Source organism: Dufourea novaeangliae, unplaced genomic scaffold (genome assembly GCF_001272555.1).
Source record: "Dufourea novaeangliae isolate 0120121106 unplaced genomic scaffold, ASM127255v1 scaffold124, whole genome shotgun sequence".
Classification (NCBI taxonomy): domain Eukaryota; kingdom Metazoa; phylum Arthropoda; class Insecta; order Hymenoptera; family Halictidae; genus Dufourea; species Dufourea novaeangliae.
Window position 1 is genome coordinate 3,141,592 of NW_015374010.1, and position 72,089 is coordinate 3,213,680.

Below are 72,089 nucleotides of genomic sequence, written 5' to 3' on the forward strand. Positions count from 1 at the left end.
ATAATCTACGCTACCTGTGGATGCAAGAATGTGCGCAAAAGGTACACTCGTATCGAGAATTAGCCATTGAACGACCTTGAAAGGGACGAACACGGCACACTGAAGAAGACCGAACGTGAATTATTAAATTGCTGATCCGAACACAATGAACTTTTGATAAGAAGACGAGCATGCACGTAAACTGTTTACAATTATAATTGCGTTCGAGAATCAAAGTCAGAGTTTTTAAGCGAGTGAGTCTTCGATAAGACGATAATAACATTTCGAAATTAATAAAACTATGGAGAAATAAATAACAATCGAAGTTAGGAAAACAATATGAGTTCAGGCTTCTCAAAGGTATCTGTCACCGCAATTTATTGTAAGAAGGTTCAATCGTAATGTTTTATTTGATAATCTTAATATTTTGCTGAGGGGATCGTACGCTCAAAGGGGGCTTTCTTTATAGCATGCCCACAACTAAAAGTATTTAGAAACTGCTACTTCACTTTTATTTGTCAAACTTTGCATATAGGAAAAGTAATTTTTCCCTATTTTTTAGTATTCTATCCGACATCAAAGTGTTAATAAGATCAATCTTAGAGTTGAATAAACTGGGGGATTGGTCCGTTTAGAAGTAGACACTTGATACAAGTGATTGTTAATTCATGAAATCGACGTAAGTATGTTAGGTACGAATAAATTCGATACTGATGATTTCTAATCCATTGAAACGTGACAGAGATTCCTCTGGAGTTGTACCACGCAAAAGTAACAGATAAAAGACTTGTGTACAAGACCATAAAGATGATCTCTTATTCGTGGAACCTTTCATAATCTGTACACAAGACAGAAGTCGCCAATGAAAAAGTCGCTGGTTTCGCGGAACACCGTACAGACTTCTGCTACACTGATAACCTCGGGTTGGTAGGACGCGAAATGATGACATGGGACATGCAAGGCTCGATAAAAATGACAGGGGATTTACGAGACCCGATAAAGACGGCACCAGAATGTTGGTAGCACTTCGGAGACCACCCTTCATTAATGGGACCTAACAGAGAACAGTAGACACATGAGAAACAATTTTGACGATCTTGGACTCGTGAGGTACGACACAAAAAACAGCACTTTTACGTGATGTCATCCCAATTTACAAGGGTTCTAGGAATCTAAAGCATCTCAAAGAGAGGGTCCCAACTTTGGGACGCCAATTTCAATGAAACTTTTAGAAGACATAATCGACCTCTACCTCTTTTCGAATTTTACGTACTTTTGAATTATTTGGTACTAAAATTCTCTGCGTGACCTACAAGGTGTTTTCCCGAAATAAATTAAATAAAATAATTAAATCAAAAAACCAAGAATATTCTTAAAATATATGTGAATGGTCATCGCTTTACCTATCCTTACTGCAAAAAAAAAATCCGGCGATCTTTGGCACGTATTTAAACAGAATGTTACAAACAAAACGGATTTTTTCATGCATAGAGTCTATAAAAATCTATACTTCTGCGAATTTTCGACTAAAACTTTGATATAGTATCCTTGAGATGTTATACAATCAAAATACGCAATAAGAAAATAGATTTTTCTAAATATTTTGACCAGAGAGTATCCTTAGTACATATTCGAGCCTGCATTTTTCTTTAAAATCCAAACGAACTTTTGGTGCAACCCAATACGAAGGCAATAGAATTATTGGAGTTAAAATATACAATGAAAAACATTTCTATAATTACCGCTTTCAATTTTTTGTTCAATCATTTGCCTGTTTATGTAAACAGTTTATTGGCTACAACATTACTCGTGTTTTGACTACAAGACTGTACCATTTTAAAGGCACGGGTTTCAGCCCCGTGAGAATAAAAAAGATGTCATTATTGGCTGGCTTCCGTCCCACGAATCGCATTTCACAGAATTCTTTTACGGTTAGTCCCACAGTCCATTGGGATCGACGCGACCGATCAACCCCGAAATTGAGTCATCAGCAACGCTTAATTAATCCCGTTTCACCCGATGCGTCCGAGTCCCGACTTACTTTGATCGTGCGAGACAGACTAACGTACCGTGTCTCGCGTGTTAACTGCAATGGTAATTTAGAAAGTGACACGACCACGCGGCAAAAACCTTAGTTCTAATTGCTAAATACACAGATAAAATACATAAATAAATACAAAATATGAACTAAAGTAGGATCTCATATAACGCGTGTACTCCTACAACGCGAACTAAAAATTCCGCTACTGCTACCGTATAACGCTTTTAAAAAATTGCTGAAGAAATCTCATCTGTGACATGGAAACGTATGCGTTTTTAAATTGGCTAAAGGATCACGGTTTTGTATTAACTCTTTCTCTCAAAACGTCCTGAAAATATTTCTTACGCTTCTCACATATGGTCGCGTATTATGCACGCCTGGTGGCGCAGAACAAAAAAGGACGTCGAGACTGGTCGGTCGTCCAGCAGAAAAAATTTAACAGTGACCCGTCATTGCCGCGTGACCAACGACAGACGCGCGTCATTATCTGCCCGCCATGCAACCAGCCGGCCCCGCATACTGAATAAAGAACACGAAAAATATATACACGTGCCCCGAGTTTTACCCACGTGTGTGCAAAGCCCCGACAGAGAATTCAGGGTCCGTTCCGTTTGGGCGGTACGCGCGTGCACGTTTCGCGGGTCGTCAATCCCTTTCAGCGTGTACGGGAACGTTAAACTCGAGGACTTCCACGAAACGACGGTGCCTTTCGTACGGAACCACGTACCGTCCATTGCTTCGACGAAACGAACGAACGAATGAACGCGCCATTTGTACGCGTTCCGCGCGACGCCATAGTGTTTTAACCCTCGTGCACCGGATGTAACATCGTTTTGATCCAGGAACAGAATGTTGGATTATTACTGCGTAAAAGCAAAAATGATCCAGCATTCTAGAATATCTAACTCTGGACAAGGATAGTAGAAGAATCGCTAGATGTATCTGTAGTGGGTCCATGATTGTAGCCAGGTTATCAGTCAGGGGGGGGGCACAAATATTAAAACATCGATTGCCACAGTGAAAAAGACTGTACGTAGCCAGACACACTTTAATTTGTTTTGAAAGTCATAAATTGTTGAAAATGTATGCGTTTTGTTAATAGAGGCTGTTAGTCGTGTTTCAAATTATACTGCAATATTAAATATTACGCAAAAATTTTGTAATTCTGGGAAAATAAGGAGGGGGGGGGGGCAAAATCTAGTGTTCCTTGTTCAGAACTCAGAATTCTTTGTGCCTTTACTAGGGGTACGCGAGTACCTACCCTATATTTATCATTTTATATTGTTTAAATAAAGTATTATTGAAATGTCAAAGTACTCACCAGCCATACATCCTTCCTCGAAAAGTAAGTTCCCGGCAGTTATAATCCACGCACAAGTGTAAATTACACCAAACACACTGTGTCAATGATACTTGAAGACACACAACAATCACTTGTCAATAGACGAAACACTTTGGCCACACAAAAGACAACAATCAATTTCCACTTCTTAACGATTGTGTCCCTCGCGGAAACTCCAGAAATTTAAGGTCAGGCCAGGTGGATTATTTTCACCTTCTTTTCACTTCTGATTGTCTTGCGAACACTGTTTCCAAACGATACAGATCCCCAAACGTCTGATTATTAAAACTCTGTTGCAACCCACAACACTTTATTCAATAAAAAAAATTAGATTTTTACATCTATGTTGTATAATATTTATTACCAACAAAAATGTAAGAATATTTTACAATAGAAGCTATGGAAGAAAGAATAGACGACACTAACGATGACTGTGTTTCGAAAATAGTAAATATTCAATTGTTTTATTCAATAATTTCCGTAAATTTTTACTTACTCGAATGTGAATATTGAATTATTAATCCTTCGAGTTACTCACAAGAATAAAAAGCGAAACTTCGAAAATGTTATTGAAGAAATAGCGTTCACGATTTATTCAGTTTCTACAAGGGACTACCTATTGTCTACGTAATTATGTAAATTGGCGAACTGTTGTAATGCGTTGCCTGTTATCAAATCGCATGCAAAAACGTGTAACGGTGTACCGAGCTAATAATTTCCGACCGAAAGCGTTGCAGCTTTCTCATGCGGGCATTGATATCACTGTGGAGCACGTTCCATCGCGGCGTTGATGTCACCGTATTCTATCGAACCCAAACAAAACATTCCAATTGACTTCGATGTGGCCATGATTCTCAGAATATTTACTACATTAGAAAAAACCTTCACTTCTGTGGATTCTCGAAGTTTACGAAATACACTTCTTGTTCAGTCTGATTTTTAGAAACAGTAATAATTTTTAAATTAATCTTTTGAGAAGGGAAAGCCTATTTTTAGATTCCAGAAGAGTCGCTTATTTTTCATAGTATAACACTATAACAAATACGTAGAAGTTCTAACTGGAAAATATAAAAAGTCAAGAAAAAAACCTAGCCATCCTTTAGGGTTAACCTTTAAGGTTAATAAAGTACTAGATAACCAAACAAACTACAAAACTGAAATAACATCAATTTAACGCACTTCTAAATTTATCCTAAATAAAATTCGTCTGAATCAATTGAATGGTGTAATACTTTTTTATTTGGGAGAATTTTATCAAATGAATGACGTAAGTAGTGTAATACTCTTATCTAAGCATCTTACTCTCTTCTTTTCTCCTATTTTCTATTTTTTCGATAATTATTATTAAAAGAAAAAGCTCGTGAGGATTCTAGTATATTTTCAATGGATATTATACCTCCACGACGAAAGATTTGAATCAAACATAATCAGTCCTCAACGTACATTAAAGTGGTTTTAGAATATCAAACTTGCCCACGGAAAAATAAATACAAGATATTAATTCATCTTCTACGAAAGTATAGTTAAATACAAAGCTGCCTGACACACCGAATCCGTCGATCCTCCCAAATGATTACAATCTTAATATCGACTCTCATAAATCGAAATAACATCAACCTGCAAATTGTTTTAGATACGATTCACCAACACAGTTAAATCAAATTTCCACGCAAAAGACCATTTCTCTGTAGAAGTATTTCACACAATTTCACACGATTACAGTACACGCACCGAACGCGTTCGCCGCACAGAAGCACACACAACGAGCAGCGATGCCGCCTGCGCGAGCATCGAGATCACCAAGCATCCAAGCCGAAACCGTGCAAAACGAAGATAGTTACTCGAGAAATCCAAGGAACGAAACAATCGAAATTCGCGTCGTATCGTGCGTTAATCGAACATTTTATCGTCGTTTCACTGTAAATTCACCGTAACACGTTGTTTTCGTCGACCATTACGTTTCACCGATAATCCGAACGGTTTACACCAAGAAACATGCGAAGTGTTCACAGAACAATTGCCACGATAATAATCGACGAGTGGAGAACACGTTATACCGAACGAATTCGAAACGATTAGCCGTAACACACGCGTCTGGTCGAAGCAACAGCAACCAGTTCGAAGGGACGGTTGCACCAAGACTGATCCATGGATTGTGGCTCGGGGCAACGAAAGCCGCGAATCGAGCCGAGGATCCAGAAGATCCCCACCACACCTGCTTCCCACCCCCTTCGGCCTTTCGATTCCCCGCTCATTTCCAACCGCCGCGAACGGTTTCCTTTTTCTTTCCGGGCCCTTAACCCTCTTTTTCTCGTCGATGAACGAACCGATTTCTCTCGGGGAGAGAAAGAGAGAACCGCTGGCTCGCCAGACGGCGCAATAAATGCAAAACCGGGAACCGATCTCCGCTCGTTACGATTCCCATTCCTATATCCTCGGGTGGGAGGGAACAGAGGGCTAGGGATAAACCGATACCGTCAAGGTATCGATACTTTTACTCAGAGTTGGGCAAATTTTATTTCGAATAACGAATGACGAATACAGTCCCAGGATTTATTCGTGAATAACCAATAACGATTTTATTCGATGAAAAATTATTCGTTAGTCACGAATAACGCGTTATTCGTTACGATGCGGTAAGAGGAACCCTTCCGATGGTGCGTGTCGCCGTTGACGTAACCTTTATTCGCTGGTTCCTTCGAAGAAATTCTTATTTGAATAAATTCGTTTTATTCGTAACTTGTATTCGACGATTATTCGAATAAAATTTTATTCAACAACTTTGAGAAATGATTCTCCTCCCAAAAGATTTTTTCATACAAAAAACTTACGTTTAAAAAAATTGAATATGAATATTTATCTAGTACGAATGCTACTAAATACGATTTGGCTGGCGCGTCTGTGGATCAATTACTCTTTCTACTTATCGCAACATTGACAATAGTGCAATATCATTTATTTTTATCGATCTGACTGTCTTCTATCTGTTTATATGACATTATTATGAAAAACAGATAGCACGATACACAGTCAGTATTTGTAAGCACAAAGGAAATAGATACAACATAAAATGTATAGAGATTGAAAAATTTTATTGTACTTTTTTTCCTTTGTTCTTGCATGAAGAGTCATATGCTCTTTGACTGTATTACGATTTTGAATACGAAAATTTCAATTATATATTTCAGTTATATATTTCAATTTGGAATACGTAACAACTATTCAAAATGGAAAGTTTGTAGTTCTGTATGATGCTATGTGAAGATAGTTAACGAAAATATATTATAAATTATAACAATAATTTCAACTGATATACAACTGGCAAAAGACCCACTTGATTATAAAGCATAATTAAATATGTTCAACAAATTAAATAACTTTTTCTTTAATTTCTGTTTGTAAAAAAATCTGAATATGTATAAATATTTGCACTCTATTTGTGATAGAATTTAATACTACGGGATATACAGTTTGTATCGTTATTATAATAGTCATTATTTTCTTATGCGGATATCTTATTTATAATGAAACAGGAAATAGTTAACGCGAATATTATACAAAGTAATTATAAATAATGACAAATAATTCTTATACATCGACGTATCGTATCCGAAAAAATGAGCATGGAAAAAACAATTGCACGAAATATTATGAGTATAGGTTAACACAAAATTTACAGTGCAATCATGTTCGGATTATAATTCAAAATTCCAGTAACAACCGATACAAGATGTCACATTTTATATAAAGGTATTTTCATGGATTATATTCACTTATTCTTATTCAATCTGATAGCAAATTTACAAAAGCAGTGTCTGTAATTTCTCTGTATCAACATTTCCAAATAAATGTTTTTGAACCAAACCTTTTTATTAATTTCGTAATTTCAAATAATGAGAAAGCAGACACGCTAAAGATCACAATTAATATTCTGCAATTTCAACAGAATCCAGAAAATATCCCAAGCACAAAATAAATGTAATGACGTCGAGGGAAAGAAATCATGCTACAGCAATAAATCAGTAAGAACATCCTTCAGTAATCCACAACGGAACTAAATTTCATGTTAGATTCACTCCAAACGTACGAAAAAAAGACAATGCATGAATCACAAAACCAGAAAAATCGAGATAGAGCATTGCGCGGAAACCGCAAAAAATTCGACAACAGATACCCGATAATTAAACAACAAAAATTATGGAAATTAGAATTGGCTAAACGGCTCATTTATGAGCTAGAAAATTATGGACCAGCTAGTTTAATTCACATGGAAGCGGTATCTAACGTGACAAATAGACCAATTCAAATTTGGAGCTCGACCGGCCATTTCTACCGAACTGTAAATGGCGCGGAAAGTAATGAGAACGCGACACCTATCGATGCCGAGTACCACCAAAATGAAGAACCGAAATTTGGACCGATTGGCCATTGGACATTACTGGGCAACAAAGACCCGGACAATGTCGAAACGGATTTAAACGGCTGCCTGTTTTGCGTGGTCGCCTCGCAGACAGGGCACACCGTTGCTAATTTAAGGGCGAAAACGGTTAATGATTTGGAAAAAAACATAAACGCCTTCACCGTTCGTCTCGATAAATTTTTATCGTCCGATAGTAAAGACGGAGCACCGCTTATGATTGGCGGCGTTAGGTACAATGGTACGTCGTCCCGTTCAGCGGCAATTATTTTGGATAGGTCCCAAAACGTATATTGTCACACGTGTCATCAAACAGGGCATCCGCGGGGACACGCCTCTGACAAATTAGCCAGCGGTCCATTAGATAGCGTCGAGAATTATTCTCGAACGACAGGTAGCCAGAAATCTGGTTTCTTAAGCAGATCAGATCAGGATAGCGTAGCGCATTTTGCTCTATTGCATAGAACCGCGCAATCCGCGATGGCACGTTTAAACGAGGGCGCGACAAACGAAGCAGTAACGTTACATGCCCGAGATTTACAACTAGCAGGTTGTAGCTTACCCAAAATGAAGGAATATTATAACGGTGTCGAAAACTCGGGCGAATTAGATATCATACGTACCACGTTGGTGTTACGGCACCATCAGGATAAAGAAAGGGACCCAGACGCCGACGTGTTCGTGCACACATTTTATCCCCGCAGTCGGTGATATTTAAGTATTTATGTTTCTTGAATCAAACGTATTAAACGAAATTTAAAACGTATTGTAGTAAAGTGCAATCGATATCACATTCATGGAAAAACACAAAATTCACGCCGCGATTCAAAATCATGCACAAACGAATTACTCCCACGTAAACCGACTGTTCGACTGTTACTATCGATTTTTCTCGACTAAAGTTCGATGGTATTCGATACTGTTCCAATCAGTTATAGAATTGGCGCTAAATTTTAAAGTAAAGAATTACTAAAGTATCCTATAGTCAATTATTATTAGCATTGTGTAAAACATAATGCAATAGATATATTTAACAAAAATGAACGATTATTTCTTCAATACATTTTATTGTAAAATTATCTTTAAAAATTGAAATCTGCATAAACATCTCTAGTCCCTACTATTAATAAATTTTAATAATTTTATACAAATTTATGGAGATATTAAACAGAAATTTATGAAAACATTGAAAAATAGTTGGACAAAATTGGCATATCCCTAAAAAATGTAAATTATACTACATAATAATATTTAAAAAATAAAATATTATTTTATATAAATATTCAAATAAAGTCTTTATGTGTTTTTACCTGTTTGGTATTATACGTACTACGTTGGTTTTATGGAATCATCAAGGAAAAGAAAACGACCCAAACGCGGACGTGTTCGTATACACATGTTATCTCCCCAATAAGTGATATTTAAGTTTCTATATTGAATCAGACGTACTAAACGAAATTCAAAACATATTGTAGTAAAGTGTAATGGATATCACATTCACGGAGAAACACAAAATTCTTGTGACGATTTAAACGGATGCACAAACGAATTACTCCCTCGCAAACCGTTTTCCCAACTGTCACTATCGATTCTTTTCGACTAAAATTCGATACCATTTAAATCAGTCAAAGAATGCCCGCTAAATTATGAAATAAAGAATTACTAAAGTATCCGATATTCAATTATTATTAGTTTTGTGTAAACTGTAAAACATAATGCAATAGATATATTTTTAAAAAATAAACAATTATTTCTTCGATACCTTTTATTATAAAATCATCTTTAAAAATTTGAATTTTGCATAAACATCTCTAGTTATCACTATTAATAAATTTTAATAATTTTATGCAAATTTATAGACATTAAACAGAAATTTATGAAAATATTGAAAAATAGATGGATAAAATTGGCATATCCCTAAAAAATGGAAATTATATTAATAATATATTCAAAAATAAAATATTATTTTATATAAACATTTAAATAAGATCTTTAAGTGTTTTTACCTGTAAACACTTTTTTTAAAAATAACATTCTGACATGATTGCATAGGATTATACTTTTATTCAATTATATAAAAATATTTTACTATATGGGACTTGTATTTACACACACTTAATCACAATATTTACACTATCATATACTATCTTATTTCGTGGCTACACCATGTCCATATCATAGTTCTTAAACAATTTCTTGCCACTTCAACTTCATTATCATTTTCTGAACAATCTACTTTAGTTACATATTCACTACCAAAACGTAACATATCTTCGCACTCGTCCATATTACCAAACAGTCTCTTAGAAAATTCAAGAATGTCCATGATCTGCTCCTTAGTAACAATTATTTTCATGTGTTTAGACAAAAATAACTTCTGCAAAATATTTATGTATAATGCAAATGCTGTAACCTTGATATCTTTAGATAAATGCGTCTTTAAACTCAATGCGACATTTAGTAGCATCAACTTATAGTGGACCGTGTCTCCATTCATTTTCAATATAGTATTCAAAAGAGTGTCCAGTATTTTTACTAGGAGCTCGATATACTGAACTTCATTACTGTGCAAATTCGTTGTAACATGCAATAACCATGGAAATAATCCATGTCCTTCTATAAGAAGCACAGAGCCCTTGGTAATTTTCAGTGTTGCGTCAACAACCTCCAAAATAAGTTTCTGAAAAAAGGGACATCTATAAGGCTCTTATCCTAATTTTGCAATAGATTGTCGTTTATCCGGTTTCAACACTTAAGTCTTACCTTTGTGTCTAAGTCTGATAAAGTACAAGTATAAAAATCTAGCAACATTTTAAACAGAACGCATTTAAACGCTACATCCAATTCTGTTTCCGTCTTTATACCGTCACGAATAATTTCTAAAATCCAACGTCTATGAGCTTTGTGTTCTATATCAGAGCTATGAAATAATTGTAACAGTTCAGGTATGGAATTTGTGTCGAGTGCAGGTTTAGCCATTAGAAATACTTGTAGACGCGAATAAAGGGGATGTAACGGTTGCGTAGCGATCATAGATGCTCTTGCCAAAAATGTAGCGACTAAACAATTTAAACGGACATTGTCGATCTGTGATTCCGATGTCATGATACCATAACGCAACGCATTTATCAATCTCATCCATAAAAGTTTTCCTTTCGAGCTATAAATAAAAAAAAATGAGATATCTTCAAAATAAAATAAAAGGATTGGATATAATTAGGTGTAAATTACTGTCTAAAATACCTTGACGATTCCAAATGAGTATAATATCTAGCGATGATAGTATACGCTACCATACGAACATCAGAATGATTACTGCTGCAGGCAGCAAATGCTAATCCTAGAACACCACTTTGAGCTACTTTATGATAAGACACAACATTATTTTCGGATAATAAAAAGCACACCAAGGGTAAATAAAATGCTGGATCGTATACATCCTTTGCTAAGTGCAATTCAGTACTCTAAGAAAAAGTTAAATAAACGAAATTAGTCTTATTGAATAATAATTTGTTACTGGTTAATAGTAATAATAATATAAAAATCAAAAACGAACATTTAAATTTAGATCACCGAGTATTTTAAAGAACTCACCCTCAATGCTCTATATACAGGATAATTTTTTATAGTATTTTTCAGTAGATGTGCCTCAAACAAATTTAGAACTTGATTAGTGGATGGTTGCCTCCATAAATTCATATGCGTTTCACCCTTTACGCTGTAGTGTACTGCCGCTGCATTTCCCCACATGTACGGTCGATATTCAGAAATATTAATATTATTACTTTCGTAATACTGCAAAATCTAAAATCAACACATATATTGGAATCTTATAACATGTTCTTTAAAGAAATTATAGGAAATTTATTGGTAATGTTCTTACAAGCAACAGATATTGATCAGCATCACTTAAAGTGGCATTGTATGCTGCCAAATAAACGGGAACATGTGCCAGGAGTATTACTGTTTTATTCTTCTGCATAAGAATCCACAATAATTCCACTAAATCTCCTACAGATGCAATATATTAATATTTAAAAAAAAAAACATGTTTTGTTAGTAAAAGAAAGTGTGTACATACTTTTCACATCCAATGATTCCAACATAATGTTAAGAAATTCAGAATGAGAAGTTGCCATTTCAAACAACGTTTTGGCATATTCGTTGTTACTGTCGTTCTTGTACGTAATATCACATAGAACATTTAAAGTTTTCAATATTGGCACAGACTGTTTATTGTTTCTTAATTCCTTAAGGCCTAACTTTAAAGAAAAACGCGTGAACTGTGGCCACGAGTGATTACTATTTAATGCTTCAAATACAAAGTTTTCATTCTTGTCTCTTAAAGTCTTAACGGCCTTATTCAACATTTCACAAAGAACGCAAAGTTTTTTTATATTTTTCGATTCTTTCTTCAGTGTTAAAGTAGTTATGTGAAGAAGAACTTGTAATAAATTCGTAATAAATTCTTCATTGTCTGTTCCCATAGTTGCACATTTGTTGAACACACTTTCAAGAATTAATACATACTGCGTTGATACCATATCCAACATATCACCAGCTTGTAAAATAATACTGCACGTTTCACTACAAGTCTTAAAATCAAATGTATTTTTAATTAGATAAGAAACAGCAACAATATTTTTCTCTATCCAATTTTTCACATCTTTGGGATTACACAAGTAGGACAGAATTTCAGTTTCATAATGTGTCTTCAACTTTTGCATAAATTCTTGATTCCATTTAAAATTTAAATTACTTTCAATTATTGGGAAAACAATGCTACTTTCTTTTATCTTCTCAGACTTCAACATATATTCTATAAAGACTGGTACGAATTTTATATTTTTACTAATTAGAAATGAAAGTAGTTTGGTAGTTGTATCTTCAATTTTTGTTGACATCAATGACAAAAAGATATCTGTAAACACACAGTATAAAGTAAGCGAACATAAAATAAAATTAAAATATATATTTTTATCATAATTACGTTACCTGTGTCTATGCCAGCAATATTAAATGGAAATTTTGATACGTATTTATGTAAAGCCGACTCCCACTTTTCGAAATTAATAATTCCTTTGGATTTTAAAGCAAGTAGATGAGAACATAAACATTTAACAAACTCTGCGTCGAGCTCAAATAGTGAATTACGCTGAGATTTAATTTCATCAGTGCTAATAAGTTCTAAAAGTTTCGGAGTTATGTGACCATACATTGACAAATCTACGTCATCTTTTGAAATGAACATAGAATTCTCCAGTTTCACAAGCTTTTTTAATAAATGCACAACATCCTCTGATGTTGGTTGCAGTAAATCAAACAGCGTTATAATCGCTTTAACATTATTTATCTTGTCACCTCTTTGATGCTTATCTGTCATTTTGTGTAACTGCACGAGTAATTTATTTCTAAACTGAGAAACTAGATTTCTTATGTCACACTTTTTGCACAAGTGAGTCATTGTGTTGCAAACATCAAAAATCGTAAGAGTTATCATACTTTTCGCGAAATCTTTACTCTTTTGATGAAATGGTGAAAAATAATACAAAATGACAGGATGAGTAAAAACAGATTTTACACATTCATCAACCAGTGCAGAATCGTCTGGATCCTCTTTTGCAATATATAACAAAGATATGAAAAGAATTTTACAGTTATTATTTCGAGTCGTCGTTAAAGACTCCCGTTTAGCAAATTGTGTTAAATAAAATACAGTCATCTTAAATAAGTACATGATTTCGTATGCTGATAAAGAATGATTAACTGTAATAGTCTCATTATTATATGTGAAAGTAACTGTATTGGCACCACTAAATACTTGATTTATCTGTACTGAAGTATCATCTAATAATATGCGATTTAGTTTACATACTAAATCCATAGAGGGATATACTTCTTTAACATGAATAGGATAGTTGTCCAGTAACCAACTTTGCAGATATTTCTGTACTGATAATTCTTGTACATCTTTTGCTAAATGTATTAAACACTGTGGTGCAACTTGATAATGCAATGCATGTACTAGTACATAAGAAGCATAAGATGATACCATGGGGAGTACATTTTTCTTCATTTTATGTAACATGCAACAAAGAAGTGGTGATATCGATGTAAAGCGTTGCATATGTAAAACAGTATTTTCTAAACTTTCATGAATAGTATCCCTATCTATCAATTCTGAAAGTACAAAAAAAATAGACTTTAAATATAATATAATTATATACAATAGATATGAAATATAATATAAACGAAGTAATTATAATCTATAAATTAATTCATATGTATAGATAATTCTTACCATTAAATATGTTTTCTACTCGCCCGACATGTACAAGCTCTTCCTCATTGATAACTTCTTCCGTTTTGATTATTTCATTGACGTATCTTTCAACATCTTTCGCAACCTTCTTTATAAGATGAACAAACCAATTAACTGTTCCATTCATCTCGTCTAAATGTACAAAACCATTGACCCAGATATCTAACTGATCATTACATCCTTCAAACATACCAGTGGCATTTAATAACATTTTAATTGTTAATTTTATACTTGATGCATCCGAATAATCTTCCTTATTCAAAAATGGTAATAAAAATGATAATACCTGGCCGAATATTTTCTAAAAAAAAAAGAAATGTTCGTTAAAAATTTTTAAGAATTTACGATTTCAGACGACATTTAAATGAATCAAAGTAAAAGTTTAATCAAAATTGCAGTGTTTTACACACCTTCTGCGGTGAAAATTCAGCGGGATTCAGAACAACTAAAAATTGTATAGCTCTAACTCGTATAGCATTAAGCTCCATTATATCGACATCGTTCAATGTGTTCAGTGGATTTAAAAATGTAGTAGGTTGCAAATCTGATAATGAATACAATAACTTTGGACATATTTCATTGTAAATATGCAATACGTTTAAGATGGCTGTTAGATGTTCAAGTTTTCTCGGTTCTGAAACACATTCTTTATTAACACTCTCATCCTCAATTTGACTTGATATAAACACACAATTCCACACTTCTAATATCACATTTAAATTTGGTGCATTCTGGAATATAAAAATTCTTTATTAATATAATAAAAATAATTGTATTATGTGTCATTTATGTATTTACGTGACAAATACATACCTTCACCACATATTCTAATACACAATTTTGAAAAGCACAAAAATCAATGTGTTCATTGTAATTCACTTTTGCTGCTAATAAATACTTTTGTATCTGAATAAACATAGCCGTAAGTGTAATTACCGCCTGATGTCTGACTATTATATTAGAATGAGTTAAGGATGGTAATATTGCACATTTCAATATTATTACTGGTAATGTTAATGACATTACTGCGTTAGCTGATTGAGATACATTTAATTCCAATGCACAAACTTTTAAACAAGTTTCTGGATCTGTTGAAGCTATTATCTGTAATATAACTCATGTAATGTGAACATTCACAAAATTAAATAAAAAACAATAAGACTATATGATTTAAATTCAGATTATTTATCTTAGTAAAATTACCTTTCTCACAAAATTCATTGCTGCAATCCATTTTGTTGCTACTCTGGGTTCAATATGTGATTCCAAAAGTGTAAACTGAGACTTAATTAAATCTGGACATGCTGCCATTATTTTAATTAGCAGATCCGATGGTTTTTCATGTTCCCACGGACGATCTAAGCTTTGAAGTATTGTATTTACTAATTGATTGTGTTTAGCATGCGTTGTACCAAGTGTACGATCGTGAAATATAATTCCATACCGATGAGACGTTAATAACACAATTAGAAAATCATGAACAATTTCAGTTACAACCTAAACATAAAAAATCATCCTAAGTCGATAAAATAAATATTAATAGTAATTCAGAACATCGTCGAAAATATCACCTCTTTTTCTTGAAGATATCGTGGAGCTGAAGTAGAGTTGTGTATTTTATTTCCTGGCCAATTGTTTGGACCCTTCCAATTGTACAGACATACAAGATTCTGAACAACTGGTGTTGAGAATATATGTAGCTTCATTGTTTTACTAATTTTCGGATTTTGGAGGATGTATGTTTTCAATGTGGTTAGTACTAGAGCAATAATATCTTTGGAATCATATATCAAAGCAGAGAATATACTAGATAATAGGTCATGTTTGTCCAATAAAGTTCTAATAGTTGATACATTTCCTTCTATTAAGAAAGCAAGAATGAAATGAATGAAACAGTTCCTTATGTTCTGAGTATCTGTAGGCTTTGTGTGCCGTACAAGACATTTAATAACTTCTGATTGTATAGAAAGATGAGCAAGCAATTCACGTGGAAGGTTACCACCTAGTGAAACCATTGCAGCTAGCAATTGTAGAACTATTTTCCTCTGCTTAGCAGTACTTTGCATAGAAAGCATAGAATGTACTAATGATAAATGTGAATTAATTATATGTCTACATGCTCCTTCTGCACTGGAATGATATTGAGGATACTGTGCCATAATTCTACAAACAATATACACAAGTTAATATACATTCATACAATAAATCTTGCTTTAAGTAAAATTTCATATAAATGTGCATACTTTATTAACATTATCCTTACTGCAGAAAAAACAGTAGTAGCAGAACCAATACTTTTTTTATCCACGCTATCTAATAATTTTAATAACTCAAGAATATTGCCACCTGCATTTAAATATTCTGCAGCTATATCTCTTTCTTTACTGTCATTGCAAGCTTTCACAAACTGCCTTAGAGAATCTAAACCATTAACAGAATTAAAAGTAGCCCTTAAGGATTTTCCATCTAATTCTTCTACTTGATTGTTAACATTTTTCTCATCTTCCAAATCATTTTCATCATTGTCAATATTTTTCACATCTAGAATAATATATTTACCCATCATTTTTATAAAAATCATTTTGTACATTATATAATAAAATATACACAATACTTTTCATGGTTTTTAAATCCTGAATTTCAGCAATTCCTTCAGATATTTTTTTAGTTTCAGAAACTTCAATGGCATCTAATTCAGATTTCTTCTTTCGCCTCTTACTAACTCCATTTTCTTCACATGACAAATTCCTTTTTACCACATTTGTGTCACTGTATTTATCCATTACTTTTGTACTACCATTCATATTACTGGATTCTACAATTGCATTTTTTTAGTTAATACGTTGTTTAAATTAAAGATATTATGTATACGGCTTATTATATGGCATTAAAAAAAGCAATGTTTTAATTTGTATTGTCCATTCAAAGATTCATTTTGTTCATTAAACAAACAAAAAGAATTCTACTGACAAGATAATTATTATATTTATCATATTAAATAAAGTTACCTTTGTCACTTAATGAAGCTTTTCTTTTTCTTCTTTTCTTCATATCGATTTGAATGTTATGAGATACGTCGTCCGCTGACTTGAGTTTCATGGTTAATACAAAATTTATTACATACAAAATTTACAAACTATAGTATATACACTCTCGATATATTTATTATATTCTGAGATACAAATAAATTTAATTTTTTATTTCCGTTGCATCTACAGAATGCAATTCTCTACCAATAAAATTTAAATAACCTATATCGTACTACCCGTACAACGCACCCACCACGTGCACTTCGTTGATTGTATATATGAAATTTGTATATTTTATATATGCCTCACACAACCTCTGTGAAGTTAGTCGGGCAATTATAACTTTTTAACGTTTCATTATACCCAATCGATTGGTGGTCGATTGGTGGTCATTGGTGGCCTAATTAGAACATTTGATTGTGAACAAAATTTGACCGTGAAATTAGCCGACAATTTTTTTTTTCGCCGGATTCAGTTTTTTAAATGCACAATCGATGCGTAATCGTTTGGTGGTCATTGGTGGCCTAATTACAACATATGGTGGTACTTAGTTTCTATAAAAAACGAAATAAACGATGTAGTCATCTGGCATTTCAGGCTACAGGTGTACCAACGCACGTTTCAAGTTGATAAAACAGATATTTCTGGATTGATTGTCTTTTCGGATGAATCAATCGATGTAGAAAGGTGTGCTAATGATTGGTGACCTAATTGAAACATTTGGTGGTCATTAATTAAAGCAGAATATATGAAATTCGTACCTCTGCAGTACGGCAAGCATCGAAACCTGTGATTGGTTGAGAAGTGAATACAGGAATATTAAAATACATTTTGGTGATGGTGATGGATCGTGATTCGGCGATCACTGTGATAAATCACCGTTAATGATTTTGCACGCCATCTGTACAGTCCACAAATATTATCACAGACGAAATATAGAATAGACTAACATGCAATGCAATTTTCTGTCACATGCTTCGAGGGCTCCAAAGCTCCCTTACCATTTCAGTGTCAATACATGACGTTACCGATAAAGCAAGATTATGTCTGACGACCCACTGCATCGGATCAATACTGCAAACTCTCATAAATGGAAGAATTATTTCTGTCAGTGTTATTACTTAAAAACAAAATAAAGTGTGTCTGGTTACGTACAGCCTTTTTCACTTTTTGGGGGGCAAAATGCCTTTTTGCCCCCCAACCCCTGACTGATAACCGGGCTATGCCCATGTGTATAGCATACCACGCCGCGAAATGGTTTCAATTTTAATTATACTACTTTTACACACTTATAATTTATCATTATCAACAAAATTTTATACAGACATTGTTGATAATTTAAATTATTTAGATACAATTTATCAGAGTAGGTTGAGACATTACGAAGGTCAACCCTCTCCTTCTGCATGCACAAATGATTAATCCCAACGTCACACGTTTTACATAAATACATGTGTCGATACCAGCTGTTCACCGGTCAAGAATGATATCTTGAGTGATTAAGAAGCGTCAAGTGGTATTTCATTTTCACGACAGGAAGATGATGGAAAGTGTAATTCACGAAAATGTATGATGTATTTTGACAGTGCCAAGTGGTGGCAGGAATTATAATGATGGTACAAAATTATCTGCTAATTGCAGTGAATGACGTCGTAGCGTCGTGAAATGCACAAGGAATTAAACAATGATACTCGATCAGATACGACTGTTTCTTTGTCTAATATTTGTAATGCATGCAAGTTTCAGTGAGCTTTGTTACGTCGAAGCGCGTGGACATTGTTGCAAATATTTTAATAATTTTGTTTATGTAGTGTAACCTTTAAGTGATGCTAATTTGACACTTGTTAGAAAAAGTATTTAAATAATAAAATGGAACAAAGAATAACAGGATGGAGACGTTATACACTAGTACAACCACCTGTGATGATATTAGTATTTGCTCAAGCGATTACAAGTAATTACTATACATTTTATTTAAATACTTAATGTGTAGTTCATTATACAATATACATAATGAGGGACAAAAGTGTTTTGTACATTTTATGTATTACATGTAGAGACAAGTGGAATTTATTTTGTTTTTACATATTTATTATTACGTATAAATCCGTGTGTATTATACGAATAGACGCGTGTGATTATAATAGTACATAATATTATATTTGTGTCTATCACTGTATATATGTGTATACATTGAAAATGTTTCAAATATTTAAGATAACAATAATGTCTAAACTGGAGAAACAATGTACAAACCATTTGAGAACAATATTTTTGTTCATCTCTTAGAAATGTTACAAGCTTGATATTAATGACACAATTTAATATAAAATTAAAATGTGTAATTTACTTTTAGGTAATATTTTAACTGACCTGATACTGTATCGTGTTTGTAGTATAACGTTAGATATAAATAAAACAGAGTGTTCACTATTACATAAAAACAGTAGCTGTGCAGAAGCATTGAGAATAGATGCACAAGTACAACCCGAAGCAACCTTGATTTTGACGATTAAAACCTTTATTGAAAGTATTTTCCCTGCATTGTTGTCCTTATTTTTGGGACCATGGAGTGATAAACATGGAAGAAAACCTATATTAATAGCAGGATATATTGGTTAGTATTATATGTTAAAAAGAACAAACATCGAATTCCTTGTTTACTCAATAAAATTGATTCGTTTACATAACATGATAATTTGTATATTATTGAATATTTTATTTTTAATTTATTGTCATTTTTACTTTTATTTCATAGGTGTGTCTCTGACATATTTAATTTTTTCATTCCTGACTGTTTGGGATATCAGTCCATGGTTTTTGCTGATTGCATATATTCCATCTGCATGTTTTGGAGGATTTTGTATAATTTTGTTGGGTACTATCTGTTACATTTCTGACATATCAAATGAACGAGAAAGAGCGTGGCAATTAGCTTGGATGGATGCTTTATTATTTTTTGGCCTTATAATTGGTATATTAGTTGGTCCTATTCTCTTCCAAGCATATGGATATACATTTGTATTTGGTTCTTCTACTGTGTGTTGCATTTTGGCAGGAATATATGTTTATTTAATTCCTGAAACTATACAAGATAATAATTCTGTATGTACTTATTGTAATGTTTACATTGTTATTATCTTAAACTAGCGATAAGCAACATTTTTCTGCAGCGGTTCAAATGAGGAATCTATCAGTCCGTAAAGGCCGCTATAACTGCAATCTTAAAAAACCTAATTTATTAATTTAAAAATCGTTGATTTATACATAGTATAAAATTTGTTATTTTCAACTTATGTGACAACGAATACAGATTTACAACTTAGCGAACCGCATGGCCGCAAATAAATAATTCGCGGCCACAGATTGCTTATCACTCATTTTAAGAAATGAGTATGCTTAATATTACTTTCTAATTTATTTCTTAATTCTTGTAGAAAACTTTGAGTAGCTTGTTTGATGTACATTTAGTCAAGGAACTTATCAGTACATGCACAAAAAAACGAAATGGTTTCAATCGATACATAGTTTGGTGCTGTATAATTGTCATTACTCTGTTAGTGATAATTATACAAGGAGAAATGACTATTGGATATTTGTTTACGAGCGCTAAACTTGGCTGGGATGTAAATACATATTCTGTTTACCTAGCTACTAAAATATTCCTCATAACTTTTGGAATAATATTCGGAGTGAAAGTTTTGACGACTTATACAGGTTCAGTAATGAATCGAAATTTTAGAAAAAACATTTAGAATACAGAATGAAATTTTGTAAAAATCAAATAATTGTTGTAGGATTTTCTGAAGAGGTAGCAGCTCTATTATCAGTATTATCAACTTTAAGTTGTTCTTTAGTTCAAAGCTTTACATGGAAATCATGGCACATGTATTTCTCAGCAATTATTGGTACATTTAGCGGTGTTGCTGGTCCAATGATGCGTTGTATATTATCTAAATCTGTTCCCTCAGAGGATACTGGTAAACATATAAACATTTTTATAACTTATATTAGATATTACTTCGTTTCATGTTACATTCTGAAGTCGATATTATGTTGTATGATATTTGCGTTTCGACATACATTTAGCGGATTATAAAAGATACTAAATTGAACAAGTTTGACAAAAATATCATAAAAAAATTTATATCGATCTTTATCAATAAGATATTTCTGAATGAGCTCGTAGTTATTGGAGATGAAACGGTGAAAGGTTTAGAAGAAGTACAACATACTATACATATGTGTAACTCCTAATTAAACAATAGTAATGTATATTACAATGTAACTACCACTTAAAGTTAAAAAATTATTAATACTTTTATATTTTTCCAGGTAAAGTATTTTCTTTGGCAGTATCTATAGAAACATCAACACCATTTGTAGCAGCCTCTTTGTATGGATTTATTTACTCACATTATATGCCACCTATCTACCCTGCACCAATCTGGCTGGTATCTGCAGGAATTTCTGTCATTGTGATATTTCTATTGGTAAACATACGAATTCAAAATGCAAAATCTAACTCCATTATGCATCAGCCATTGACACAAGAGAGTGAATAATATGTTCATACTGATATTCATGCAAAACTATACAATGGACATGCACAAGAACCTGCTATTGGAACGTTCAGTTCCAAATAAAGTTTGAAACTTTTTATTGTAGTATTGAATTACATGTATTTTGTATATTTATACAATGTAATAAGAGTATAAAATAAAGTATACAACTTTAACCAATTCTTTTATGCAATTTAATAAAAATATTATTACTTATATTGAGATTCAAGTAGTGAGAATTGGAATGTGAAGAATTTAAGACAACAGATTTACACGTAACTTATAATTCGTCATAATAGTCGACGTGATCACCTGACGTATATTTATGATCTTTGAGAATCTCTAAAAGTCGGGTAACTGTTTGTTTGCAAGTTAAAACGATTTTTTTAGTTACGAGTTCATTCATGTGTGCCTTAACTTCTTGATCAGCATGTTGCTCGCATACTTCATGTAACATGTCAGTTTCAACAGGACCCGGTGAATAATTTAATACATTCACTTGCGGATTTTCTAAAGCAAACACCTGTACATTAAAAGATAAAATAAATTCATAAATAAGTTATACATAAGCAATGTATACATATAAAAGCAAACCTTATTACCTTAAAGAACATCTCCCGTGCTGCTTTTCCGGTACAATAATAACCCGTATATCTTGTTGGTTTTATAGCAAACAACGAAGTAATGTTTACAACCGTTTTTTCAGTATTTGTGTTTTCGTTAAATATTTTCATTACAACTCCATTCAATATAGCAGGAATAAAAACATTTAAGTCATAATAATTATGCCATGTGGTTAAATCACTCATATCGTTTGTAGTTTTAGAAATGTCTCCCATTGTACCAACATTGTGTACTACAACCAATCGATCGAATTGTTCCGGTGTTTTATCCTTCAGAGACTGCATTATAATCTCTAAAATGTACACAATTTTGAAAATTGATCTAACACATGTAAGTATGTATGCTGACAATAAGTAGAAATGGAATATAATAGGTAGCTCCATGTAACTTTTATGAAAGCTTGCGTCGAAATAATCGTAAACACTCTGCAGGGCAGAACTTCAGTAACATCACCATAACAATAAATACAACAAAAGATGTCTTTGTCTGAATTCATTTGTCCGGTACTGTATCTGTATACTGTACTTACTATGTAGTTCATCCTCTGTTGCTTTACTCAGATCAACACTCACAGTGTCAACTGTTATATTACTGGGAATATTTTTAGCAGTTTCTTTCAAAGCGGTCAAGTTTTTTGCCAGCAAAAGAGCATGAGAACCATCTTCTAAGATTGAACCAAATGACACTGCAATTTGTTTTCCAATTCCACGACTTGCACCAGTTATCAAGAAAAATACCTTTCCTGATAATGTTTCGACTGCCATGTTTTCTTAAACTGATATATTACTATTTGAAATATTTAGTCAACAAATTTTGATTTACTAATTTGTTGATTTTTCTATAATTTCTTTGTCTTGTTCAGCTTCAGTGACTACTTGAAGAACATCTGCTTTTAAAAGACAAACTAATTCAGTAGCAGTTAAAGCCTAAAATATAAATATGCATCTTTAGATTGAATATTTCTATTTAAGAGACACTGTAATCTATTGGAACCTTTATAACTATGTACCTGTAAATGAGGTGCTATATGTCTAATCAACGGATTTGAAGCTAATTCTGTTTCTTCTTCTGTTTCAAGTTTACACCCAGAAGTTATTAAACGAGCAATACAATCTTCTTTCACTTCTGCTAATGATGCTACCAGATCCTTCTTTGATGTTCCTTTTTGAAGGCTTCTAAGCCTGGTATCTAGATAAGAAATGTGCATTAAAACAAAAGTTATTACAATAGTAATTAATAAAATATTTTATAGAACTTTCTATATTGTGCAAAGATAAAATTTGCATAAGTACCGTCGTATTATTTATACGTAAAAAATTTGTGGGAAGAAGTAAGAATGTAAACGACTCACAAAGTTTCTCCAAATATTCCTCCGAATCGGCAAGTTTCGAGTGTTCTGATTGATATTCTACGAAAGAATCTTCAAAACGACTGATACAATTTTTGTCGCTGATTTCTGATACGTCTACTCCCGACCACGGATCCGTAATGTCTGTCTTCATATTCTCTTAATGTGCAGTTTTCTTTTTTCAAGTGATTCAAGGTTTATCAATCCTTACATAAGTATGACTGGCTGGTATCCGTCCTTAGTGTCTTTCACTTTACTCGTCTTTACTCAACTACTCAATATGTAGCACGGATTCAAGTTACTATACATCGTAGTCATCCGTGGTCAGTAGATTTATGTATCTGGCAGTATCTGGATTTAGCTTGATTTATATCTCCATTGGCCGGTACAGGTTGGGTTATTTTCTGGTCTTTCTATTTACTGACATTTGTCACTACATATGACCAGGTACAGACCATACAGACTACTACACTGTACTACACTTTGGTACAGATCAGTACAGATGAGTATAAATAGGTAGCCTGACACCTTATTACTGACGAGTACCTAGATATTATTGGATATTATGATAGGATGAGAGCAGAGAGTCAGACGTGCGGACTCGTCGTGTACTTGGTTCATGAAGTATATGTAAACATTTTGATATTTTGATTTGACAGTCAAATTAAAACAAACTATTTATTGAGAGATATGAAATACATGTTATACAGCATAAATATACTTCAAATACGTAAATTTCATATATGTATATTAAGCTATATAATTATATTAAATTTTTAACAGCCGCAGACAGGTACATACATAAAATATGTATGTTATACGCGTATAAAGTTATATGTAAGCATAATGATTGTCAAATTAGATTATATTATAGGTATAGGTCATTCAATTTGCTTTTGAATTAGCTATAAGAATGTGATTACAAATTAATGTTGTATTTCCTTGATGAATTGCAGATGACTAAGTTCTGGGCTCTAATAAATTACCAACAACATAAAAAAACTTTCCATGAATAATTTATTATGAATATATAAAGTCTTGTACTTCATACATTAAAGAACAATCGACATCAATTCAATATGGTTAAAAAGCATACAGTGATATGAAAAAATGTTTACAAAAATATTGGTCACTTTATTACACAGTAAAAGCAGCTGTTAATACCATTTAGTACGACATTCAGACACCTTTTTAGTCTAAAATATTTTCGTCTACGTAGTATGCATAACATATGCACTGTGTGTCATTTAAATACTACATCTGTATAATAGCTGTGGTATATCATATGATTATATGTACAACGGTTATTGTTATTGGTTCAATGGAAAATTGCATTACATAGTATATCATAAATAATAATATTGTCCAGGTAATCAATGAGTAGCATGAAGTATCTTTTTTCTTTTAATAAATAAAATATAAAAATGTATTCGCACGAATATGCAGTTAAAAATTTGAAAGCAATTTAAATCATCCAATTATGATAAAGTTTTAATATAGCGATTATTATAGCTGTAGAACCAATATACGTTATACATAGAATATTATTGTTAATACATGGTAAACGCCAGGTATTTGATACATTTTCTTTACAGATTACAATTAACATCTATTACGATATACTCTGTAAAAAATGCACCTAAATAGACCCTGCACATACTTTCCAATGTTAAAAGATGATTTAACAGATACTATGAGTATCATATCCTAAATACAAATCTACATTATGCTGTCTATTAGTTTTTTCTTTCTTCAAAAGTGTATACTCAACTTCTCACATTAATATCAAAGGTCCAGGAACATTGGTTCTATTAATATTATACGAAAATTTCTAATCTAATTAATTAAGACAACCAATTTCGTGAATCATAAAATCATACAGAGTTTGTCAGTACATATACATACAATTTAAAATATGTATAACTTGTACAATTGTAAAATGTAAGCTTTTGAGCAAAATATTTGTTCTTTAACAAGACAAACACATTCAGACTGGAAACAATAAAAACTGAAGTATAAATAAATACGTGTAATTTTTTGCGCAGATTTTAAATGTACAGAACTGCAAATTTGAACACAATATTCGTGTTCGTTTTTTTAAAAGTTGCTTTAAACTATTTGTAAAAATTGTTTCAAAATGTTTCTAAAAATGTAACTAGATACAATAAAGTGATGTTTTACAATGCGATTATTGCTTGCAATTCAAGATTTTCTTAGGCGTTATTAGTTCCTTTTTTTTATTCTAAGTTTTATGCTTGAAAAAAAAGCACTTAAAAAGGAAGTCTAACAATGTCACAGTTAAAGAACACAAGTTCGTCTAAAGTATGATTCAGCAAATTTGTAATACAATTTGACTTTTGAAATTGTATTAACTGGAAGCAGATTTAAGATTCACTAACAGCCTTATATCTTTTAATGTTTTTTATAAAAAAATGATATAACTTGACGAAAATTTTAATTTTAAGATCACAGTGTTTACTAATATTTTCAACAGTTTAATATCCCATGAAATTTCATTGCTTTTTTGTAACTGTATTCTATATTTAAATAATGTATATTTGCAAATAGATAAATTATTCATGCAAATATATGTACCATATACAGATGTGTTTTTAAATAATTAATTTGATTTATATGCATAGCAACAGTGTAATGATGTAATTTTAATGCAATGTACAGGGGGTATGTTGCAACAAACTAATTGGTTCTAAAACCTCGTTCGTGATAGAATTTACATTGAAATATTCTATGTAATTTTACAAACAGTAGCAAAAGATGACAACTGACGCTTTAATACTATTCACGACTGTTATTATCAATAACTTATTAATAAATTCGTGTCGTCAGTTATTTCGTTACCACGATAACGAAGGCAGACTGGGAGAATCGATAGAATGACCGATCGTATTTGTCCGCGTTCGTTGCACTGTTGCAGCATTCTGATTGTAATAATAAAAACGGTTCGTTGTAACATACCCTACTGTATACTTAAAAATCTTTGCACTCTATCTTCTTTGAATAGGAGAATTCTTCAACGTGTTAAATATTATGTAAATAATAAATAACATCTATTTTGATTGTTACATAAGAATGCAAAAGGTTAACATTTTGAAAATTCGTATCTGATGCATCAATACTTTTACCTGATATATATCTTACAGTATGGAAGAAATGTGGGATTAAATATTTTGTATGTGATGTAATAATAATAACGCAGTAATAATATTACTTATTTAAATTCTAGAATTAATGACCCTATAGATAAAGGAAAAATCACAACCGGCAAGTAGCCAATTACATGCTAGTAACAAAAATATGATTAATATTACAATAAATTATGCCATGTTTGGCTTCAGGAATTTTATGAACGGCATGCAACGTAGCTATCAGAATCTAAAACTCCCTGAATTTGTAGAGAAAACACATTCATTATACAGTATAAGAATACCAATACAGTAAATTCTAGATAAATGCTCAGAAAGATCTCAACGCTAAATACTTCTGCTTCATCCCCACTACTGGGGAGTTCCTTCATGCAACCAGTCAAGTCAGTAATGTAATCTCCCGTTCACGAGCTGACGGCTGAAAGTTTGGAAGTTAAAAACAGATTACAAGTCCGCGTATGGGCATGACAACACTGATGCAATAATAGAACATTTTTTATTTTTGGCTATTTTGTTACGAAAATTTTATTAAAATATAAGTGAAATTTTTCTGATTAAAATAAGACCAAACACGGCACAATTTGGATTATTTTTAATTTACCAAAAGCGATAATGAAAGAGAAGGAATTAACATAAAGTAAGTAAATATGATCCAAATTATATCATGTTTGGCATCATTTTAATTAAAAAATTTCACCAATATATAAAAAGTTCTTCATTGCATTAGTGTCGGCTCACAGATACGCGGGCTTCTAATTTTTTCGGCTTCCCCGACCGGCATTGCCAGTAAAATACAAACGTGAGCTGCCGAGGCTTGGTCCGAAATTTACCAGGTGCAGAAATGGTGTCCCTCTACGATAAGTATTACAACACGCTTCCGAGTTTTGAGCATTGATCGTGGATTTACTTTATGTTATAAAAAAAAAATGTGGTTTGCCAAATGTTTACATCTATTATGTTACTTCTGTAAATAATTAAAACAATATTAAAAAAGGTATTTGATAATGTAATAAATAAAATAATTAAAACAATACAAATACCTTTTTTGTTTCCATTAATAAGATTCAATTATGAATCTATGAAATATTAATAAGGATTAAGAAATTCTGATAACAAAGTAGCCGTAGTTGATCACAGAGGACATTCTAGAGAGTCTATGAATTATAGCAATTATGCACCACTTGAAGGCCTTTCCCAACAACATAACCATCTGCGCCACAATGGTAGAGGTTTCCTACGCCTATATAATAAACCAGCACGACCTCGTCTGGTATTAAGAGCACTGACTATTGCTTGATCGAATGCTTCTTTAAGATCATGTTGTGTTAATGCAGATGTCTCTACATAACTTACAGCACCTACTCTTTGTGCCAATTGATGTCCTTGGGTGGTTGTAATTGGTGTTTGTCCATATCTTGCTAATTGTAACATAAGGTGTACGTCTGACCTTAAGTCACTCTTTGTGCCTACCTAAAATTACCATTGTCATTGTTTCAACTTATGCTTTAATATTCTTAATTTTTAATGTTCTAATAATTTTTATAACCACTTAGTGTAATGTTATTACCAAAATAACAGGTGCATTTGGACAATATTTTCTTATTTCGTTTATCCACCGAGATGCTACACTATGGTAAGAGGATGGGCATACTACATTGAAGCAGGCTAGGAACACATCTGTTTCTGGATAACACAATGATCGCAAAGGATCAAAGTCGTCTTGACCTGCTGTGTCGCACAGTTGGACATTTAATGGTTGACCATCAACATTAACTACCACTATAAATAATCAAAACGATATTACATGAAGCACACTTTGTTGTATAAAATTATTAACAATAATAATTAATTGTGAATATCAAATTTGTACAAATTTGCTGTTTTACTAATTCTTCCTTTGTATTACTTCATCGTTTAAATCTTATAAATTTAATAGAATTATCAGACTCTAAGTTTTCTTTTGTAATAAACAATTAAGATAAGATTATGTGAAGAACAGGGAAAAGCTAGAGCTTACTCATAATATACTATTTCGTACATAAAATGAGATTTCGTTAAATTTACACGATAAAATAATGATTAAATATTGCACGAAGATAAACCTTTATCAGTTTTTATAAATAGGAAGAACGTCAATCAATAGTTCAAATTAAAACGAAATTTTAATTATCCAGCATCCAAAAAAAAATGTTTACATAACTAAAAACGATTAAATTCCATTATGAGTTACTATCGAGCAAGTCTCACCGTCTCATTGTTATTCCGAATTAAATTCATCACGGTCGTAGATCAGACTTACCACTGTATATTAAATATTCAACTAACCATTATAGTTATCGAAAGCGGTGGGCACGTATTCCCCGGGAAAACCGTTCGTCGAATATGAAACGACGAGGCTGGTCTTTCCAACGGCACCATCACCTACTAGAACAACTTTGATTCTCCGGTCAAGCGGACTAGCAATGTGGTCCGTGTCATTGCCGTTCGTATTCTGATTTTGTATCGTGCAAGTCGTCCGTTTCGCCTGCATTTGCATCTGCGTCGTCTGTTTACCTTTCAACAGTGGCTTGGTCCAATTCGTGTGGGATGACGGCGGCATTATTTCGTTCTTTATTTTACCAGAAACACGAGCTTTCATGTGTCATACACTGCACCGAATAATATCGTCGACTATAACCTCTACCTGTCTCACACAGGGATGGGACACAATCAATCGCATCTATCACGACACGTTCCTCCAGAGAATCATCATATTTCTCGTCCCTTCTGCCGGACACTTGTAGCTCACGCGATCACGGATCGAGTTTCGGACACGATGCTCCCGATATGCCCTGTCAGGTACTTGTGTGCATCGCTCGAAAACAATGGGGGGAACGTACACTGTCCAGGAAAGATAAAAAAAGAAAGGGGAGAAAAAAAGAAACTGATCCACCTGCCGCGGCACGGAGCCACCTGTTATTACGCTTTTCTTGCGGCGATCCCAACCGACGGCACAGGTACCATGCGCCTCCCATCAACCCTTTCATTCCCATGTTATTTAATGGCCACGGAAAACATGTTTGTCATCAGTGTGCATGTACATGATTCTAATGCGAATGCATGAAAATTTAGATATCTGCAGGTAAATTTAGAATAACTAAAAATAAACAGCCGGTTCCTCTATTGAAAGTATTGTTATAGACTAACAACAGAATGACATCTTTATTGTTTGAAATTACAGCTTTTATTCTTACGAGTGTTAGCGATGTAGTATGTATATGTAGCATTGGCGGGGCTTACACATGCGATGTAGATGATTTAGAAATATTATTTGTTTTGATTTTCTATTCCATTAGGTTACCTTTATGACTAGTTTACTTAGACAGATGTTTATCAGCAATTAGAATTTTCGAAAAACTCAATTTTCAGTTTGGAATTTTGTATCCTAAGTTTGTGGTCATGTAATTAGTGAAACCGGTAGACGAACCGGGCATACAAAAAAAAAGTAGTATGAGACGCTTTTTCGTTGGACACGAGTGGTGGTAGAATCGTATACACATATGTATTTACTTACATACTGTGTGGTAACAGTAGTTTAAACAAAATTTTTTAGATCAATAAATGAAATGATATTGTACATTTTTTGATACAGAAATGTTTCAAGAGATTCGTGGAATATTTTAAAGTTAAATTAAAACATTTGAACACACTAAAGTAGAATGTATATACACATATTCAGACACGATATGCGCTACGTATTTTTCGTTAAGTATTAGTACGTCATAACATATTAATAAAGTAATAAGAAAAATTTACTATAATGGAAAACGAAATTGATATTTTGGATATGTTCATAATGAATAAAATAAGATATTAATTTATAGTTTTCTACGTTATTAGTAAATGATAATTGTATAAATATCTGCCTCTCTACAAAAAATATTATATAAATTTTTTTAATAATTCGTAATTTATTCCAATGAAATTAATGTACTCTATTAAAAACAAATATGTAAAATACATTTATAAGATAACATATATGTACAATGTATGTATTTATCATTCAAATAGTAGATGGCGTTTATCAAGTAGATAGTGTTAAAGTTTTGTACATTTTTGTATTGGCTCAAGTTTGTAAGGCCTTTTGTTCGACTTTATTTCCTTTGTTTCGAATTTTTATAATTATTAATAGTACTGTAATTAATAAATTACTGTCATTAACAGGACGTTAAAGTGTATTAAACACAAACGAACACGCATATATTTAACGTGAGTACTTTTAATAAGAGAGACTAAATTAATCCAAATTATTATCAAATTTTATAATGCTAAATACGTGAATTCTTTTATAGTTAATACGTTTTTAAGATGATTGACACATTTTTTTTAGATACATAACTTATATCACATACATTTCTTGTAGGGATTAATGTCAACTTGAAATTAACCTTACATCCCAAGAAGACTGCAAGGATACATTTAACATACCTTCTTTTTGATAAAGATTGTCATTTGTGATGACTACCTATAGAATTTTCAAATTTATTCGACATGTGAGGTTTGTGACTTTATTGTTCACATAACAATGTTTATCTTCATATAAATTCATAATATACCTTTTAGAAGAAACTCTTACAAATGTTGTACAGATATATATTCAAAGGGATTTCTGAAAATTTCTATGAATCGAAGGTTCTCAAGGAGATATGCTTCAAATGCAACGAATCATAAAGCTACTTCATGGTATTCCTTTGTAAAATGGGAATGGAGTGTTCCTGTTGGGATATCTTTGTCATTGTTAGGAATATTACAATGGAGGCATTTACAAAAATATCCATACCCAACTAACAATGGCAATGTGTATGAACCAATTAGTATTTTTGTGGTAAAGTATTTTCTAATAGCATGTTTATCTATAAAAATAAATATAATAGCACGTAGTAAATTTATCTGTAATAGCAGATTCACTCTTCATTATACTTAAGAATTAGCTTCACAAATAGTACACCTTAGAAGTTGAACTAAATATCTATTTAACTTTTTCTTCACACAGGTGAAATGTTCTTACTACTTGCCACTGCGGATGATAAGCAGAATATGGGGCTGGATAGCTAGTTTGGAATTGCCAGTTGTTTTGAGACCAACTCTATATGGATTTTATGCAAGGACTTTTGATGCTAATCTAGATGAAATCGATGTAAACCTATCAGACTTTCCAAGTCTTGTCGATTTTTTTGTTAGACCACTTAAAAGCGATGCAAGACCTATTGATCATAAGGCAAATATGGTATGCAAATTCTATTCCAGTGTTAAGTATATAATGCAAACAATGTTGTATTTATGCAGAAATTAATTACAGGTTTCACCCTCTGATGGAACAGTATTACATTTTGGTCCGGTAACAGCGTGTCGTGTAGAACAAGTAAAGGGGGTAACTTACGATCTTAAGCATTTCTTAGGTCATGTAAATACACGTTCTTCGGATGATGCTCAAAGGTTAACACCAGATGATGATGATGCTTATGTAAAGTCGCTACTGAAAAGCCCAAGAAATCAACTTTATCAACTAACAGTTTATTTAGCTCCAGGAGATTATCACAGATTTCACAGTCCAACTGATTGGGAAATCGAGTTTCGTAAGCATTTCCAAGGTACATAATACTTTATCTGTATCTTATATTTTTTTATACTATATAAAGCATTATTAACCCTTTTGCTCTCGACATAAGACGCTCGTGCATTGTTAGAAATACTATGGGAATTGTTGTGTAACAAAAACAAGCTACAGAATGATAAAAGAGCATCGAAAGAGATTTAATTAAATTTCTGTTTAAAAACTAGCGTCGAATAGTCGACCCATATTGGCCAGAAACATTTTTGCATATGAATCGAATCGGTCTAAATCGGTCAATGGAATTAAAAGGGTTAATTGTAACAATTTCTTCATGTTCTAAATTCAGATTTGCCTGTTATTAATTTGATACATATTAGAACCTATGATTGAATTGTACACGCATAACGTTTACCTACTTTTCAGGAAAGCTGTTAAGTGTCAATCCAAGGGTAGCTAAATACCTACCGGATTTATTCTCATTAAACGAACGCGTGATATACATTGGAAAATGGGCTGGTGGTTTCATGGCTTATACTGCGGTCGGAGCCACGAACGTAGGTTCCATAAAAGTTTACTGTGATAGAGAACTGCAAACAAATACATTAATGTGGCCTGAGGCAAAGCACTGGAAAGATGCTAGTTTAGGGTGTGCGCGTATTAGCAAAGGAGAATTGTTTGGCGAATTTAGAATGGGATCTACTGTTGTATTGCTGTTTGAAGCTCCAAAAGATTTCAAATTCTGCATACAAGTGGGTCAGACAATAAAAATGGGTCAAGCTTTAACCGACTGTAGTGTTGCTGTTGAAGAGAAACCTGCACATTCGTCATGACAATTAATAAATCACGTTGCACTCGGCTGGAAATACGTTTGGAGAGCAGACGCATGACTGATCTTTATTGGCATTGTTGTTGCTGTCGACACACCTTTAGCGAAACATTGATTACAACGAGGAATGAACGGAAAATGTCAAATAAATTGCCAAATTTCAAAAACATCAATCCCTTGAAACTTTTATAGACTTTGTAAATGTAAAGAAAGTAATAGAAAATTATAGATAGTTATCATTCAATGTTTGAAGAATCAGAATTATTTTTATCAGAGCTGTACATATTTATAAATACAAAATCGCTTCAAAAAGTGACAATTTGGTACACTTTTGAAGCTGCTGTAAACTAAAGGTATTTTCATGTTCGATCGAAGTATGTAAAATGTTGTGTTGCACAATCACCACTATTGCTCGTGTGACACTTGTCTGTACATGATTTCATGTTGTGATACTTTTTAGAAATATGTTTCAAATAAGCAATCCTGTAATGTATATTAGTGCGTGTGCACACAGGATTCAATTCTGCAAACTTTGCAAAGACAATTTTGTATATGGTCCTGATAATATACAATGAAGAGAAGGATGAATAAATTGTATTTGTGCAATAAATGTTTCACTAACCATTTTTTCAATGTCCTCACACAGTTGTCTTTTAAAAACTACTTAAATGTGGAATTGTTTAAAGTAACGAACTTTTAGGTAAATAATTAAATTACGTGTATTCGGTAAGTGAAAATTAGATGGTCGAAGGCTTCTTGATTTTGTCGCGCGTAAACACTTTCTTTTCTCGGTTCAGCTGCCTGTAAGCCTCTAAAACTGTTTAGAAGCCTTTCAGCACCGGCGGTGTTGTAGCTGTCAATCAGATAGCTGATCATGCAGCATATATTTAGACTAACAACTGTGACATCAGTGTCAAATTCATATAATTACATTGTAAAGTATCTGTTGCATTACACGTTCTCTATTGTTCAACTAAAAGGAATATAATGTATATTATTTAATAAAACCAAGAAATACCAAACGGTCACATGATAAACAATGACCACTTATTCCATATTAAAAGGAATTAGAGGCATAAAAAATGCAAAATTGTGCCACTTTTCGCGTAACGTAACATTGTGTTCAATGAGGACACTTTACAAACGAAGTGACTGTACGTTATGTTACTGAATATTTGAAGAACATTATACGTGTCTTTACACTCTCGAACGTAGACTGGGCAATACAAACAATCCCTAATGGTAGGAATAATAGCTTTCATTATTACTAAACTGCAGTACATACATTATAAACGATTTTTCAATGTATAATACGGTGAAAAGTTTAGTAGAGCTGTAATTTTTTGTTTAATCCAAATGAAATCTCGAATGGACTAAAACAAATTCACCCCCATGAAATTTACTTAACGTACCGACGTAGTACATACTGGTAAATCGTTAATTTAAAGAACACTAACTTTTTCAATTCAATTTTTCATAATTACTTTAATATTTCAAATTTTCGATATTGAAATTATCTCAATTATTCCAATTAGTTTCATTCCTAAAAATACTAATTAAAGAAATAATTAAAGTTATACACTAAATCTCAGATCAACGCTTGTGTGTAGTTCACGACAAATATAGTCCCCCGATTCTAGGCAATTCGATATCGATGTTTTCAGAAAGTAGGTGAACCTTCGGACACCCTCATGTGCTTGGCATAGCGTCGTGGGATCATTACCGACGATCTTGTAGTAGATACCAAGAAATTAGCATTACTTCATTAATGAAAATTGATAGAGTCTACTAACGGGGTCATAGTTTACATAACTCGATCGGAATATTTCCCGAACATGGGATCTGGATACGAAAGACTGTAGAACCATTTCAGCAATCTTGGATGATCTTGTAATACAGGACGACGATATAGTGTTTTTCTTTATAATTTTCAAATTTTCCGGGTACGATCACATAGGTATTGTGCAACATACTTTGGAACACATTGGAATCCTGACTCTGGATACAAGGGATTATGGGGTCAAGATTAACTTTGAACTATTCAGAGACGAACGACCATAATATGAGGAACTTTGGGGTCATTTGACTTCTGTTCTAGTTTCTGTACTCTGTAACACTGGAGACTCTTTGGAACTCCTAGATCCTATGATTCTACATATTGTAATGTTATAGCCAGAAAATTGTGCACGCCAATTATATGACAGCAAAGTTTGTTCGTTCGAGGATCTACGTCCTCCATATTGTTAATAGAATAAAACATACTGTACTATTTTGTCCCGTACTACAATTAATATGGTTAAATTCGTACAAAATTTTGTGGAACATCCGTATTACGTTGACTGCCATGGGGGTCACCGGATATACATGGTATTTCCGAAATGACGAATCAAAAACCCGAGAAGAAGTGACTCTACATGGAAAAATAAGTCGAAAATGTAGAATAAAATTTTTTCATATGACACTTTGTTTTCGAGATACTCGAACTTGAAAATTCATCGTATGTATAAGTAGAAACAGATTGCCATAGAACAGACGCATTGTAATATTCAAATTCGATTTTCTCGAAAACGAAGCATCGTACGAAAAAATTTTATTCTACATTTTCGACTTATTTTTCCATTTAGAGTTACATCCTTTCGAGTTCAACTACCATTTTGGAAACATTCTGTTGTATGTAATTTGGATCATAAATATTTACTTCCTTCACGTTAAGCTTATTCTCTTTCATGATTGTTTCCGATAAATTATAAATGAGCCATTGTTTATAGTGTTTGGTCCCATTTTAATCGGAAAAATGTTACCAGTATGTTAACAAAATTTCCATTAACCCTCATATGAAAGACGTGAAAGTCAATGGCCAGATCATACGTGACCCATTAATAGACACTGTATAATATTATATAAAAATATTGCATTCATTAACAAGAATTTTATAAAAAATAATATAAAATTTGTATTTTTGTAAAAATTGATTTTTGTTCATTTGTCAGTTCCTCAAAACATTGAAGCGTACTGAACGAAGTGACCCAGTCATTGTTACGTGATGGTGAACAAAGAACCAAAAATAAAAATGTTTCATCGTTGTATTAACTGTTCTTATAACGATACGCAAGATTCTAATCTTTGTTACGGCTGCCTCGACCGTCGTTGCCGGCGAAATACAATGGCTTGAACTGCCGAGAATTATGATGGCCCAAGATCAGAGTTGGGTAAAACATAATCTGATTAATCATTAAATATTATGACTACGTGAAATCAGGTCAGTAATCAATGATTACTGATTATAGAGTAATAACAGTAATTTACTCAGTAATAATTAATCACGAAGAGAGTATTACTTTTCATTGTGATTGGCTCTTCAGCACTAAACATGAAATATTTCATAAACTAATGGTCGCATGCGACTGAAACAGATATCAGTGGCTTCAGAATTCTAAACTGTATCACTCAGCTAAACTTGAGAGGACCTCTCCTTATCAGTGTCGAGGAGCCTTGGAACACTCATCGAGGATTTGCTGTACCGCCTCGGAGTCGTCTATAAAGGTTGATAAAAAAAAAGGGTTCATAACTTTTGGGGTAGATAATATTCGCCAAATGATGAAAAAAATTCCTGATAAATATGGGTTGTAAAATTAATATTTTCAAAGTTAAACAATTTTTCGTTTCGGTTAAAGCGAGTGACTTTCTCGCTTTCAGAGCTATCGTACCGTATGGAAACATTGAAGATTGCGATAAGCGTTCCAAGCGACCGGGGCATGGAACACAACGTCGATCGTGGTCGCGAAAGGTACACGAGGCCGTGTCGGCGCGGGGTTGGGCGGCGAAATACAGCGGAATCAAAGCCGCCCGCCGCCGTCGTCGTCGTCGCGTGCCGGAATCGCGTTACATCCTATGGACGCGGTGGGTTCAGTAAGCGTCGCGACGCCTGTGGCGCACGTTGCAAGAGGATCGTTTCCCTCACTCCCTTGCCTCGTCGCCGTTGTTTTACGATTCTGACAGTGCTCCAAATTCTGAAGAAAAAAACGAAAAAAAAAAAAAAAAATAGATTGTGATTGTTGCAACTCGCGAAAAAAAATCGTGTGCAAGTACACCAACGACGAGATCAATACGGTTCGACCTGTCGTGTTCATGCCTTTTTGTCTCTTCGCTCGATCATCGTGTCGGCGAAGAAGAGGTTTTCCTGCGATCTTTTCTTCCTCGTCTTCTTTTTCTTCTTTTTTTTATTTCGACTCTTCGAGTACGATTATGGGGCCAGATGGGTGCTGATGGACATTTTCGAGTGACCTTATCCCTGAGGAGGGAACCGGCTGCGGGTCCAGTTTACTGTAAGATGGAAACGTCAGCGCGATTCAGGCAGCTGAAAACGGTCAAACTGAGCTGCGAGGCTACCTATCGGCTGGACATCAGCTTCAAACCGCCGCAACTGTTGGAGTGGGTACAGTGTGAATCAATTGATCGATGATCTTTACACGTTTCAGGGGGTATAAGTGGGCTGTCCCACGGTGGTTCGGAATCGAAATTTAGCAGTTCGTACGTTCATTTATCTCGAGCAATACAAAATTTCGATACTTATGGATTTTATATTCAAATAGAAGTGAAAAGTACGAATCAGTTCAAAAGTTTGAATTGATTCGTAGTGAATATTTTCTTCTGTTTTTGATTAAGATCGACGATTTCTTGAATTAATCTGAAAATGCTACCAAACACAAATTCTTCATTGGTATGGAATAATTATCTATAAGAATTTGTCAAAAAACATGGCGACTTTATAGAACTTTCGTCCAGTGTCTATTCGTAATGGTAGTGTAAGTAGAAATGGACGGCAATGGCCAGACGCGCTAGCAAAATTCTATTCGGTTGCACGCGTATCCAGCAGATATTCAAAGTCGTATTTCTCGAAAACTAAGTCAACAATAATAAAATTTTATTCTTTACTGTTTTTCTTGTTTTTTCATAAGGAATCACGTAATGTCCTCGTCTTGACATATTATTCGGCCAGACCCTTTGTACACTCGAAAAACGGATAAGAATCAGACAACGTCGGTATAAAGCAGTCACGTTTCTTTTTTCGACCGTGTTTGATGTGATATGAATCGTGGAGAAAAGGTTACACATCTATTTCGAACGCAAGTTGAAGGACGTGAATCATTGCCTGAAAACCGTACGGAATGACATAGTGCGCATTTCGCGGTGTGTCGAGACCCGAATGTCGTGCACACGCGTACCTATGCTGTGTAATGCTCGCGTTTCGTTCTGTGCCCATTGGTCGCCGATAAACATGCATTACATATTTCAACTAGGGACACACGCTCGATGGCTACACGAAATCAGGCGTGTTCAACCGACGTGCGCCGGGGGATGTTTATTTGAATAAAATATACAGGGTGTCGTGTAAGTGTTCGTACAACTGGGTAGAGGATGATTCTATGTGAAAAAATAAGTCGGAAATATACAATGAAATTTGTTCATTTGAGATTTTGTTTTCGAGATAATCGAATGTGAAAATCTTTCCAAAGTCTTTTTGAAAATCGATTTGATGATCTTTGGAGTGCAATTGAGGGGCACAGTGGAAAAGGAGCACATCTACGTTGATTTTCAGTTTTTTGTAGCATGAACAAGCTCTAATCATCTAGTCTCCATTCTATGAACTTCAAGCACCGTGGAATGTAGATACCCTTTCGTAAACAAAAGCATATTAAAATTCTTTGGTATTAGAAACAAATAAATTTTTAGCAGAAAAGAGGCCCACGTCACTCTATCTTCTTAGAGAACTTTTAACAAAAAAGGGGCTTAGTGGAAAACTGGCATATGTCACAATACTGTAAATGAATTTACATAACTATGTTTAGAAAGAATAACTAACATTATTCTTGGTCATATAGTTCAACGCATAATAAAGTTTCAAGTTAACGTTGAAAAATAATAAAAATGAAACAAATCGCCGAAGTGATAACTTTTTTGTTCACTGCTGTATGTGTGCAAGTATAAAAAAATCTGTTCTGTAGAAGTGGACCAAAATTCGATTTCTAGATTTTACCCAGGAAAAACAAACAAACAATGAAACCTCTCTAAATAAACAATAAACAAAAATAAATAAAAAATCCTGTAAAAACCTTGCTGGCCAGACGCGACATATATTTCTACCACTTGTCCCGCGGTTAAATAGAGAAACATGTGTTGTACTTTTTCATTTGTAACGTGTTTCTTTCTTTCTTATTTGTTAGGTCATCGGAAAAAAGTTATGACCGTTTTGAGGATACATCAGACACGGCAATTTAATTGTATTAAAAGTGCTCCGTGCATTTAACTCAATTCTAGTAATGTGCCACTTAATTTTATTGAAAACAGTTAGACGCTTTGAATGTCGTTCTTACCGTCAGTCTTTCAGTGCGCGTCAGACTTTTGCTTGTATATTCCTAACCTAATACATTCAATATTCTTTTTTTTATGAAACATCAAACTGAACGATTGTATGTGTTTTTTTAAAAATTGGTTTCTCGTAATTTCCTGTACTTCTGTTTCTCGTCAATATTTCTCGATTTGCTCAGAGTAAACATCTTTTATGAATCATTTTTTGTCTGAAAGGACGATGATATGAATTTGATATCTTGTATAATGGTTGGATTTTGATACGGTACTTAATGACTTCACATAACAAAATATACCTTACGAAACATTGATATTTACTGAGAAACATAAAGTAAAAAATCCTGGAAATAGAGAATTGGAAACAAAAATATTTCTGAAATGAAAGAAAATTATAAAATGTGTGTGTAACTTAATACAATATAAAATGCGGTATATTATATTTTTGCGTTTTTTATATTATCTTATTGTAATTGACGAATTATTTAAACAAGAATACTTATATTTATGGCAAGTAATGTTTACCTTATTGTATAGCATCGTACTGCAATTGTAGTGGACAATTAAAGAATTTTTAATAATCCTTAACAAACAGGAAATCCTCTTTGCAGGCGAGGAATAATTAGAACAGTATCGTCATTTTCAATACTACATATTGTATTAGAAGAAATGCTATTATAGGAGCAGTGTATTCTGTTCTATGATTAGATATTGGCGCACAATACCCCTTTGCGAATAATGGCGCCGAGATGAATAATAAACACGGAGCGTTTCGTAAGATTGACGTAGGACTTGATCCAATTAAAATGAATTCTTAAATAAACGACAAACCTATTAATGTTCCGTATTCCCGTTTTATTGTATTTTCATCGTCTTTTTATTACCATTGGCGGGGCTGTTAATATGTTCAAAAGGACCACCTGAATTGCTTCTTGAAGAAGAATACACATAAAGTGAAACGAAAATCGCAATACAATTAAACCGATTAAAGATGTTCCAAAAGTAAAATAAAATTATGGATACAATTGTTCATAGTCGTTTCTTTCCCAGAAAATCGTTTCTCTTTAAAATTAGACTGGTGTTTCTGTAGTTGAGTAAATGGAACTCCGACATGTCTGGCCATGACTGACTGTTTCTACTGATATCAATACTTCTGAAATGATAATAATTATAAGTGGGTTGTCTACGTTTAATCTGGATGTATCAAACACATTCGTGAAAAATGTTAGCGACATCATTTAATAAAGTTCCTTTTTATTTTCAACTCAATAAGGACTTCAATAATAATGAGGAAATAAAATATTTACAAAATTACTGCTTTTGTAAATTGGGTTATACAAAATGTGAATTTGAGAACGTTCACAGACGATAATACAGTAAGATGAGAAAGGGATCCGTAATACTAGACCACCATTAGAGTATGGAAGAAGTAGTAACAGCCAGTAATGGTCTGACGCATTTCTCGAGTAGAGCAAAGTCTTTTAAAGGGGTACACCACCCTGAGGCGACTAGGAATAGTTTGGGAATTTTCTTTTCATAGATACTTAGTTCACTTACTAAATGGAAACCTTCCAGTTTTCCAAGGATATAAATGTAGCTTTCAGTTTTATTCTTTACTTTTTAAAAAGTAAAAATGTTACAAAATGGTGAAGTTTTTTGCTAATTCCGAAACCTCTTCTGCTTCTCGATTCATAAAGAAGAATGTCTTACCTACAATGTAGCGTAGGATTTTTTCGATATCTCAATTATTTAATTTTTTTAGAAACGTTTCATTATTTCTGTTTTTCATGATTAATACGTTAATTCACCTGAAAACGAAAGCTCATATGGAATACTTCTGCTTCGCCAGATCGATTTACTTTTGCACAACGACCTGCACAACCCTATTTCGGTAGTACCATCGACTTCCGCCCAGCGTTTACGTATTTCCGTTCGCCTGAACAACCCCGAAGGTCGGTCGTGTCCATCTGTTCTCAGCCGCCGTAGCTCAATATAACTCTAAGAAATATAAAGTGCGATCGTTCCGGTCTTATGGGACCTAAGGTGTTTTATGGATCCATACGGGAGACGATCGTAGGATCGGAGGAACGTAAAACGTCGCGGCGAGAGATAGAATTTCTTTCGTCGCGATCAATCGAAATTTATTACACGACCAGAGCAAAGGATTTTTGGAATTATTTCCGTGCGTTCTTAAATAATTCGTGTTGTAACGTTCCAAACGGATGTTTTAAGACGACAAGGTAACGATCGAGGATAAGTGTCGATTTACGGGATGATATCCTTCATGGATCGAGAATTATGATAGAAATGCTGCCTGAAGTCGACGATGTGGATTTCGAATAATTCATGTTGGAAAGTTAGAAATTGACGTCATAAGACGACGATGTAACGATCGAGGATAAGTATCGATCTACGGGATGATATCCTTCATGAATCGAGAATTATGATAGAAACGTCAGTCTAAGATGAGAAGATGGTTTTCGAATAATTCATGTTGGAAAGTTGGAAATTGACGTCTTAAGACGACTACGTAACGATCGAGGATAAGTCTCGATCCACGGATGATAGCCTTCGGGAATCGAGAATTACGAAGTGTTCGAACGCAGAAATACTGATAGCCTTTTGTTGGCGGTAATACAGGAAATAACCACCGAGGATGACAAACGCATGCACGTTAAACGCTCGTTTCGGTACCGCTTGGTCCGTGGATCGTTTGGCACGACGCGGCTTTACCCTCAAACGCCAAACGGAAGTATAAAAATGATAGCACCGGATAATTGGGTCACCGCCTGGGACAAACTTCTTTCATTTCAGCCGATAATTTATTCTCTTCTTTTTTTCTTTTAAAGATTCTATCACAGGATAGAAATTTGAATATCGGGCCAGTACAGATTTGTTTCTTACAAGGGAACTTTTACTCAGATGTTAAATTAGTTTTGAAAAAATTGTGATTGGAAATTATCGGACTCGACACGTTAAGAACTGAAATAAGTGTTCACTCGCTCGGAAAATTCAGTATTGATCAGAAAACTGGCGCCAGAAACCATTATGAGCAGCACTGAAAATGGATAGTAATAACTTTCTTCTTATCGATTTTTAACTTTTTAGGTTTTTTTAGGAATATGTATCGCTACGTTTCTATTTATTTTGCGTCGGTTAAAAGGACAGCTTGTTGAATATACAAAAATAGATAAATTAACGAACTTCTTCCCTTGAATGTAGAAAATACACTGTTATGACATTTTAATAATTTTAATACGAGTTCACGAACTAATCATTTTGACTGCTATGGTAGTTCTAGTGCTAAAACATTCACGATGTTATAGCCGACGCGACATAACAATTTCAATGATTCCGTAACATTGTGTCCGCCACGTCACGTTTATCCATATAATATTGCGACTTAAACTTTCGATACGTTTCGTTAAAAAATTAATCTTCAAGCCGAGAGTGTCGCGTGTTATGCGATTGATGACTGATAATCTTGAAACTAATTAGAGCACGTATGATTATTAAGCTGGAATTATGCGTGTTGAGTAAAATTAATTGCGAATTTCGCTAAGCTTAAAACAATAAAGTGCTACGGCGAATTTCGCGTCGTACCGGCTATCGATTCACTAAAACGGATTTCCAGCCCCGTGGCAATTTTATGGAGATTAGTTTAGCGGTTAATGCGCTGATCGTCTATTCGAATTTAAATTTTACTCGATCTATCGTTTTCTTGTAGAATAAACGCACCAATGAATGAATACTTAAGAGATTCTGTGACTATTAAAGTTGAATTTTAATTTTTGGCACATGAAAATTAGATTTTTTAATATCTACCTACACTTTTTTGTAATGTATACATTTGAATTTGAAAAATTGGAAAGATGTAATTAATTAAATTAAAAAGAAAAGAATATAAGCTTCACCAATTAAGGAACAATATTAAATATCACACTGTATTAAAATATTTTATGTTTCAAGAGAAAAGAATTAATAATAAAAGTTGTCAGGAGCGTTCTTTAGTAATCTCCAAATGAACAATTTGTAAAATTTTCAAAAACACTTCGATGTTCAACTGTTAATAAAATCCGAAATGTTACTGCAAAAAGTGTCTGATTTCGCGTGGATTGACCCTGTTAGTACTTTACACACATTTTTAACATAATCTTTATCATGTCTTCAGAAATGTTCTTAGAGAGAAGAAAGAAATTACCAACGATTTACGTGTTCCTCCTTTCTAGTCATTATTTCAAATGTATACCTAGACTGAGGACCGTAACGGGGTTAACCCTTTGCATTTCACTGGCGCCACAATGGCGACACTCACATAATATGCACTATAACCACAATGGCGACACTCAGATAATATGCACTATAACCACATTGGCGTCGCTACAAAAATAAATATGAATGAATCCTATACTTTCAACGTGGATATTCACATTTGACTAAATCTCGTAGATTGACATTGATTGTAATATGTCTTGGATTAAAATTCATAAAAAGGTAAAACAGAAACTATTCATGCCTCAACTTAATATCGCTAATTATGTTAATATCACTTGTTCATAATATTATTTATCATGTATAATATTTATTGATTCTATTATGAGGGTTAATTTAACCGAAGAGCATCGACGAACACGATTCCAAAAAGTGTGTTCATACGTCAAAACATGGCTGATATGTCGGACAGTAACGGATTAGCTTTTCCAGCGAAGAGACCAGAGTATGTTTACTAAAATGTTCCCGCGAGGAATGCTCGTAACGAAAAGAGTGTTTACAAAATAAATATTTACGCGCGGTCCTGAGCACTCGAACTCGAGGATACAGAAAAGAAGACGAAGAAGAAAAGTAAAGAATTAGGGCAAATTCGGAGTCCACGAACATCGTGAAAATCAGATGTGAAAGAGAGTTAATATAACAATTTTGACGGGCAGACATTGGAAATGTGGCACGAAAGGTGAGAGTAGACCAGGTGTTGCCACGTACACCCGCAATACGTTCGCCTTGAACTGCAAAACTTGCGAATCGATTATGATTTTCATTGCTTTAATCACTGAACGCTTACAACCGTTGCCAAAACTGTACACCTAGTCATGACTGCTGTGTATAATACGTTCGACTAAGTGTGAATAATGTTGTGAACAGTTTTGCATAAAGTCTTCAGTCTTTACAGTGTAATATTTTCGTACAGAAAGGGTTAGTAGAGTAATTAGTTCGATTTTTATGAAGGTACTTCGTTTTATTAAGTTAGCCATGAAATGTTTTCTATTTTTATTACGTCACTGTGTATTATTAACCCTTTTGATGTTTACGTCGAGTATACTCGTCATGAAAAGATGGCATTTGTTTGAGTATACTCGTCATTAAAGAACAAAATTTGCACCCTACGTGATTTGTTTCATTTTTATTAAGTTATTGCGTTCGATTAAGTTCCCTGTGTAATCTGTTCTACTTTTATCAAGTTACTGCGTTCGATTAAGTTCCCCGTGTAATTCGTTTTATTTTGATTTAGTCACTGTGCTTTATCTAGTCATCCGTATAATTCGGTTCCATTTTTATTCAGTCACCGTGAATTGTGATCGAAGACGTCTGACCGATTTTCGCCGACGGTTCATAGTAATCACGGGACCGTGATGTATCGCGTTGTCGCGGTGAAAAGGCGTCGTTACGGCATAATAGACACGTCCGGAAGACGTAAGTACCGTGATCGTATGTACCACGGCTTCTAGATTGAAGTATCGACTGCCGTTCTACGGTCTGAAACGTCGTGCCGCGATGCACGTAACAACGCAGGACAGACGTCGGAATTACTTGTCGTTAATTGCGATACGTCGAGTGTTCTGGGGGATGAACACCTGCCCAGCCTGGATAACATTAAATAATTGCGTGTAATTCGCACGACGAACGAGAGCCGTCTCTCTGGAGAACGTGCAATGGCCCTTTTCCTCCCTCTTCCGCGGTTAATGGGTCAAACCGGGCGCAACGGTACCGCAAAAAAACGTCGGTTCCTGGCGAAAGTTTTTTTTTTTAGTTACCAACTTTCTTTTCTAATTTTTGTGTGCGTGGAAAAGCAAATTTTTTTATTTTCTCGATTAATGCGCAAGGAAATTAGGTTGAGCCGTAAATCGAGTGCAGATGTGTGTGCGTTTACAGGGACTAAACTTTGATATTCCCCGAACAATATTTCTTTTAGACTTTTACCTATTTCATAATGCTTTATAATAGTTACTGCATACTTGTAGATTTATTACTGAATACATACTTATGACTGGGATTGTATAGCGGCATAAATGTTCACAGTCTAATTATTGTACATTTTTCTGTAATTACGTCACGATATTCGTAAAATCTTCAAATCTGACATGTACAGCCAGCAAGGATTTAAACGAGCATGTTCATGCCCGCGAATCACTTCGCCAATTTCCCCCGCAGCCGATCAATGCGAAATTGCTTCCTTTCCCTCGGGTTTATCGATACACTTGACTATTTTTAAAAATGTTTCACCTTCTATTGCGGTGCGACTGTTCCCCCTCCCGTACAAACGAGCAAACGTTACGAAAATGTGATAGATATTACGTTTTTCAACGAAACCCATCAACCATCATTTTCCACTTTTGAAAATGGCGTCCCGAAGCGTTCCCATCCGCACCATTGATAACAAAGTACCAACCCTTCACGCTTAACAATTCCGTATCGAATGCTGTCGTTAATATTAAATTAATTCTGTACGACTGGTTCGATATGTGAATTTCGTCCTCGTTATCGTTGGAGAATCGCGGAGAATTTTAAGCGACCCATATTGTTGCTCCTGATTAAACCGCACCACGCGATGCAGTTATCGCACTAGTGTCCTCGTGTTTTAATTATCCACGATTCTTAATATTGAAATTTTACTACTAAATGTTGTTGATAATAAATTATTCTCCGGTGAATATGGGAGCTTTTCTCGAGCAGAGAATTTCAAATTTATCCCGACGCGTACCCCCCTTCGCTAGTAGGCTTACTCCCAAAAGGCACCGCTTGATTTTTATTGACGGGAGTCACGAGCGTGCCCCGGTATCGCGAAATCTCTCAGATTTCGGCCGGAGTGAAACGTCTTGTCAGCACACGTGAACCAACGTTATCAGTCTGAAATTGATTAATCTCTTGGACGTGATGGTTATCGACAGTTTTGGTAGATTCGAAAATTACAATATAAAATAAGTTGTTTTTACGGTCATACGACACATCAGAAATATTTGTTTTTCACTAATTCCAGATGATTTTAAGGTTTCTTTTAATTTGATCGAAGAAGAGAGAATTATGTTGCCGAAGATGAAATTATGTTGCCATACTATGGTTTGATATGTTAACACACGGAGAAAAAAAAGTGAAATCAATAATAACATAATTTATACCGAAAAGTATTTATCTAACACTGTAAGTATTTGTGAAATTTTAAAATGATTGAAAATTTAGATTAAAGCACTCGAAAACACAGAAAACACCATAGTCGTAGTAAACACACGTGTATCGCGGTCGAGGTTTGTTGTTGAACTGATGCGAATGACCGCGATACATAATGGCTGCAAGGACGTGGGAAAATGGAAAACCGATTTAAAAATAATAATGGGTCCCAGGTTTTACGCAGGTATCCAGTCTTGGGCAGACCTCTATAAAATGTTTGTTTTCACGGTTTGTCTAAAGGTAACCTCTAAATCATATTTACTAAGTTTAATAGTTTCGAAATTTCTTAAAAGAAGTTTACTGTTATTATCGAAGAGGGAATAATATTTACATTAGTGGTTCTATTATCATTTTCTTGTTCGTTTTTAATATTTTTACTATTAATATTCTGTTATTTTTTGTAATTACATTTATCTTTCACAAATTTTCTGATACGGGGTACCTACGTCGTACTATTCTTATATGCTCGCGTTTGAATATACGAAAGGTACCGTTGATATTGAAGCTAGTAATAGGAGAACCGCATGTAGTCGGAAAAAAGGTAGAAAACCACTCGTACGAAAATAATTTGCATACGTTGGCGTACCCTGGAATTGTACCGTTCGAAAGCAGTTGTGGAATGCGCGTCGCTGAAGAATCCAACGGGGATGAATTCAATTTCACAACGAGAAAAATATTCACAAGCATAATGGTACACACAATTTGAAAGGCCTACGAAATAAAAAAGTTTTGATCGTGCATATTACTGACTATAATGTTTGGCGTGTTAAAATTTCTATCTAAAAAATCCGAAATTTCGAATGAAAAATTATGGAGTCCTGATTCAAAATTTATTTTTGGTTAGGATTCGAAACGTTTCAAGCTTTTAAAACTGAGATTATATTAAAAAATATTCGACTTGAAATTCAAAGTTCGAAGACTTCAAACTGAAAATTGTAGGATATGAATTTGGTATCCCAAAATGTCTACAACACTAAGGTTTTAAAACGTTAAGATGCCTACATATTGTTATTAACCTATATATTATTACTGACTCATATATTAACCTATAAATAAAAAGCTCTAGAATTAATAATAACAAATTCTAGAGTATATAATCATTAATTGAAATGTATGAATTTTAATTAAAAATGCCAGGACACGTAATTATCGATTAAAATAGTTGAAATAAAGTTCTGGAATTTTTAAGAATCCGGGGGTCTGAAATTAAAGGTTCCAGAATTTATTAAAACAATTGTACGCATTAGTCGCTTCTTTTTACGATGGAATCGAACCGTGCCCTACTTTTTATTGGCTAACTGCAGAGTAGCAATACAAAGTAGCACAAAACTAAAGAATTAAGCGTTATCGGAGATGCATGTGGTGCATGTACCGTTCTCATCACTTTAATGTGTTGAATCGATCCTGCAGAAATGTTCCAGATTTTTTTTCAACACCCTCTGTATCATGTTGACGCTTTTATCGTATTGAATATCTCGCCGTTAAAGTCATTCGAGCAGATAATTCTCTAATTGTGTTTGTACAGCGAACAATCAAGAATGTCACGCTACTTGTACACCTAGTAATTTATTAAACAAGCGACCATGTGATACATTGTAAAGATAGGACTTCGAATTACGGATGACAAAGTGATATGAAAACCTGCTGCCCCAGTTAATCAACATAAATGGAACTATTTAAGTGAAAAAAATATTTTATAAGTTGATCCAGATTCGAAAATCTTTAACACTAGAACTTCTGAATATGAACGTAATTATACTTCTATCACTTTGGTAAAAGGAACAGTTTGTTAAAATATGTAAATCGATAAATTAACGACATTCTTCGTTTATGTATTGCAATGGAGTTGCGAAGAATCTTAGAAAATAAACTATTATGACATTTTAATAATTTTCATGCGAGTTTACGAGCCAGATATTTTCACTGTTTTGGTAGTTCTAGTGTCAAACGAAACGTTCAAACAAATTTACTCATAGTCATTAGACCTGTCTATTTAGACAGGAGAGTATTTAAAAAAGGCTATAAGACAAAGAAATGTTTAAAGATGATTACTGATAAAAGAAATTATTTTAAAATATTTAGAAAAAAATAATTATTTGCTCTTATGGAATTACGAATAAATAATGCAAAATGAAACTCTGAAAAGAAGAGCAAATAATTACAATAGTAATTAGTAGTTTGTCGCAACAAATTTAGTAATTTGTGCCGTTAAGTATTAATGGAAACCGTTTCAAGAGAAAGAGATAAGGCAATGGCTATTTCGATGGCGTATTGAAAGAGCGCAATTAAGTAGCCCAGTTTTTCAACAGAACTATGCCACGCAGGAGTTCAGTAAAGTAGAGCGTTATATATTTATAAAGTTGATGCATGCAAAAAGTGGAAGCGTGTAAAGGCCAGGTATCCGCAGGCATCCTCTAAGAGAGCCGCGTAGGAGACATTTCTGTCGTCAACAAAAGATACTCTAATACTGAAACTCTTAAAAACCACAATATTAAGTATAATAACGTAATGATATCAATATGCATAAAAGATTACACAGTCATAAAAAATATAACTAATTGTATCTATATTTTCGCATATTGTTTAAAATAACGAAAATATTTCAGATATACAGAGTTCGTGGGACACACTCCGCATACACATCAATTTTTTACCACGGAAGATCACATTTTTCATGAAAAAATGCCAGCAATCTAAAGGTTAATAAACACCAAATAAGAAAGGAAACAAAAATGTTCAATTTAGCCAACACAGTGCACGTCGCGAACCCTCTAAGGGAGAACCGCTTTATTTATCGCAGGGCACGTCAGCGATTTTCGGGGTCTTTGTTACAAAAGCGCATCCTCCCCCCCCCCTCCACCCCCTCCCTCCCCGGCAAAGGTGCGGATCGTCGACCAGCAAGAGGTTCGATTAACGCCGTGTTTCCTTGGTTACATCGAAACCTCGTTTCGTCGCGTTTCAACGACAGAAAATGTTCCCGGCGAAGCCCCGTCGAAGCCCGTCTGTGCGAACACGTTAGCCGAAGGTCCCTCTTTGATCTCGCGGCACTGAATGGCTGTCGTCTCTCTTTCTTCCCGTTCGTGTCGCGGGAAACAGGGACTAAAAGCACAATTTCGCGGAATTACTCCGTCGAGTAACGGCTCATTTCGTTTTTACGGACGAGTTTTCGCTTTACAATCACCACGCCGGATGACGCTTTTCTTTTGTCGTGTTTGCTAAAGTATTCTCGACGGGGTGACTCCTGAAACAAATGATTTGTTTTTCTTGTTTGGAAAATTTCAGAATTAGTTTCTTATTTTTGTATAGAATGTTCTATAATACATCTTGTTCAACCAGTCGAGTTAGTAACTCTGCTTATGAAAAAAGGGAAATTGCCATTTAGGTGGGGCAGGGATGTTGGAGTTCTCGACTGGGTGACTCCTGAAACAAATGATTGGGTTTTTCTTGTTTTGAAATTTTCGGAATTAGTTTTCTTTTTGTAGCGTTTTATATCTCGTTCAACGAGTCGAGTCAGTAACTATGAACAAGGGGCTATTTTTTACTGATTCGTCCCGTTCAACGGACAATAGATGAATATTGGAATATTTTTTAGCAGTAGTAAAGGATCATCTAACTACTGTAATAAACGTTCCTTTCTTCTTTGGAAATATTGAAATCGGTTTCATCTTTACACAGGACGTTATAAATATAAAGAGGAATATTTTCTGGCGTAGTAGGAAGTTTTAAATATAACAAAAGGTATTCTACGATATCGTGCTCGATGTGGTTATTGTAATAGGTTATTGGACTAGGCCAGTGAAGTCCAACGTAAGCTCCCTAGCTTAGGTACTATCTTCCTCCACTCTATCCCTGTTGTCTCCTCCTCTCCGCCTCCATTACTTCTCATACTTTGTCTCCATAGACGTATTACTATACGTGTATCCACCATGACCTGGTGGACAAGATACAGCAAGCTTGGAAAATTTTCTTCGGTAATCTCACGGACCTTTTTCATAACTTGAGAGCTACCTCTTCAGAGAAATTTAAAGCCAGACAATCTCCTTCAGGGTCCTTCAGACGTCTCCACTCTATTGTATAGCCTCCGATGCATCTCACTGGAAAATACATTTTTCTTCGTTTATTGCACTGAAGCCTGAAATAAAATGTCAAAAGGTCTGAACACCAACTGGGTCCAGTTCGAGTCCCGATTAGATCTTACGTTAACCCTTTTAGTACCTTAAGCCGACATATCGGCATCTCATTTTTAATATAACTAATTTTTACAAAATAAGTTCATATAATATAAGTGTATATACGTTTATTGGCTAGGAATAATAAAATCAAAAAACATGAAAATATCTTCATTTTTAAGAGAACTATGTTAATTTTAATAGAGACCTCGTAAATTGCATATTTTTAAGGGAATTTTTCAACGATATCCGGAAAACTTATAAGGTACTATAAGGATTTAGAATAGTACTGCATCTACGGGTACTAATTTTACGTGTCCTCTATAATATTATCGACCGACACTAAATAAGTTTACTTTACACGAAATGAGCTTAGTATATACAGCATCCCGTACAATAACAATGAAAGTTTACTTTATACAGTAATGAAATAAATTTATTTTATACACCTCGTTAAGCGGATGGAGTTCGAGCCAACGCTGTCTGTTTCCTCTACTGGCTTCTTTTTGAACTATCAGCTGTGGGCAGACTGGAGACTGGCGGAAGTTACTGGGTCATTTGGAATGGCTAATTACGACGCAGTGCCTTGGACTATTCCGCGTCTGTGCGCACGAACTAAGATACTTTCGACAAGTTTCTCGAATTCGTGAACAAAAATGCGATGAACAATATTCATCCCGTAGTAGGCATACTTCATTTCAGCACCCACTGCAGGTACACTGGTAAAATTGCACGCTTCACAAACAAGAGTCGAGAAAGAGGAAGAAATAAACGCGAATATACTCTTCGCAATGTACGTGTCACCCATATTTGGGTGGCGTGGCAGCAAAGTGATAAATTGTTTCGTGTATATGTAAACAGTATTAGCAAATGTGAGAAAGAGTTAAATGGTAACCGATTATTTCTAAAGATAGTATTTACAAACATAGAAGGTATAATTTACTATTTATGAATATAGTATCTATTACGAAAAAGCGTACACTTATACAACGACATGATATAGTGTAAAAGAATCAATTCGTTCGATGCAATCAATCTCACACTGAAAATGTTTAATCAAGTGGGCTGGATTCGAAGAATTAATGTATTTTCCTTTCACGAGTTCCAATAGGCAAACTCGGATAATTACGCATGGTTGGTGACGTTATGTATCAGGAATCGAATGCCCGGAACGATGATAATTAAAGTGGAGACAGAGGGTGGAGCCTGTTTGATTTAACTAAGCAAAATTTTCCTTACACACGAAACTCTGAATTGTTTAGCACACGGCCGGAGCACTCGACGTGCTTTCGAATCGGTGTGTCGATCCTCGAGTGGGTTCGACGTTGAAAGTCAAGCAGAAATATCTTCAATTCTTATTTAAACAGGTATTACTTGAGCTCTTGTGCAGTTCTAGGTTACATGCTTTTACTAAATTAATTTTTATCTCTTTCTCTGAATTATTAACGTTCTTTTTCATCGTGCTTTTTTATTTAAGTGCTTTTTTATAATATACTTCAGCCTAAAATATAGTATATTATTTACTCTTGGACTTTAAAACTGCAGAACTTTATGGAAATTTACGACTTTTAATACCAATATACAATAATTACAATTCGATATAATTTTATTTGCGGTATCAAAAGTTTTAGCATGTTAATTATAGTACATGAAAGGTATTAAGTTTTATTAAATTCTGTATTTTGCTGTATTTTTCAATTTGGGAGTTGAACATCCGCAGTCTATTCCGCAGTGTAGAAAATTCGATATGGTACGGGGATGTTGCTTCTAGAACAGAAATACTTGTCGGTACTAAAACTTCAAACTACATATGTTATTTAAATTACTGTTCTATATATTGAACTAACATTGCTATTGCTTAAACTTGCTGTCTATACCGTTGTTTTAGCTAGTAATTTTCTATTGTACGTTCCAATTTCACTGCAGTTCCTGTTAGAAATTTAAATGAAATTCAAACGGTAGTTAGGGTATATAGGCCAGGTCCTTAAGTCCTGGCTTAAATTACTACCTTAAGTCCAAAGTCAAGAACCTGTTATCGATTACTGGACCTAGGCGTCAAACATTCAAATAACATCAGTTTAGAATTAAAACGATTCACTACAAGTTAGAAATATTAGAAGCAGTTCAATTAATGGTTCAGAGATTCAGTCGGTAATAGTATAGGCTTCAGAGATTCAAAAGAGAGCAAGTAAGTTGAGATAGATTCGAATCGGACCAATTCAGGGTTGAGAGATTCAAATCAGAACAATCTAGGATGAAGAGACGCGAATTAGACCAATCCAAGGTGGAGAGTCAAATCTGAGTCACCCAGAGTCGAGGGACCGAGAAGAGGTTCCCTGGACCCAAGCCAGAAGATTCTCGGACCCAGAAACACAAGTCAAAAGACTCCTGGACCTAAAGACCCAAGCCAAAGGTTCCCTGGATCCATGGATCCAAACTGGAGGATTGTCGAACCTAAGGTCTCTTTGTCGGGGTCCCTGGAACCGGAGATCCTAGGCCTGAGTCTCTGGGTTAGGTGGTCCTTTGGCTTTGGTCCTGCTATGCGAAAGTCTTGGGGCCTTGGTTCCCAGGGTTCTTTGGCTTAAGATCCTCGGTTCACAGGTCTTCCAGCGTGGATTCTTAGGTCCAGAAGTTTTCCGATTTGAATCCCTGGGACCGTGGGTCCTCTGGCTAGCATGCGTCCTTTGAGTCTTCCTTTCCCATTTGAGTCTTTCAATGCTGAGTTGATCTGATTTGGATTTCTAGGTAGTAGTTAGTCCGCTTCTATACTGTGGGTCCTCAGTTATCCTGATTCAAATTTCCCGGTTCTGGATCGATCGGATTCGGGTCTTTCGGTCCTGGGTTGGCCCGAGTCTGATCTGTCGGTCCTACATTGGCCCAGTTTGGTCACGTACAAAGTTGCGGTTGCTGTTTCAATTTATTTGAACATCTGCCGCTGCTCGCAAGGTAGAACGTAATCGTTTTAAACCACGTTACACGTGATTTACCTACAGAGCATAATAATAACAATCCGTTGGCAACAAAGTCTATGGAAATCAGTGTCTCGAGTATAATAAAAATTTCTACGACTGTTTACAGTCTCACATTCGTCGATAAACACGAATCCGCGTACGATCTTTACGTCCCTCTCAAGCTCGCTGTTCAAAGGATTGTCATTGTTTGAGAAACGGCGTGAGCTGCAGTCACATAAACCAGTTTTATAGCCATTGGTAATATCATGGAAGCGCCTGTTGTATCTAAATTAAGATACGGAGTAACCTCTACAAATTTATCGAAACAGTGTGTATGAAAATAGAGCGAACACCTCACCATATAATTAAGAAAGAAGACAATTACACTGCATTAACCCAGCGACGACCGTAAACGTACCGGTATGCGACATGGTTTATCTGGCATATTAGACTCTACCATTTGAAACATGAATTTTCTTTCTCAGTTGTATGCTTAGGAAAACTAATAATTTGATTTCATTAGGTCAAAATTCTTGTGTACTAGATTTAGAAATAATCTATTCATAAATGTTTCGTTGAAAGAGGGGTTAAGTGAAATGTGAGTAGGTAATACCAATTCAACCATCGCGTTCACTCGACCAATAATACACACTGTTATTATAAAAATACGTGTCTCGATAGCTGCTGTTACCTTAACGGAAGAGATCATTCTTCATAAAAGCTCGACGCGGCCTCTCCACTTTCTTTCAAATGAAAGAAATCTCGAATAGAAAACGATCGATGAGATCAGGATCGTTGTTTCTCGTTAGATCGAAAGATAACGAGAAACAAGAGCCCCGTGGGTGATGTTACGATATTCATGAGTCATGACCCGGGGATTCGTTACATTTTTCACGAACAACGATGAGAACGTTATCGATCGCTCAGCGTGTACGCCTTCAGGTATTACTCGTAACTACTCCGGTGAACTTCTTTTCAACTCTTTCTATCGCTCCGTGTATATCCGTTCGCCTGTTCCGTTGGAACGATTCCGCGATTGCGATTGATCGGTATCAAGATACGAAAGCATCGCCCTGAAAACCGCCGTTTCTACGTTGGTACTTTGTCGTACGACGAAGAAACGGTCGAACTCTTCGCGTCGTGAACACTTTACGACGCGGATTGACATCGATTTCTTAGACACAGGGATCAAAATCGCGATCACGTTTTCAATCAGAATTGAATTTATATACAGCTGGTTTCATTCGAGTGTAACCCCACGAATATCTTTTTTAATTATGAAAATACAAAAAATATTTTATAAGTAATTTGAATGGTATTAAGTGGTCAGTATCATGCAGGTTCTATCAATGTTTTAAAATTGCAAAATGTTGTCTTTGATCTGCAAAAGGGTGAGTTCGATTTACAAAAGGGTGAATTTGATACTGAATTTGAATACTGGAGACTCGAAAACGAGAGTCTCATTTCATTTGGCGGCAATATTTTAAAGTGAATACAAGCTAGATTCTAGAGCATAGCACAAGTTGAATGCAGATCTCGATTTCACGGTTTCATCGCTGGCGGCATGACCTTACCGTACTCTTTCGCGGTTAAAAACGGAGCTTTTTCGTTTTCTATTGATCCTGAAAATGTCCGCGTTGACCCGAGCCGTTCCGTTTCGCCGTTCGGCTTTACGACGCGTCAACGGATCACCGTTTTACGGTTTTTTAAAAATGCACGCCTAAACGCGGCTGGCTACAACACGGCACTTACATGTGGGGAATACGTCAAACGTTCGCGATAAAACTGACCCGAAGCGATAGAGGACTACTTTCGAGTGGAGCATTTGAGAATATTCCCTCATCGGAAATAAAAGTATCGATTGAACAATACTAAATAATTTATGGACTGCAAATTTTATGCACGCATAGCACACGTCATTGTAAAGTAGAATAAAAAATACTTCTAATTGATTTAATCAATTTTCTACTTAAAAACTTTCTACTTAAACCGATAAAAGTTTCATGAGAAGAAAGAAATTTTCGTTTGTGATTGTGGCTTTACAAATTACTTACAAAATTATTGGGCTATGAGTAAAAAATTTACAGTCCAGTCATTATTTTTCACCTTTTCGTTACCTATATCCAGTCATTATTATATTTTACCCTTTCGTTTCTTAACGTCCAGTAAAGATCCGTAACATCAGCGTTTTCGGTTGGAAAATGCGAGTAGTTATTCCAAAAATGAATAAAAGAAACACGAAAAATAAAAAAATAGGTCTGTGTAATATCGATACTTTCGACTTCAATATAACAAGATACAATATCAGTATCATAATTTTGAAATCACGATTTAAAGGTTTGGCGAGTTAAAGGGTTAAAAAGGCTGCTTTATTATCGGATTTTCGAAGAACTATCCCCTCGCGTCGCTTCGCAATTTTATATTCCCCGTGGAGAGAAAGCATCTGGTGCAGACAAATGTATGAGAAGAGCCAGCTAAGGTAATAAATTTACTTCTATCTGTCGCTACGGTCCGTTCAGCTTCTAAGGAATTCAAGAATCGGTATTTTTCAGATGCACGATAATATTATTATACTTTAGAGGAGATTCGGTGAATACGAAGTCGAAGGGTTTCGGTGAGCATACGTGAATTGGCGCTCTAAATATTGAACCTACGAAAGAAGTCGGGGAGTGAATACGAAAATATTTTTTCAAGGACAATATTTATCGATTATTCATCACTTTAAACGAGTTCAATAAGTTGGCAGGGAGGCGGGTATTCGGTAGTTCTTAATTGGAACGAAATTCAAATGAAGTAATAAACGCGCCTCTGTCGATTTAAAAGTAAAATGCAATTCCTGATTAAGATGTCATTCTGTCGCCTTCCATTCGTATCTGTCTTTCAGAATTGCGAGGAGCGACCGCCGCAATTTCACTTAATGAGCCCCGTGCATTATTGAACAGCGTACCGAACCGACTATGTATAAATCTTCTTTCAGATAGTTTAGTTCCTCAAGATCCACTGCAGTACGGTGTATATGTATACAGCGTGTCATGAAACTGATGGTACAATCGAGTAGGGGATAATTCTAAGTGAAGAAGTAAGTCGAAATAGAATAACATTTTTTCATTCGAGACTTCGTTTTAGAGGACTTTACAAATCTGCTGCATACGCGTGCAATTGATTTGGACTTCGCTAGCACGTCTGTTCATTGTATTCAGTTTCTCCTTAATACCAGGACGCATACACGCGTTTCAGATTAATTTTTAACACGTTGACTGCCACAGTAAAAAAGGCCGTATGTAGTCAGACGCACTGTATTTCATTTTTTTAAAGACAAATCGTCGAAAATAGGGTAGATGTCCCAATTATTGCCACCTTAAGATTATATCGTAACTTCATTTAATCATTTTATGTGTTATTTAATCCAAAAATCGTCTCAGTTTGCAACATATTATTATTTAAACATCTCTTTTATTAAAAAAATGTTATTTTATATTTTCGACTTATTTTGTTCACGTATACTCATCCCCTAATCGATTCTATCATCAATTACATGACACCTTGTATTTCAGAGAATAATTCGTTCAGACTTAAAATTTCATCTATTCTATGACTCCAGCGATATAATCTTTATAGTTTCGCGAAAATGACTTTCGATAATTAAAGGGGCTAACGGTTGTTAACAACGCGGAATCTGCAACTGGGGATCGGTAGTACCTCGCCGAATAATTATACAGTGCATTTGCGTCACGAGAACTCATTTCGAACACGTGAATGATGCTCGACATTGATACGCGTAGGGTTCACTGGCCATTCACTTACTTCGCACGGTAAAACACTAAAAATACACAGGCTTCGAGCCAAGCCAGCTCTATATCACGGTTACTGTGCAGAATTTATTAACATTAAACAGACATTTTATACCGTTTATATATTTATAGAATAGCATTATATCTCGGAAGGATGGAAATTAACTCGCGGTACGCAAGTAGAAATAAATTTCAACGAAGAAAGTCAGCATTCAAGGGGAAATGAATATTTTTAGAACGATTTGCATGAAATTTTCGTACCGTTGATTATACCTATCAAGTAAAATGAAAATTTAAGAGATACATATCGAGTGCAATTTAGAAGTTTATAAAAATGGTAGCAATAGTTTCACATCTCTTATAAATATGTTAGAAGAAATTTTTATCGCTTGATAAGTTAATTTCTTTAATTTCCATACTGTTCGTATATCGTTATTATTATACGATACAAATAATCACTTTCTCTGACTACAAATCTTACGAATTACGACTCCATGATTATTTGAATCTTTACAATTTAACAATCAAAGAAGGAATCATAATTCTATTGGCAGTCAAAGTGTCAATTCGACTTTCAATTGAAATTATTCGATGAAAATAATATCGACGTTTAATTTTTCAAAAGATCAAGCATTAATCTTTCAAATTGTCTTCCACGAATGTTCCGACAATTTACAGTCTGTCAAATTATTCCGATCATTTAGCAGAGGACTGGGGGGAGGGGGATGATACGTGCCAGGTGGGCTGCATAGTCGACGCGGCCGGAAACGAGGTTCAGAATCTTGAATAGTGGTCCGGTCTGAAGATGCAAATGAATTCCGAGGCACAGTTCCGTATCGTCGACCGGCGACGCGAAAACCCGTTATCGATTTACGATCAAATCGGACCTGTTTCGACGCCTGCCTACAATCGTGACTAAAGACCGAACCGATTCGATTAACCTTTACGTGAACTTTCAAATTTTGTGCCTAGAGGAGACATGTTCTTTTAAACAGGAAACGTGATTTCATTCCTTTATTACTTTCTTTCGAAACGAAACATTAGGTTGATTCATAAGTAACCTATGATGTGTCGTGTCACTTTACAATTTATTGGAAAGACGAATGGATAAAGGTGTCATGACGCAAATTCTCCTTGACTCCAGTTCTTGTAATTTATCCCATAAAAATGTATATTTACTTATTAGTAATATTTCCCGTTTTCTTTCTACGATATAAATGTATATTTCCTTTACTTTTCAAAATTCTTCTATGCATTACATTCTTTTTGGTAAAATAATAGTTACATATTTATATATCAGCATTTCTGCCTATAAGATTATTGTCCCGGCGCGGACCCGAGTTCGGGACTATAATCGAGAGGAGTCTGTGGTCCTATTTGTCCTCTTTATGGACAAATATTTAAAAGTAAGAGCACTTCAAAATTCGTCACATGAAAATTAATCGAAGTTAATATCCAAGTTTCAACAAAATCCGAAATGTTATTCCACCATAACAGTCTTGTATGTACAAAAACATTGATTCTAAAACGAGATTCGTTCTATTCCGTAGGTCCCTGACAATCGGCGGCAAGCAAGTGGAAACGATCGAGCGCGCGCGCGACGGCACGGCCTGCGCGTACAGCGCTTACCACAACACGAAGGACATACCGGCGAGCGCACGTGGCCACCGCGAGGAGCTGCCGATCGCCATGCGGGTATTCGGCTCAGGTTTTCTGACCACCTGCCTGCAGATCAAGTATTACCGACAAGACGACCAGAGCCATTGCGAATGGGGCGCACGACTGCACTGCATCGAGCTCGACTGTTCGAGTGTGGAGGGCCGTTTGGTCACGGTCGACCGTGAAACATATCGGAAGCTAGGCATAGAATCCTAGCAATCGGTCGGCGCGAACGTCATGAAAGCCATCACCTAGGGGGAGTGGCGAAAAGATTTAGTTTATCTTGTAAGGGCGGCCGTTGTTTTTCTCGTTCGTGATCGGCCAACGCGCGTGAAACTGACGATTGTTACCGATCGAGATCGAGCACGCTGACCGGTTGGAAAAGGGGGGAGATATTCTGGTGGTTGGAGGAGTAATACCTGGAAACAAGGTATTACTTTACAGGCTATCCCGTGATAGGCGTTGTTGCAAATAACGCGTCAACTACTGACTTTATGAAAAAATTGGAAGAGAATATTTATACCGCACATATTATAGAAGATGTTGAGATAAAGGATATGGTGTTATTACCCTGTTAGATGAAAAAACCTATATTTAACGATGCCAAATTATAACACAAGAAGTTTTAATACAAATACAATTCTTTACGTATAATTGGAACGAAACGGCTGGCCCTACTTACGGTGATCGGAGTTGTACGTTGTGTTTTATAGCAGCTTGAAACGATTTTTAGTGTATGCACTGTCATTTTAGGTCATCTTATAAACAATGTTAACTTCACAAGAATAGATTGAAAATTGTTTTCGATTTGTGCAAACGGAACAAAAGAAAGAAAACAAAACGGGAGAGCTCAAACTATGCATAAAAGGACTTTTCTCTACAAAAGTTTCCTGTGGTACTATTTTGCCATCGTTTATTGTGGTATTGTATTAGATGACACCGTTGAATTTGCTTTTGTTCATTTATCGAAGCCCCGGCAAAGAAATCAAATTGATTGAAAATAGAATAATAAAAATATCTCTGTTATCGTAAAATTTTTCATGCTTTCTAAAATACAAATTTTTCCTTCGAAGTTTCTTCATAAAGTCAACAATTTAAGCCCAGTTTCAAGCGGCGCTTGTTGTAGGATAGCCCGTATAAATAATTCTTTTTGAAATCTGTTAACGGCTATACATATAAATATGTATCTGACATCGAACGGTGGACCCGTTTTAGTTAACTTATTGTTAATCGAGCCACAATTTCACCCCTCCTATTTTTCTATCTCGGAGAATGCATTTATACAGACTAATACATATACCAGAAATATCAATGTACATAATAATGTTATTATTGTAAACATAGAGACGGTTTACTGTAACAAATAATATCGGAACACTCTTTAAGCTAAAGATTGTAATGATATCTGTAAATTGTCGATAACACTTGCACCACCAACTTCATGAATATAGCGGCGAATTAATATAAAAAAATTCTATAATATTCTTCAATCAGGCAATACTTAGTTCGAAATAGTTTTCACAAAAAAAATTTCCAACAAATTTTGTAGTCGTTTAAAAATTTCCATTACGACGATTCGATATACTCTTACCTAATATCTTCGTAGTGCAGCGTTAGGTTCTTGGAAAATTGTATTTTTAATGCAAGGTATGAATAAGTCCGAAGGTGATAGCATCGCTTTAAAATGACTTTGGTACCACATACATAAATACAATCACGCATTCACGCGAATTTTAATATTTCTATACTCAGCACACTCAACGGATCAGACGCATTCTGCTCTGGAAGACCAATAATGTATGCGTTATATTTGCCAACGACGAATAGCGTACGACCTAAGGATAAGTTTAAAATATTACGAAGAAACAAGATAATTTGAATTTGGGTACTCACATTCAAATGATGTACCACATATGAGACATAATCATTGCAGACGTTAGCTGAGAAGAAATAAGTAAATCAGATAATATGTCACAAAAATTTAAACAGTATATAGTTTGTGATTAACTGGAGATGCAACCGGGTAGGGGGTGATTCTACGTGAAAAGATAAGTCGAAAATATACAATAAAATTTCTTCATCTGGGACTTCGTTTTCGAAATAATCGAATTTGACTTGGCGAGCACGTCTGTCCATTGCATTCCGTTTCTACTTACACTGATGTACCACCAATTACATGACACCCTGTATATTCATAAAAAGAAGTCATATAGTAGATGAGGAGCGCTCAAATATAAATTCATTGTTTGACAAGTTAATTTAGATATTTACAAAAGTTAAGATCAAAAAAGAAAAAATCTACTATTGAAGATAATTGTAAGTCCTTTTGTACACGAGACATGATTTACTTTTTACTTTTGTAAGGATCAGTTATTCACGGAAGTTGTTTAACAACAGTTTCTTTCTTTACTTTTCAATTATACTTCATCACAAAAAGTTTTGTACAATTTAATATGCTTGGACACGAAACTTGCAATGAAATATCACGTAATGGTTACTGTTGCGCCATAAGAGGGCACATGGAATTACGTTACCGCATAATTACAGTCGCTGTTATTAGACTCGTACTTATTGCGTTCCATAAATTCTACGACACATTTATACGCGAATAAGAAAATCGAACGCATTCTATTTACTTCTACTAAAAATTATTCTACCCTTCACATGGTTGCATATGTACTTTGAATACTCGTTTTCAAACAATAATTTCATTGTATGTAATTTCTTGAAATTACAACAGTTAACAATTACTTATGTAATTCTGTTATTAATATGCATATCCCTTTATAATTATATAAGTCTGCGTTTTTTGTAGTTCTACTTTAAAATGGAACTGATAAGTATTACTTCGAATTTCTGGCACTGTGACAGAATAAATTTATAAAAAAGCTGTATAAATCTTCACTTCTCAATTACTATAAAAGTATTTTATTATAAATATAATTATGATTGTTTTTTTTATGTTTATGTTAACAGATTGAGTATGTTATGTATGTAATGGTAATATAAATATGGACAATATTTATAAGCCACATACAATAACGTGTAACATAGATTACTAAATTATTAATAAACAAACAAATTTCCAATATATATTATACTTTTTAGATTGTAGCACTCTCTTATTAAAAGCTCTGGCAATCAGCGAGAACGACCAAGCAGTGCCTCTATGCTTTGCGTAATTGTAAGCACAGATTGTTCCTATTCTTTAATTATGTAATCAATTGATTTTCTAATAATACTGGTATATGTATACATTATGTCTGATTAAAATGAGTTCTTTTACCCTTTACGCATATCCTTTAATATTCTGAAATATAACATGTATTCAATGCTCAGATGTCAAAAATATAAAATTATTATTTATGTAACAGATCACACTTCAATTTATATCATACAAACAAATACTTACAGTAATCCTTACATTATTACGTTATAATAATTCTTCCAATATGGATACAAAGTAGTTTGCATCTATGTTGTTTAAATTAATTTACAATTTTTTCAAGACTTTTCGAATAGGTGGTAAGTATTTATATTTATAATGCAGGTGATTCATAATTTAATAGAAGAGCAGCCAAAGCTTTATTAGGTATTTTTGTTAGCTGTGTTCTCATTCTTACTGCTAATTTATTTGTCTGTTTCAAATACATCGCAGAATGATGCATAGCAATTGCATAAGGAATTGGGCACCAATTTCGGTTGACAATTCCTCTGACAAGAGCCGTTATGTAACTTTCTATTAGGGATGTATCTTCCTCAAGAGGATGCAAATATTCTTTTAGCGGAATAATTAATTGTTCTATGGGTAATTTAATGTACCGAAGTGCACCTGCGTGCTCCGACCATAATAATTTTCTATAATGAACATCGTGTCTTTGCGCAATTGGGACCAATAAAGTCATTGAGTAACCATAGTCACCGTAAGAAGTCGAACAAAAGTGTTCGCACATAGCGGTAAATAGATCAGTAAACGAATTCAATCCTGGCAACTCTACTGTAAAATCAAGTTTCTTATAATGACTTTTTAATAAATTTGAAATGGCTCTGGTAAGCAAAGCAGAAACGTCGTTATTTAAATACACTGTATCACATAGATATACTAAAACCAATCTGCTAAACCTCAAGCTTTGTGACAGTTTCTCAACTAAGTCGGGTAATATCAACTCTAAACTCAGTACAGTTAGGATAGTAAATTTGTTCTCATCGTTATATTTACTAATATTTCTACACTTTGTATAAATGTGTACTGTTGGTAAATAGAGCCAATCTTTAGGCATTGCAGCTTGACTCCATTCTCCATTCAATGGTACATACTGCTCATATGTAGCTGCTACGTTGCGAGTTAGATTTAATTTAATATCTTCTACGTTTGAATTCAAGTTTAATTTGTCCAATTCATTCGCTATTACCCCTAACCTTAATTTGTCCTCCGATAAAGCACTTCTTAACATATTCTTTACATCAGATGGGAGATCAGCTGGTAAGGCTGATACTAGTTTAACAGCAATTTTCCAAATAATATGCATTATTTCATTGTCCAGTCTGTTTCTAGTAATGGAGGCTGCATTGACTATTGCAGTCAAGAACGATAATTCGGATCTCGTGTACCATGATCTTTCTAAACACCAGTCACTTGTTTCTAATTTTTTTAAATATTTACGAACTTGTGGAAGATTGAGCACTGCCTGAATTTCTTCTACGAAAGAATGATTAACAAAGACCTTTAAAACAGTTGCAAGAAAAGATACGCACGAGGACTGAGACACTGTAGGCTGCAATTGTCCATATTGAGTTAATACACCAAGGTGAGGAAGACAAGAAGGCTCACGTTCTGTAGCTGGACTGTAATCACTCAACAAATTTGAAGTAGAACTGCAAAAATTTTATATGCTGTTTTATAGTTTCATACTTTCCCTAAGAAAAAACATAATATAATAAGAAATTAAGACACTTACCCTAGTTTAGAGAACACCTGTGATCGGGATATACACAACATTTTAACTGCAGACGTATCACTAACTGCCAGTAATGTTTCCGCGATAAGTTTTGTATTACCCCACTACAAAAGTATACAAGTTTTGTAGGCATTTGACTTTTATGACATTCATGACACATATATAAAACGTAATAAATCAAATCTGAACCTACTGTAACGTTTGTTAAGGATTGTAATTGCATATTCCATTTTGCTAATAAAACTGATATATTTGCTTTTAAAGGTGTCAAGCAACTAGCAACAGCTATTAAAGCTGCTGCATATTCACAAGATAGCTCGGATGCATTACGAATATCATGATTGCTTAACAAAAGTTGCAACTGAGTCACAAGAATTAACTGTGCTCCAGTCAAGCTGTCCATTGCCTCTCCTTGTAGTAGTAATAGTTTCCATAATCGTAGACTCTCAATGCCGAGATTAATGCTTCCTTGTCTAACAAAATAAATATCATCTTTTACGTTTGTTACATATAATGAATTGTACTATCGAAATAAAACTAAAAATAAATTTCACAATTACCCTGTAGTGTAATTGAGATATGATATAATGCGTTCTACTATTTTAAGTCTGTTTAACTTTTGAGCAATGGGTTTTTCTCCATAGCAGAGTAAAACGCGACAAAATCTAACAGCAGCGGTAACAGGAACTCCATATACATTATTTATAGTATCGACCGTTGCTGCAAAAAAGAAAAATGTACCATGTTATTGTCAATCTATTCAAACATGAAATGTTTTAAAAAGTAAAACAAATATCAACCTAAAGGATCTGCAGATAGTGGCACAAAAAATTTAATTATTATCTCTAATAAAGTCGGAGTGTTTGCAACATTCAATGCAGTTATAGGTGAATGCCTTACAAGTCTGGCTAATATTTCTAATGCGCATGTTACACCAACAGGCGATGGCCGCATTTCACTTAAAATATACCTGCAAATAATTTTACGTTATTAGTTAAACTTTTTATAATACACACACACTTACTTATCAATGAAGATAAAATTATGAAGTATACCTAATTCTTAAAAGTATATCAGTTCTTAACAAAGCAGCTATTGTATCAAACTGTGCCAACTCATGGTCTTTCAAGCTGCTTGTATCAGGAACATCCGTTTTCGGTGTCTTTAAAACAGGTTCATTGTAATTTTCGAAACCATACAGTCTATCCAAACAAACTTCGTCTGCTTCACTGAATAACAATGCTCTAAGTGTTTGCAAAGTTGCTGTAACCACAGCGATCGACGTGTCGTCCAAGGAAAATCTCAGTAGTAATACGAGATTCTTTTGACTTAGCGCTGTCAAAGGTGCTGGTTGTAATGCTTTGTCGTACCAGCCATTACGACTTTTTTCCATAATATTCGCTAATGTCGTGAGAGCAATACACCGTTGCTGTTGCGTCGCCGATCTGCTTAATTGTAGCAATTCTTGTAAGGAATAGCCAGGACGTTCAGGTTCTTCACCATGATGATGGAGACCTTGATCAACCGGTACACTTTCATCCTTATATGGCAACAATAAACCTGTTACAAAATATTCAAAAGTGGATATATGTTATATTCGTAACACATATTTTTAATTAAATTAATTCAAGAGGATATACCGTTGAAATTAAAGCGGGCATTATATGGTTCATCTGGAGTAGGTTCTTGTTGTTCTTGTGCTGGTACGTCTTCCATCCATTTTAATTTTTCAAGTTCGAGGGAGTCCATATGTACCCAACCCTTCTCTTTAGCTCGTTCCATTAACTCTTTAAGAGGTTTTGGTATACTCTCAGGTTCATCTATTTGCATTGGTGTGGCAGCATTATTTTTAGACGAACCTTGACTATTCTCATTAGATATCTCTTCGGGTTTGTCAACTTCCATCTGTGTCACATCATTATCTTTAGAAGCACCTTCATTGTCTTTAATGGAAATGTCTTTTGTAATCAATTTTTCTTCATCCATGTAAGTTACGTTTTGTTTTCTATGAGGATCATTAGATTCCTCAATTTCTTCTTGATTCTTCTTTCTTTTCTGCTGTTTATTTCTCTTATTTTTTAAAAATTGAATTAACTCTGGTTTGAGAATCGTCTCAAGTTTACTTTTTTCTGTCAATATATCTTCTTGAGTCATTTGACTTAATCGCTCTACATTTTCCTTATGTATTTCAGTTGCCCATGATCCTTCTACTATAAAACTGCTTTCATTAGCCGATAAAGATTTGCTACCATAAGAGTCTTCTACTTTAATGGCTGATTGATCTTGTGGGGAAACTTGTTGCGAAAATAAACTCTGATTACCATCACTTTTCTGAAAAATATTAAGTATTAAAATACCTGCTTGTTAATCTTTCTTTCTTTCTAATTCTTTTTTACTAATAAAATGATGCATGTAACATACCATACATGTAGAAACAAAAACTTGTGGGAAACCTCTGTCTGAGCCACATAAAGACTTGCTTCCATTAAAATTACCCTTGCACGAATCAAATTTTTTTTCAATGATATTACCTAATATTATATTAGATGGTGCTATTGGTACATTTTGAACAGCCTCTTGTGGTCCTACACTTAAATTGCTCTGAATTCTTTCTTTAACTACAGGATTTATAACGTCACCACCAGTTTGTGAAGTAGAAACCCTGTCATGACTTTTAAGTTTCTTTAGCTCAGAAAATCTTGACCTTACTTTGCGAGTACTCGATTCTTTCTTGAGTGGTTCAGTAGAAGCAGCATCGCTAATAGGTTTACTTGAACTACGTAAGTTAATTACTTTTGCAGATGGTTGTTGTTTATTTTTCAAAAATTCTTCTTGCATGCGGAATAATTCCTCTTCGCTGTCAGTTGGCTTAGGCCGCTTCAGAATTGGACTTCCATTCATGGTTTTCAAATAATTAAAAAATGCTCACAATAAGTTGTAACTTCTATTGTAAATATATGATAATTAAATATGCTTCTTGTTACTGAACACTGTTAGGTTACAAACATTATCGGCACCATCAGTATTTATAAAATATGACTTAATGATTTGTTTCTTAAAGATGCTACTTCAGAGACTTTTGAGTGCGTTTCATAGTACCTTTTATTTTATAACAATAAAAAAATCTGTGGCTTTTTTGAAAATATTCTTTACACTTTACACGCGAGTACGACCATTGACGTTTTACCCTTTCGCTTTCAAGGGCAAGCTTTGACAAATTTCGATCACAGAAATCTTATTCTTCCAAGAGCATTTTTAAGAATTTGTGTGATTGTGCTACTATAATTACTTGCAAAAGCAAAGAATATTAAAAATTTGATGACGGTACTAACATTTGAAATTTTTTTAGTGTCAATACCCGACGTTAGCGATGAAGCATGAATTCTGAGCATTATCACATAGCATAAATGAAGCATTATATATTACATTACGAAACTAATCTGACCAGTTGCTGCATTCTTTGACACTAATTTTCAAGAAAATAAAACTTCTGTATTTCACTTAATTTGAGAGACACGTAGCTGGATATTAACATACGTTCATTATTTAATTACTCGCAATAAATAAAATTTTTTGAAGTAAATAACGTGTAAGTAAATTCATATGTAAAAATTTACCAATTACCAGAAAGTAATTGTTCGTGCGTATTAAAATTCTTACAATAGGCAGTAAAACTATTCACACTCCCATATAAATTATAAATATGTAGATGTTAATGAAAGCGGTGTATATATTCTCCCACATGTAGATTTGATAAACTATTTTTGAAACTACATCTATTCTGAATTTATCTGTTACAAATATACAAATGTAAGGCAAGATATAAAAACGAATAAAACAAGAACATGTAAAAAGTAACATTAATAAAAATGTCCATTAACGATGCATTTAGAATAAATTGTCTTGTTGTTAAGTGAAAAAATATATACTTTTCCGTTTTATGTTTCATGTTTCATGACTGTCATATTTATCCCTTAACCTTAAACTAAAGCATCGGATATTTTTATTCTCGTGAAATCATATAGATACACGTATTATGAATGGAATATATAACACTTCATTTGTGCTAATAATACTCAGAATTCATGCTTTATCGGTAACGTCGGATATTGACACTAAAATGGTAACAGGGCTACGTAGCCCTATGAACATGGGACAGAAAAAAGCATGGGATGATAGGTCTATTCTATACCTAGTCGGTGGTAATAGCAATGATAATATCTTTTATATAGATTGTATTTCATAAACTTTGGCGCTATTGTCAAGTTGATGGGAAGTATTTATCGTAGATGGCGTTTGGGAAGCAACGCAGAACGTAGATTTCAAAACTTCGAGAGGACGGCAGCAAAATTAATGTTCTCCATACACAACAAATTGGAGTAATAAATTTTCGAGGATTGGCCAGGGTATTTATGCAGTTCGAATTCCTTTATTAATCGTAGAGTAAATTGGAATACAAGTTTTTGAAAATTGGTCAAACATGTGAACCAAACATGTGGCTATGAGATTGTTTATAACCAAAGGACTACTACAAAACTAAATTTTCGCGAAATCGTCTTTGTGCCTATATTTTACCGTTTCATGAGGGTCATTCCTCGCTGAGTTAATCTCGGGTTGGTACATATAAGAAAAGTATATTGTAATATAATACAGTGGTGAATATTTTATTTCGTTGAAATAGAAAGTGCAGTGGGGAGAGGAGGACCTATCTTAACCTACGGATTAACCAATCACGTACCTCGTAAGATAACCGAATCAACCGATTGTAACCAATCGTAGACAACCTAAGGGCCTGAGGGTCAGTTGTCTCGGGGAAGCTGGAGTGATTAGACATAAAATGATCTTGCTCATGTCGAAGTACGTATTATTACCTTCCACTTCTAATTATTTACACTATTAGTACTTTCGTTAGCTCTCTATCGCTACTTTCGTTTAATATTTATTCAATTCAGTGTGAATGATCGTAAATTAATTCGGTATTGCGGGTTAAAGTGAACCTTTACACTTACGTTCTTCCCCCGATACCAATTAGTATTTACGCAGTTTTTGTTGAATTTGCAACCTTTGGCGACACTCTTCGAGTCAATAATTGTTTCGTTGTGAATCATCCATTGTTAATTTAGTATAATCACTCGGTATTAACGGTTATTTTCTGTTTCAGTATTCCGGCTGGAAAAAACGCGCCACCGACGCCATGATCGTTTACTCTCCGTTCAGACACAATTTGGCGGGAAATTGGTGAAGTCTGGTAAGTTATTACAACAAATAGATGACATTCCACTACATATTTTTATTTTATCGTATTTTGACTGTTTTTGATCGCCAGCATAATCGCGATTTCGTGAAAGACAAACGAGAATTCTTTCGAAACATACTTTAAATTTAAATGCATAATTGAAGCATTCAATATGGCTTCCTTGACCTTTAGAAAATTTAAACGACAATACTTCCAGACATTCAGATTAGAAATATGTACTCGTAATTTACTGCATTCCGGTCACGAAATTGTTTTCATATTAATAATTTTACGTGTCTATTCTTATGAAGTCATTGTATTTTTTTACAATTACGTTTGTAAGTCGAATTATACATATAGAAGCTGCGTAGTTACTCGTGATCAAAGCTTGAGTAAATAAAGAAACTTTATTATTTGCAATGATTTTCTGAATATATTTACAAAATTCGGGACGTCGTTTAGACAGCAAGAACGAGCATGCTTATAATTATAACAACGAATGTCTAATATAATAGATTAATAACAAGTATATAGGAATAATAAATATATATAAAAAAATTTAAGAATTCTTCTGAATTATTTGTTAAGTATTATACTTTTGGGTAGTTAAACTCATATTTTCATATTTAACCTCATATTTACCATCCAAAGGCAATATTTTTTCCTTAAACACTTTGTCTTACCTTTCTTTCAGAGAATTTAGTGGCCGTGCGCAATGCGGTCGAGTAAAGTCAGTGTTGACATGGTAGAAAGTTATTTGTTTATTAGGAGCGAACTGGTTCTAAGTAGAATCTCATCGGAGATGCTAGGTTCTCGCGAAAGTAGAGTCAGTGTTTATTGCGTATTATCAATTACTTTCAGAGTGTCGGGACACTCTGCTTTTTGAGTTGCGAAAGTAGAGTTGTTTGTTCGCCGGCTGGAGTCTGCGGTCTTGATTATTACTCTTTTATTTTTCTTGCATTTAAAAATGTTCAGTCGCGATAGTAGATTCAGTGCATCATTGAAGAGGATGTTTTTGGACGAAGATCTACCAATAGAGATAGTAAGTACCTTTATATTTTTTACTTACACCATTCAATTGAAGCAGTTAGAATTTCGAGAAAAGATAACAACAAATTTTGTTCTCTTTTTTTAGATTAATCACATACTTTATCACTAAACACTAAAGAATGTGCCTCGGGCAAAGCTCACTTTTATCACATATTTCATCACTGAACACTCAAGAAGATGTCCTCGGGCTAAGCTCCAACTTCAAGGATGTAAGTATCTGTATATGTTATTACTTAGATTATGCAGTTGAAATAGATAAAGCTGTGAGAAGAGATTGTAACGTATTTTGTTCCTTCTTTTTCAGAATCTTCTCGGAAACACAAGATGCATCTCTTACACGGAGTCCTTCTATCATCCGGTGAGTCGCATGCTTTTTTATTCCTCTCATATCCAGTCATGCTGTAGAATGATTCGTTTGAAGCGGCAGGGACGACTGGTTGTATACGTGCTTTTGGCGAGTGAACGCGGATGTGCAATCACATCCCTGAGTAGTAACATTGATCTGTTGTGTTTCTTAGCTAGGCTAGGGTCTTCTTGTACGCCGCGTTTATTATTATTAGTAATACCATTCTAGAGCAATTTTAGATTCCGAGGGAGCAAATTGGGAGCAATTTTTGAAGATATAAATTGTTAAGAAACACTAATATTCGGCGCCAACTATTTTTCGTTCTTTTACAGCCCCAAAGGCTGTAATAAATAAGCTGTTACTATATACATGAAGGAATTGTGTGTACCATCTACTGTTAAACAGTATGCACTTTTTGCCTAGTAGTTTGAGTGGTGTACCGTAGATGGTACCACGGGAGATTTTAATTTGATTTTTTTTACATATCTGATATATCATAAAACATGAATTACATATCTACTAATTATCTTACATTACATAAGCCTATCCACAATGAATTATGTTAGTCTTTAATTTAAGTGTACTCTTCGGTCTTTTTCATAGAAATCGCAACAGTGTAGCAACATTTACCAACTATCAATAATGTACTGTCATCTGGAATGTGTGCAGTAGTTTTTAATCAATTTGCAGGTATCATTTGAAGATTCCTATTCAAAAAATATTTTTAATTGTTTGTTATTATTTCTTAAAAGTCCTATTATATTTCTTTTATTACATGCAATTGTTTATATAATATTAAATATTATACAATTATTAATACATAGTATATATACAATATTTGAAGTACAGTAAAACCTGTTTTTGTGCGGTCCTTTT

At 34.2% G+C, this 72,089-nt stretch overlaps 8 protein-coding genes across 8 annotated transcripts; 3 read left to right on the forward strand and 5 right to left on the reverse strand.

Moving 5' to 3' along the window:
• Positions 1–9,922: 9,922 nt before the first annotated feature.
• LOC107188336 (nucleolar pre-ribosomal-associated protein 1) lies at positions 9,923–16,722 on the reverse strand. The gene is made up of 14 exons (XM_015576612.1): positions 16,716–16,722; positions 16,345–16,642; positions 15,673–16,264; positions 15,305–15,598; positions 14,915–15,205; positions 14,512–14,832; positions 14,081–14,402; positions 12,775–13,959; positions 11,861–12,700; positions 11,663–11,790; positions 11,374–11,583; positions 11,023–11,243; positions 10,543–10,939; positions 9,923–10,459 (listed from the first exon to the last, which is right to left on the reverse strand). The coding sequence occupies exons 1-14, from the start codon at positions 16,720–16,722 to the stop codon at positions 9,923–9,925; spliced, it is 5,643 nt and encodes a 1,880-aa protein (XP_015432098.1).
• Positions 16,723–18,993: 2,271 nt separating this feature from the next.
• LOC107188337 (proton-coupled folate transporter-like) lies at positions 18,994–21,695 on the forward strand. Its single transcript, XM_015576613.1, has 6 exons — positions 18,994–19,084; positions 19,487–19,747; positions 19,889–20,235; positions 20,568–20,847; positions 20,928–21,110; positions 21,466–21,695. The coding sequence occupies exons 1-6, from the start codon at positions 19,000–19,002 to the stop codon at positions 21,693–21,695; spliced, it is 1,386 nt and encodes a 461-aa protein (XP_015432099.1). The 5' UTR covers positions 18,994–18,999.
• A 277-nt stretch (positions 21,696–21,972) lies between these two features.
• On the reverse strand, positions 21,973–23,139 carry LOC107188423 (sepiapterin reductase). The gene is made up of 3 exons (XM_015576717.1): positions 22,846–23,139; positions 22,295–22,608; positions 21,973–22,215 (listed from the first exon to the last, which is right to left on the reverse strand). The coding sequence occupies exons 1-3, from the start codon at positions 23,078–23,080 to the stop codon at positions 21,973–21,975; spliced, it is 792 nt and encodes a 263-aa protein (XP_015432203.1). The 5' UTR covers positions 23,081–23,139.
• LOC107188424 lies at positions 23,078–24,113 on the reverse strand. Its single transcript, XM_015576718.1, has 3 exons — positions 23,668–24,113; positions 23,326–23,504; positions 23,078–23,242 (listed from the first exon to the last, which is right to left on the reverse strand). The coding sequence occupies exons 1-3, from the start codon at positions 23,816–23,818 to the stop codon at positions 23,138–23,140; spliced, it is 435 nt and encodes a 144-aa protein (XP_015432204.1). The 5' UTR covers positions 23,819–24,113; the 3' UTR covers positions 23,078–23,137.
• Positions 24,114–27,776: 3,663 nt separating this feature from the next.
• LOC107188414 (ras-related C3 botulinum toxin substrate 1-like) lies at positions 27,777–29,613 on the reverse strand. The gene is made up of 3 exons (XM_015576707.1): positions 29,154–29,613; positions 28,396–28,607; positions 27,777–28,298 (listed from the first exon to the last, which is right to left on the reverse strand). The coding sequence occupies exons 1-3, from the start codon at positions 29,464–29,466 to the stop codon at positions 27,999–28,001; spliced, it is 825 nt and encodes a 274-aa protein (XP_015432193.1). The 5' UTR covers positions 29,467–29,613; the 3' UTR covers positions 27,777–27,998.
• Positions 29,614–31,346: 1,733 nt separating this feature from the next.
• Positions 31,347–33,434, forward strand: LOC107188447 (phosphatidylserine decarboxylase proenzyme). The gene is made up of 5 exons (XM_015576742.1): positions 31,347–31,365; positions 31,457–31,692; positions 31,861–32,094; positions 32,167–32,458; positions 32,845–33,434. The coding sequence occupies exons 2-5, from the start codon at positions 31,489–31,491 to the stop codon at positions 33,249–33,251; spliced, it is 1,137 nt and encodes a 378-aa protein (XP_015432228.1). The 5' UTR covers positions 31,347–31,365; positions 31,457–31,488; the 3' UTR covers positions 33,252–33,434.
• A 4,068-nt stretch (positions 33,435–37,502) lies between these two features.
• Positions 37,503–59,839, forward strand: LOC107188469 (CB1 cannabinoid receptor-interacting protein 1-like). Its single transcript, XM_015576764.1, has 2 exons — positions 37,503–37,678; positions 59,515–59,839. The coding sequence occupies exons 1-2, from the start codon at positions 37,503–37,505 to the stop codon at positions 59,837–59,839; spliced, it is 501 nt and encodes a 166-aa protein (XP_015432250.1).
• Positions 59,840–63,162: 3,323 nt separating this feature from the next.
• LOC107188338 (RNA polymerase II-associated protein 1) lies at positions 63,163–67,482 on the reverse strand. Its single transcript, XM_015576614.1, has 8 exons — positions 67,003–67,482; positions 66,222–66,912; positions 65,637–66,141; positions 65,382–65,551; positions 65,142–65,301; positions 64,775–65,054; positions 64,582–64,685; positions 63,163–64,498 (listed from the first exon to the last, which is right to left on the reverse strand). The coding sequence occupies exons 1-8, from the start codon at positions 67,480–67,482 to the stop codon at positions 63,163–63,165; spliced, it is 3,726 nt and encodes a 1,241-aa protein (XP_015432100.1).
• Positions 67,483–72,089: the final 4,607 nt, after the last annotated feature.

Coding starts and splice junctions, on each gene's coding strand:
- LOC107188336 (XM_015576612.1), bottom strand. Junction 13,960..14,080: donor AGTAGAAAACATATTTAATG/GTAAGAATTATC, acceptor TTGTACTTTCAG/AATTGATAGATAGGGATACT. Junction 10,940..11,022: donor ACTCATTTGGAATCGTCAAG/GTATTTTAGACA, acceptor TTTTATTTATAG/CTCGAAAGGAAAACTTTTAT.
- LOC107188337 (XM_015576613.1), top strand. CDS start 19,000: ATGGAACAAAGAATAACAGGATGGAGACGTTATACACTAGTACAACCA. Junction 20,236..20,567: donor CTATACAAGATAATAATTCT/GTATGTACTTAT, acceptor TAATTCTTGTAG/AAAACTTTGAGTAGCTTGTT. Junction 21,111..21,465: donor TGTTCCCTCAGAGGATACTG/GTAAACATATAA, acceptor ATATTTTTCCAG/GTAAAGTATTTTCTTTGGCA.
- LOC107188423 (XM_015576717.1), bottom strand. CDS start 23,080: ATGGCAGTCGAAACATTATCAGGAAAGGTATTTTTCTTGATAACTGGT. Junction 22,609..22,845: donor AACAGAGGATGAACTACATA/GTAAGTACAGTA, acceptor TGTACATTTTAG/AGATTATAATGCAGTCTCTG. Junction 22,216..22,294: donor CACGGGAGATGTTCTTTAAG/GTAATAAGGTTT, acceptor TTTAATGTACAG/GTGTTTGCTTTAGAAAATCC.
- LOC107188424 (XM_015576718.1), bottom strand. CDS start 23,818: ATGAAGACAGACATTACGGATCCGTGGTCGGGAGTAGACGTATCAGAA. Junction 23,505..23,667: donor GGAATATTTGGAGAAACTTT/GTGAGTCGTTTA, acceptor TTTCTTATCTAG/ATACCAGGCTTAGAAGCCTT. Junction 23,243..23,325: donor ATATAGCACCTCATTTACAG/GTACATAGTTAT, acceptor TTTATATTTTAG/GCTTTAACTGCTACTGAATT.
- LOC107188414 (XM_015576707.1), bottom strand. CDS start 29,466: ATGAAAGCTCGTGTTTCTGGTAAAATAAAGAACGAAATAATGCCGCCG. Junction 28,608..29,153: donor CGCTTTCGATAACTATAATG/GTTAGTTGAATA, acceptor GATTATTTATAG/TGGTAGTTAATGTTGATGGT. Junction 28,299..28,395: donor CAAATGCACCTGTTATTTTG/GTAATAACATTA, acceptor TGGTAATTTTAG/GTAGGCACAAAGAGTGACTT.
- LOC107188447 (XM_015576742.1), top strand. CDS start 31,489: ATGAATCGAAGGTTCTCAAGGAGATATGCTTCAAATGCAACGAATCAT. Junction 32,095..32,166: donor TTGATCATAAGGCAAATATG/GTATGCAAATTC, acceptor AATTAATTACAG/GTTTCACCCTCTGATGGAAC. Junction 32,459..32,844: donor GTTTCGTAAGCATTTCCAAG/GTACATAATACT, acceptor CCTACTTTTCAG/GAAAGCTGTTAAGTGTCAAT.
- LOC107188469 (XM_015576764.1), top strand. CDS start 37,503: ATGGGTGCTGATGGACATTTTCGAGTGACCTTATCCCTGAGGAGGGAA. Junction 37,679..59,514: donor AAACCGCCGCAACTGTTGGA/GTGGGTACAGTG, acceptor TCTATTCCGTAG/GTCCCTGACAATCGGCGGCA.
- LOC107188338 (XM_015576614.1), bottom strand. CDS start 67,482: ATGAATGGAAGTCCAATTCTGAAGCGGCCTAAGCCAACTGACAGCGAA. Junction 65,552..65,636: donor GATATACTTTTAAGAATTAG/GTATACTTCATA, acceptor AATTATTTGCAG/GTATATTTTAAGTGAAATGC. Junction 64,686..64,774: donor AATCCTTAACAAACGTTACA/GTAGGTTCAGAT, acceptor ATACTTTTGTAG/TGGGGTAATACAAAACTTAT.